This window comes from Aegilops tauschii, chromosome 6 (assembly GCF_002575655.3).
Source record: "Aegilops tauschii subsp. strangulata cultivar AL8/78 chromosome 6, Aet v6.0, whole genome shotgun sequence".
Classification (NCBI taxonomy): Eukaryota; Viridiplantae; Streptophyta; class Magnoliopsida; order Poales; family Poaceae; genus Aegilops; species Aegilops tauschii.
In genome coordinates, this window is record NC_053040.3 from 114,032,864 (window position 1) to 114,104,952 (window position 72,089).

The following is a 72,089-nucleotide window of genomic DNA, read 5'->3' on the forward strand; positions in this document are numbered from 1 at the left end:
TTTTCCAGCCCAGAATTCCAGCTGCCGGCATTCTCCCTCCTTATGTAAACCTTGTAAAATAAGAGACAATAGGCATAAGTATTGTGATATAACGTGTAATAACAGCCCATAATGCAATAAATATCGATATAAAAGCATGATGCAAAATGGACGTATCACCAGGCCATCCCTCTACTCACCCACACCCCCTGTTATTCCGCGGCGACGGCAGCCTCACACCGCAGCCGAACCAGTGAACCCTCGTACTCCTCTCCGTGCGGGCTTCCACTGCCGCGTCTTCCCCGGCTCTGCGTCGTCCCCTTCCTAGGCCTCGCCGTCGTCCACCGCCTTGGTGCTCTCAGCGCGGCGTGGTCAACGTGGTCAAGGAACGGCTTCCATCGGACGTGGACTGTACATGGAGAGGCTGACAGCTGGGTCCACGACGGCAGCAAGGAAGTGCCTCCTTATTACGCGGAAAATAATGATTACTCCACCTGACAGCAGGGACCCACCGGACGGGCCACCGTATTTCGCAAAAAAACGTTTGCCCCCTGACTGCTGGGACCCACCGGACGGGCCACCCTATTGCGCAAAACAAACATTCCCCCCGCTGTCAGCTCGGACCCACCGGAAGTGCCTCCTTATTACGCACAAAAAAATGAATACCCCCTGCTGGTTGGGACCCACCTTGGTGGGAGGCTGACTTGTGGGCCTACTAAGTTGACGGGGACGGAGTGCTTTGTCAACTTAGTAAATATGAACGATTCTAGCTCCAGTGACCGTACGATGTCCATCCAACGGCCTAGTGCTTCTTCAACCTCTGGTCTTGTTGCTCCAGCCGCCCAAAGCAGCGCCGGTCATGCCGCATGATCCTGCCTCCCGTGGCCGGTTGTGCTGCCGCGGAGGCCTCACCGCCCCCTACTATTCCCACCGCTGGCTAGGCCATCCCTCTACTCACCCACACCCCATGTTATTCTGCGGTGACGGCAGCCTCACACCGCAGCGAACCAGTGAACCCTCGTACTCCTCTACGTGTGGGCATCCACTGCCGCGTCTTCCCCGGCTCCGCGTCGTCCCCTTCCTAGGCCTCGCCGTCGTCCACCGCCCTGGTGCTCTCGACGCAGCATGGTCAACGTGGTCAAGGAACGGCTTCCATTGGACGTGGACTGTACGTGGAGAGGCTGACAGCTGGGTCCACGGCCGCAGCAAGGAAGTGCCTCCTTATTACGCGCAAAATAATTATTCCTCCACCTGACAGCGGGGACCCACCGGACGGGCCACCGTATTTCATGAAAAAAGCGTTTCCCCCTGACTGCTGGGACCCACCAGCTACATCTTCGCATGCAAGGAAGTGCGTCCGGGCAAAAAAAATGATTCGCCCCCCTGACTGCTGGGACCCACCAGCTACATCTTTGCAGGCAAGGAAGTGCCTGACAGTCGGGACCCACCTGGTCGAAGCGTACGTAGCGTTGTCATTCTGGTCGCGAACGTGTACGTACATACTGGTCGATGTAGAGGCGCGCACGTGTCGTAGTAGAGGCGCACACGTAGCATGTACACGTACGTACAACGGCCAGTGTGCAAGAAAGAAAATACGGCCACGTACGTACATACGGGCAAGGTCTCGAACGCCTACTCGCGCATACGTACGGCCAGGGCTTGTGTACATGGCTGGGTCGGAACGGAGAAACAGTGTCATCGTCGTGTTCATGGGGAGGCAACGGAATGCGTCGTGTTCATCGGGAGGCAACGGAACGCGTGGGAGCCAACCGGCTTGGACGGAACAGCCGATGGAAACGAGGCCTGGCGTACCGCAGAACGGAGGAAACAGCCTTGTGTTCGACCGGCCACGTTCGAAACGGGATCCTGTTCATCGGGAGGGGTCTGGCGTACCGCAAAACGGAGGAAAAGGACCTCCTACGGTCAAAACGGGGGTCCTGTTGATCAGGAGGGGTGTGGCGTACCGCAAAACGGAGGAAACAAACTTGTGTTGGACCGCTACGGTCGAAACGGGGGTCCTGTTCATCGGGAGGGGTGTGGCGTACCGCAAAACGGGACTCCACGGGATACTGTTCATCTCCACCGTCGACCCCCTCCAGCCTCCACGTGCTACTGTTCATCCACCGTCGACCTCCTCCAGCCTCCACCTGCAACTGTTCATCCACGGGCTCCTGTTCATCCCGCCTCCACCGCGCGCTACTCCACCGGCTACTGTTCAACCAGCCCTCTCCACGGGCTCCTGTTCAACCACCCCTCCACGGGCTACTGTTCATCCTGCCCTCCACCGTCGACTGTTCATCCTGCCCTCCACGGGGTGGTCCTGTTCATCCTGCCCTCCACCGGGAACTGTTCATGCAAACCCCCCAGCAACGCTCACTGTTCATCCAGAGGCAACGCCACGGGGTCCTGTTCATCCACCCCCACCGGGAACAGTTCATCCAACCCCCCCAGTAACGCTCACTGTTCATCCAGAGGCAGCATCGATCGGCTTCAGTTAGCAGCAGTAGTGAAGGAATCGCTCGATCGGGTTCAGTTAACAGCCATCGATCGATCGCTCGGGTTCAGTAACGCGTAGCCTGCAGTGCAATCGCTCGGGTTCAGTTAGAGCCCAACGCCTCCCTCGGGTTCAGTTAGAGCCCAACGCCTCGCACCCACGCGCGTGCATGTACGAGAGAAACGCGCATCGCTCGGCCCCGACCACCCACCGTAACCGGGAACACCCCGATATTTTCCTCGTCCTCGCTTCTACCACGGTTTTTTCCGTCATGGACGGCCCAAAGAATGTCATGCAGTTGCGTCTCCGGCCCGCCTAGGACGAAAAGCCCATTTTCTGTCATGATTTTTTGTCATAGAAGTAGGACCCCACCACATCTATGATGATACCGGGTTTTGTCACAATTATCGACATAGAAGTGTCATAAGTATGATAGAAAAGATTTTCGTTCGGCCCAAAATGTCACGGATGTGTCTTCTTTTGTGGTGAAACCAATGCAAAAACCTTATCATTCTCTACTATAGCAAATCACTAAAATTATTATTCAACATTGCATACTAAATGCCTATGCATATTTAATACTCCTATCCTCAAATAGAATCATTAAACAAGCAAACATATGCAAACAACGCAAACATAACAGCAATCTGCCAAAACAATACAGTCTATAAAGAATGCAAGAGTATCAATACTTCTTTAACTCCAAAAATTATGAAAATTTACCACACTATAGAAAATTTATCAGAGCTTATTGTGCAAAATGTTTCAACATTGAGTTTTCTCGGTAATTTTTGCAACATCGATAAACTTTCTGTTTTTGAAACAGCAACACATAGACTTGCAAAATAAGCATGGTAACGGCTATCCTTGGCATTTTTATTAAATGAAAGATGCAAAATATTATTCTAAATAACAGAAAGCAAATCCTAACAAATGAAATGATGCTCCAAGTAAAACTCATATCATGTGACGAATGAAAACATAGCTCCAAGTGAGGTTACCGATAATGTTGAAAACAAAAGAGGGGATGCCTTCCGGGGCATCCCCAAGCTTAGTTGCTTGGATCTTCCTTGAATATTACCTTGGGGTGCCTTGGGCATCCCCAAGATTAGGGTCTTGCCACTCCTTATTCTCCTCATATCGATATCTCACCCAAAACTTGAAAACTTCAATCACACAAAACTTCGTGAGATAGGTTAGTATGATAAAGAGCAAACCACTCACTTTTGGTACTGCCAAAGACAAGATTCATAATTTTTCTCACACAATGCCTACTGTACCATATCATTTCTACAATTTATATTGAGCAATATAAGCCATAGAAACTAGAAAGCAAGCAAACTATGCATTGAAAACAGAATCTGACAAAAACAGAACAGTCTGTAGTAATCTGTACTCCAACCATACTTCTGCTACTCAAAAAATTCTGAAAAATTAGGACAACGTAGGGAATTTGTATATCTATCACCTATAAAAAAATTCATAACAAAATCACATTCCAGTGAATTTTAAAAATTCCTGGACTGAGAGCAAAAGTTTCTGTTTTTGCACAGATTCAAGTCAACTATCATCCACACTATCCCAAAAGCTTTACTTGGCACTTTATTGAAACAAAAGCAATAAAACATGATCACTACAGTAGCATAATCATGTGAACACACAAAAACAGTAGGTAATAATGTTGGGTTGTCTCCCAACAAGCGCTTTTCTTTAATGCCTTTTAGCTAGGCATGATGATTTCAATGATGCTCACATAAAAGATAAGAATTGAAACACAAAGAGAGCATCATGAAGCATATGACTAGCACATTTAAGTCTAACCCACCTCCTATGCATTGGGATTTTGTGAGCAAACAACTTATGGTAACAAGAATCAACTAGCATAGGAAGGCAAAACAAGCATAACTTCAAGATTTTCAACACGTAGAGAGGAAACTTGATATTATTGCAATTCCTACAAGCATAAGTTCCTCCCCCATAATAATTTTCAGTAGCATCATGAAGAAATTCAACAATATAACCATCACATAAAGCATTCTTTTCATGACACAAAAGCATAGAAAACTTATTACTCTCGACATAAGCAAATTTCTTCTCATCAATAGTAGTGGGAGCAAACTCAACAAAATAACTATCATGAGAGTGAAAATTAAAATCACGATGACAAGTTTCACGGTTATCATTATTCTTTATAGCATACATGTCATCACCATAATCATCATAGATAGCAACTTTGTTATCATAGTCAATTGAAGCCTCATCCAAAATGGTGGATTCATCACTAAATAAAGCCATGACCTCTCTAAATCCACTTTCATCATTATAATCATCATAAATAGGAGGCACACAATCATTATAACAAATTTGCACATCAAATATTGGGGGACTAAAAATATCATCTTCATCAAACATATCATCCCCAAGCTTATGGCTTTGCATATCATTAGCATCATGGATATTCAAAGAATTCATACTAACAACATTGCAATCATGCTCATCAATTATGGCAATCATTTTATAGAATTCTTCTTCTATCAATTGAGCACAATTTTCCTTCCCATCATTTTCGCGAAAGACATTATAAAGATGAATAATCTGATGCAAGCTCAATTCCATTTTTTTCATAGTTTTATTTTATAAACCGAACTAGTGATAAAACAAGAAACTAAAAGATTCAGTTGCAAGATCTAAAGATATACCTTCAAGCACTCACCTCCCCGACAACGGTGCCAGAAAAGAGCTTGATGTCTACTACACAACTTGTTCTTGTAGACTCGTGTTGGGCCTCCAAGCGCAGAGTTTTGTAGGACAGTAGCAAATTTCCCTCAAGTGGATGACCTAAGGTTTATCAATCCATGGGAGGCGTAGAATGAAGATGGTCTCTCTCAAACAACCCTGCAACCAAATAATAAAAAGTCTCTTGTGTCCCCAACACACCAAATACAATGGTAAATTGTATAGGTGCACTAGTTCGGCGAAGAGATGGTGATACAAGTGTAGTAATGATAGTAGATATTATTTTTGTGATAGTGACAATAAAAAAACAGCTAGGTAGCATGTAACAAAAGTGAGCACAAACGGTATTGCAATGCTTGAAAACAAGGCCTAGGGTCCGTACTTTTGCTAGTGCAATCTCTCAACAATGCTAATATAATTGGATCATATAACCATCCCTCAAAGTACGATGAAGAATCACTCCAAAGTTCCTATCTAGCGGAGAACATAAGAAGAAATTGTTTGTAGGGTACGAAACCACCTCAAAGCTATTCTTTCCGATCGATCTATCCAAGAGTTCGTACTAAAATAGCACCAAATAATTTCAGATTCGTAATACTCAATCCAACACAAACAACCTCAAAGAGTGCCCTGATGTCTGCTAGAACTACGTTGGTATTTCCCCAAAGAGGAAGGGATGATGTAGCACAACGACGGTAGGTATTTCCCTCAGTGATGAGACCAAGGTTATCACCAGTCGGAGAACTAAGCAACACTACGTAAACAGCACCTGCACACAAATAACAACCTCTCGCAACCCGACATGTTAAAGGGGTTGTCAATCCCTTTCGGGTAACGGCGCCAGAAATTGGCACGTGGACAGGAGAAAGTTGTAATAGATTGATAGATCGAACGCCAAATAAAATAAAGTGCAGCAAGGTATTTTTGTATTTTTGGTTTAATAGATCTGAAAATAAAAGCAAAGGAAAATAGGTCGCAAAGGCAAATATAATAAAGAAGAGACCCGGGGGCCGTAGATTTCACTAGTGGCTTCTCTCGGGAAAAATAGCAAACGGTGGGTAAACGAATTACTGTTGGGCAATTTATAGAACTTCAAATACTCATGACGATATCCAGGCAATGATCATTATATAGGCATCACGTCCAAGATTAGTAGACCGACTCCTTCCTGCATCTACTACTATTACTCCACACATCGACTGCTATCCAACGTGCATCTAGTGTATTAAGTTTACGGAGAAACGGAGTAATGCAATAAGAACGATGACATGATGCAGACAAGATCTATTTATGTAGAAGTAGACCCCATCTTGTTATCCTTAATAGCAATGATACATACGTGTCGGTTCCCCTTCTGTCACTGGGATCAAGCACCGTAAGATCGAACCCATCACAAAGCACCTCTTCCCATTGCAAGATAAATAGATCAAGTTGGCCAAACAAATCCCAAATATTGGAGAAGAAATAAGAGGCTATAAGCAATCATGCATATAAGAGATCAAAGAAGACTCAAATAACTTTCATGGATAAAAACATAGATCTAATCATAAACTCAAAGTTCATCTGATCCCAACAAACACACCGCAAAAAGAGTTACATCATATGGATCTCCGAGAGACCATTGTATTGAGAATCAAAAGAGAGAGAGGAAGCCATCTAGCTACTAACTACGGACTCGTAGGTCTACAAAGAACTACTCACGCATCATCGGAGAGGCGCCAATGGACATGATGAACCCCTCCGTGATGGTGTCTAGATTGGATCTGGTGGTTCTGGAACTTGCGGTGGCTGGAATTGATTTTCGTCGACTCCCCTAGGGTTTCTGGAATATTGGGGTATTTATAGAGTCAAAAGGTGGTCGGAGGGGCACCCGAGGTGGGCACAACCCACCAGGGCGTGCCCGAGCCTCCAGGCGCGCCCTGGTGGGTTCCTCCCCACGGAGCACCCCCCAGGCGCTTCTCCGGCCCATTGGATGTCTTCTGGTCCATTAAAAATCCGCAAAAAATTTCGCTGCGTTTGGACTCCGTTTGGTATTGATTTCCTGCAATGTAAAAACATGCAAAAAACAGCAACCGGCACTTGGCACTATATCAATAGGTTAGTACCAAAAAGTGATATAAAATGACTATAAAATGATTGTACATCCAAGAATGAAAATATAACAGCAATGAACAATAAAAAGTCATAGATATGTTGGAGACGTATCAGCATCCCCAAGCTTAATTCCTGCTCGTCCTCGAGTAGGTAAATGATAAAAATAGAATTTTTGATGTGGAATGCTGCCTAACATATTCATTTCATATTCTTTTCTATGTAGCATGGACATTTGGACTTTTATATGGTTCAAAGAAATAGTCTAGTTTTGACATGATAACTTAAATACTCAAGCATACCAACAAGCAACCATGTCTTTCAAAATACCAACGCTAAAATAAGTTATCCCTAGCCCATCATGCTCAATCATTGATCCATTCATGAAACACACTCACATATTAGCTACACCCAATGCTCAAGTACGATCATAGTGGCCCCTAGTTGGTGCTTTATGAGAGAAGATGGAGACTCAAATTAATAATAAAAATTGCATAAAGTAAAAGAAAGGCCCTTCGTGGAGGGAAGTAGGGATTTGTAGAGGTGCCAGAGCTCAAAGCGGAAAACATAGAGATAAAAACATTTTGGGAGGCATGCTTTTCCCACCAACGAAAATGACTTAGATTTCTCCACACTTTCCATGCTAGATATATCATAGGCGGTTCCCAAACAGAAAATAAAGTTTATTCCTTTTTCCACCATACTTTCACTTTTCATGGCCAACCGTAGCCACGGGTGCCCTCCATACCAACACTTTACAAGGAATTTATTATTTGACAACATTAAGTAAAATCATTTTTCATTTCGGGACTGGGCATCCCTAATACCTTTGCCTTACTCTCGTGCAATGACAAGAGAATAAACACTCATCGTGAGAATAACACATCTAGCATGGAAAATATCGGCCACCCCTCACTGCCTCGCGAGCGGTATGAGCACATAAAAGAAAAGTTTATTTTGAAAATTAGAGATGCACATACAAATTTTCTTAGAACGGCAAAAGAATACCGCATATAGGTAGGTATGGTGGACTCATGTGGCAAAACTAGTTTAAAGGATTTTGGATACACAAGTAGTGATCATACTTAGTGCAAAATGAAGGCTAGCAAAAGATTGAGAAGCGACCAACCAAGAAACGAATAATCTCATAAGCGAGCATTAAGCATAATTAACACCGAATAATGCACCACAAGTAGGATATAATTTCATTGCATAACTATTGACTTTCCTGCTTGCATAGGGAATCAGAAACCTTAACACAATAATCTTACTAAAGCATAATTACTCATCAACATGACTCACATATGACATCATCATATCTCAAAACTATTACAAGGAATCAAGTTTATTTTGTCCAATGATCTTCATGAAAGTTTTTATTATATCCTTCTTGGATATCTATCACTTTGGAACAATTTTCATGTGTTGCTTTTGATAAGCTCAAACAAATGTAAGTGAAGATCATGAGCATAATATTTCTTTCTCTCAAATTAATTTAAGTGAAGCAAGAGAGAATTTATTAAAAAATTTACTAACTCTCAAATAAATCTAAGTAAAGCAAGAGAGCATTTCTTCAAAAATACTAAAGCACACCGTGCTCAAAAAGATATAAGTGAAGCACTAGAGCAATTCCATGGCTCATAAAGATTTAAGTGAAGCATAGAGAGCAATTCTAACAAGTCATGGCATAATTTTGGCTCTCTCAAACAAGTGTGTCCAGCAAGGATTCAAGACTTAAAAAGCAAAACAAAAAAAGCAAAGAATCATATCATACAAGACGCTCCAAGCAAAACTCATAGCATGTGACGAATAAAAATATAGTTTCGAGTAAAATACCGATGATCGTTAGAAGAAAGAGGGGATGCCACTCGGGGCGTCCCCAAGCTTAGTTGCTTGCTTCTCTTTGGATAATAGCTTGGGATGACATGGGCATCCCCAAGCTTAGGCTCTTCTTACTCCTTATTCCTTCATCCATCGTAACATCACCCAAAACTTAAAAATTTCAATCACACAAAACTCAACAAAACCTTCGTGAGATCCGTTTGTATAAGAAAACAAATCACTACTATAAGTACTGTAGAAAACCAATTCATATTTTATTCTTGCATTATATCTACTGTATTCCAACTTTTCTATAGCAAAAACTCATCAAAGAAAACCATAGAATCATCAAAACAAGCCACAACGCAAAGAAAACAGAATCTGTCAAAAAAGAACATTCTGTAGCAATCTGGATATTTTGAATACCTATGTAACTCCAAAAATTCTGAAAAATTAGGACAACCTGAGAAATTTGTATATCAATCTACTGTCAAAAATTCAGAATTTTTCGTCGCTTCTGTGATTTGTAACAATTGTAACTCTGGACGCAAAAGTTTCTGTTTTTCAGCAAGATCAAAGCAACTATCACTCAAGAAGATCATAAAGGCTTTGCTTCGCACAAACACTAATTAAAACACAACAAACATAATCATAACAGTAGCATAATTGTGCAAACACTCAAGAACAGAAAGCAAAAGGCAAAATAAATTGTATTCATTGGGTTGCCTCCCAACAAGAGCTATCGTTTCACGCCCCTAGCTAGGCATAAAGCACGAATCTAAGTATTGTCATCTTTGTTTCTAGATCCACAAGATGCCCTCATGATTGATTCATATGGTGGCCTAATTCTTGTTCTAGGGAAGTGTTCCATACCCTTCCTTAGTGGAAATTGAAATTTAATATTGCCTTCTTTCATATCAATCACGGCACCAATAGTGTGTAAAAACGGTCTACCAAGAATAATTGGACAAGAAGGATTGCAATCAATATCAAGAACAATAAAATATATGGGCACATAATTCCTATTTGCGAGAATAAGAACATCATTAATTCTTCCCATAGGATTTTTAATAGTAGAATCCGCCAAGTGCAAATTTAAAGACATTCTTCAATATTGGTAAGACCAAGCACATCACATAAAGATTTCGGAATTGTAGAAACACTAGCACCCAAGTCACATAAAGCAAAACACTCATAATTTGAATCTTGACTTTGATAGTAGGTTCCCACTCATCATGTAATTTTCTAGGAATTGAAACTTCTAATTCCAACTTTTCTTCCAATGCTTTCATCATAGCATCAACAATATGTTTAGTAAAAGCTTTATTTTGTTCATAAGAATGGGTGAATTTATCATGGATTGCAACAAATAAATACAATCAATCAAAGAGAAACTATCATAATTAAAGTCTTTGTAATCCAAAAGAGTGGGCACATCACTAGTTAAAGTTTTGACCTCTTCACACCCACTTTAATCAATTTTCTCAACAAGATTTTCACCCTCTGAATTATCAGGACGCCTTCCAGCTAAAGTTGACTCTTCTCCAGTCCCTTTATCATCAATATTAATTTTACTAAACAAGGAATCAATAGAAGAAACACCAATCATTTTAAGATCTTCATCACTTTTATCTTCTAACGAGATTGGTTTAGCGGCCATTTGTTTTACTAGGGTAGCTTGTGCATCGGATATTTTTCCTAGCAAACTTTCAGCAAAAGCATACTTAGATTGGAGACTGCAAACTTCTCTACTAATATCATCAAGTTGTTTTGTTATAGCGTCTAGCACAACGGAGTGCTCCTTAAGTTCTTCGGTAAAATATTTATTGTGCTCAAATTGTGTAATCATATATTCCTTGGTACTTTTCTCAATTTCAAGCAAAATATTGGGGTAAGGAATATCGTAATATTTTCTTTGAGGCATCATGACTACGCAAACAAGAAAGCACGCAAAAATAGATCCGGCAAGAAAACAGCGAACGAAAAAGAGGGCGAATAAAACGATAATTTTTTGTGAAGTGGGGGAGAGGAAAATGAGAGGCAAATGGCAAATAATGTAATTGCAAGGAGATGAGATTTGTGATTAGGAACCTGGTAGATGTTGATGATGTTTCCCCGGCAACGGCGCCAGAAATTCCTTTTGATGCCTGCTAGAACTACGTCGGTATTTCCGCAAAGAGGAAGGGATGATGCAGCATAGCGACGGTAGGTATTTCCCTCAGTGATGAGACCAAGTTTATTGAACCAGTAGGAGAACCAAGCAACACTACGTAAACAACACCTGCACACAAATAACAACCACTCGCAACCCGACGTGTTAAAGGGGTTGTCAATCCCTTTCGGGTAACGGCACCAGAAATTGGCACATGGACGGGAGAAAGTTGTAATAGATTGATAGATCGAACGCCAAATAAAATAAAGTGCAACAAGGTATTTTTGTATTTTTGGTTTAATAGATCTGAAAATAAAAGCAAAGGAAAATAGATCGCAAAGGCAAATATAATAAAGAAGAGATCCAGGGGCCGTAGATTTCACTAGTGGCTTCTCTCGAGAAAAATAGCAAACGATGGGTAAACGAATTACTGTTGGGCAATTAATAGAACTTCAAATACTCATGACGATATCCAAGCAATGATCATTATATAGGCATCACGTCCAAGATTAGTAGACCAACTCCTTCCTGCATCTACTACTATTACTCTACACATCGACTGCTATCCAGCATGCATCTAGTGTATTAAGTTCATGGAGAAACGGAGTAATGCAATAAGAATGATGACATGATGTAGACAAGATCCATTTATGTAGAAATAGACCCCACCTTGTTATCCTTAATAGCACCGATACATACGTGTCGGTTCCCCTTCTGTCACTGGGATCAAGCACCGTAAGATCGAACCCATCACAAAGCACCTCTTCCCAAGATAAATAGATCAAGTTGGCCAAACAAAACCCAAATATCAAAGAAGAAATACGAGGCTATAAGCAATCATGCATATAAGAGATCAAAGAAGACTCAAATAACTTTCATGGATAAAAACATAGATCTGATCATAAACTCAAAATTCATCCAATCCCAACAAACACACCGCAAAAAGAGTTACATCATATGGATCTCCAAGAGACCATTGTATTGAGAATCAAAAGAGAGAGAGGAAGCAATCTAGCTACTAACTACGGACCCGTAGGACTACAAAGAATTACTCACGCATCATCGAGAGGCACCAATGGACATGATGAACCCCTCCGTGATGGTGTCTAGATTGGATCTGGTGGTTCTGGAACTTGCGGCGGCTGAAATTGATTTTCGTCGACTCCTCTAGGGTTTCTGGAACATTGGGGTGTTTATAGAGTAAAGAGGCGGCCCCGGGGGCACCGGAGGTGGGCACAACCCACCAGGGCGCGCCTGGAGGCCTAGGCGCGCCCTGATGGGTTGTGCTCCCCTTGGAGCATCCCCAGGCACGCCCATAAAAGATCCACAAAAAGTTTCGCTGCGTTTGGACTCCGTTTGGTATTGATTTCATGCGATGTAAAAAACATGCAAAAAACAACAACTGGCACTTGGCCTAAAAATGATATAAAATGACTATAAAATGATTGTAAAACATCCAAGAATGATAATATAACAGCATGGAACAATAAAAAAATTATAGATACGTTGGAGACGTATCATGCCCCAAGATTTCTACAGGAGAAACAAAGACAAGAACGTGCATCAACCCCTATGCATAGATTACCCCAATGTTACCTCGAGAATCCGCGAGTTGAGTGCCAAAACACATATCAAGTGAATCAATACAATACCCCATTGTCACCACGGGTATTCATAGCAAGACATACATAAAGTGTTGTCAAATCCATAAAAGTATTCAATCTGATAAAATGAAATCTCAAAGGGAAAACTCAATTCATCACAACAAGATATAGAGGGGAAAACATCATATGATCCGACTATATTAGCAAAGCCCATGATACATCAAGATCGTACCATCTCAAGAACACGAGAGAGAGAGAGAGAGAGAGAGAGATTAAACACATAGCTACTGGTACAAACCCTCAGCCCCGAGGGTGGACTACTCCCTCCTCATCATGATGGCCATAGGGATGATGAAGATGGCCTCCGGTGATGATCTCCCCCTCCGGCAGGGTGCCGGAACGGGGCCTAGATTGATTTTACGTGTCTACAGAGGCATGCGGCGGCAAAACTTCTGATCTAGGGTTCTCCCGAGGGTTTTTGGAATATTTGGCAATTTATAGGGCGAAGAGGCGGTGCGGGAGGCCACCGAGGTGGGCACAACTGGTAATATTCTGTCTATAAGGTTTTCCCTAGTAGTGTACCCTCAACACCGAGGGTGGTGCACCGCAACTCACATCGAAGGAGTCTCGCCAGAAGCGCGATTCGCGGGATAACCGGCGAGAACTTTTGAGGACCCGAAACCCCACAAGCCAAGGAGGGACCCCGTTTGGATGCGCAGCGGCTATGGGCTGCACAGGTCGATTCGCTCGCTGTTAGAGCCTCGAGGATCGTTGCCCTTCAACACGAAGAACGAGAGAGAAAACACCGGAGAGAGATAAAACTAGGGTAAAAAGTAGATGGGTTTTACGATTGTGTGTTGTTTCAATCAGCCGTCACCCCTTATGTATATAAGAGACGACTGGACTTCCCGTACAAGGAAAGGGTTTGGATTCTTGTCCAAAACCCTAATTTGGGTTCAATGTTTGACCTGAACTTTCCAAAAAAATTCGGTTTAAAAGCTGGCTGCACCTTGCGGGTCATTGTTGAGGCAGTAAACGTTCTCGATAGAGATGTGCCCAAAAGCAATTTTAATCATTTCAATGAGACGGACAACTTTCATGTTGGAAGTTTTTTTTAATTTTGAGGCCATCTTGAGGGCCCAATCACTGATGCAAAAGCTGTTTTTGACAAAGGACGCTCAGGCAAGACCTAGAACATCTCCTGTGAGGAGGCAGCCAATATAGGAGCAAACAGGGACTACTTAAGACATGTCCTATGGGTAGATATTAATTTTCTCTCGCCTTTTATATTTCGTCTTGACGAGACGAAGAATTTTCATGTTGAGAAACTTCTCATTTGGAGCCACCTTAATTGCGTTTTTGGCGATTCCAAAATATGGTGTCAACACCCGAATCGCGTAGAGAGGAATTGGAGGCGAGGCGGACGAGCAGTTGTGCGAGTGTAGTGGACTTCATGCGGATCTCACTCTCCTTTGTTTTGAGCGAGAGAGAGAGGCCATCAGCTGTGTGTGAGCAAAGAAATACCTGACCTTTTCTATGTGGGAGATTGAGATGCAGGGCTTTTGTTTCAAAGGAGGAAAACTGTTATGATCTTGCAGTTGGAAACGAAAGAATTAATGGGGACATGAGAGAGGCTGCTCGTCTCATATGGTTGGAAACTGAACTATTACTGGGAATCAAACCTGCTAGTATCTGTTTTGCTAAACTTTATATGCATGTGTGTTTCAGTAAGCCGTTGTAGTTGGAATATCCTATTTGACGCTCATTGCATCAAACTGCCGGCGCTTCTCACAGGCGAGCGACCGAGCAGCAACGCGATGGGACAGCCCAGTTTTTTGCGCGTACAACGGAGGTTCCCTGAACCGGTTTTTTTCTACTGTTTTTTTCTCTTTTCTTTTCTGTTTTTATCTCTGTTTCCTTTTGTATTCTTTTCATTTTTTGTTTCTGTTTCTTTTTTCCTTTTCCAGGTTATTTTATCTTTTTAAACTAAGTTCATGTTCGAAAATTGTTCTCAATAGAAAAATGTTCTTGCCTTCAGAAAATGTTCGTTTTTACAAATTTGTTCATAAAATAAAAAAATATTCGCTATTTTCAAAAAATGTTCTTGTTTTTCATAAAATGTTTGCGAATGCTTTTGTTCAAACTTTTAAAAAAGTTCCGGTGTTAAAAAATGTTCTTAATTTTCAAAAAATGTTCATGATTTCAGAAAAAAGGTTCTTTCTTTATAAATTTGTGCACATTTTCAAAAAATGTTCATGCTTAAAAAAATCTACCAGATTTTTTAATAATATTTCCAAAATCAGTTCACAATTTCAAAAAATCTCATTTATAAAAATTGTTCACAATCTCAAAAACTGTTCTCATTTTGAAAAAATTCACAGTTCTAGAAATTTGTTCATGTTACAAAACATGTTCAGGAATTTCAAATAATATTCTCATTTTCAAATTTCATTCACAATTTCAGAAAAATGTTCATTTAAAAAAAAAACTTATGCGATTTTGTTCACAATTTGAACAAATATTCACATGTTTAAAATTTTGTTCGCGTCTCCAAAAAATTTATAATACAAATTTTGTTCGCATTTTAAAAAAGTCTGTGTTTTAACTTTTTTGGTGCTGAACTAAAAAAATATTCCTGTTTTCCATTTTTTTTACAAACTAAAAACTGTTTGCAATCTCAAAAAATGTTCGTGTTTTTCACAATTTGTTTGTTTTTCAGACACATTTTTGAAAATTATTTGCGTTTTTGGATTCTGTTTGGGTTTGCAAATTTTGTTCGTGTTTTATTTTCAAATCAGAATCACAGAACATCTTCACTTTTCCAAAAAATGTGGCATTTTAAAACTGCTCACAATTTTTGATATGGTTTTAAAATGTTTTCAGTGTCCAGATGGAAGGGATGTTTGTTATTCACTTCGGTCAGAAGAGGAATTGACACTCAAGAGCACGTGTTTTATGTTAGCATTCCAAATCTCAACGCTGTTGTTTGTTCTTATAGATTTATGCACCTTTATGTTCAGTTAGTGGTGTCTGGTATAGTGGCTAATGGCTCGCGGTTGGAGAGTGCGGTGGTTGGAATGATCCCTTGTACTCGCTGTTTATTTTCAGCTTTTTGTTGCGCGCGAAAGGAAAAGAAACAAAGAACGGCTTGGTGGGCCGGCCCAGTCGTGCGTCAACCCTGTGCGTCGAGCAGCTGTATGACGGAAAATGCGTCACATAGGAGGTCCCGTTGTAGTTACCTGAAATAAGAGCGGCGTACATCACAAGCGAAAGATCTAAGTGGGCCTGCCCATGCGAAAGGGCGTGTAAAGGGCTGGGCGCCACTTGTTTTTTGTTTTTTTGGGTTTGTTCAGCTGTGCCCTCGGCAGAACCTATGTGTCCGTGTGCTGTGCTACTTCGTATGCAGCATGTGTTGTGCTACTTCGTGTGCGGTGTGTGTGTGCGTGTGTTTGTAGTGTGACCTTTCTTGGACTTTGTGGCTTCGGTGGTTGCTTTATATATAAAATGGGATGAAAGTCTTTTTCGGTAAAGGACTGGCCGCTTTTGCGTCTATTCCGCCCTAAAAGGCAATCTATCATGCGTCCTATGCATCGAATAGGATTCGCCGTATTGCTCACAACACTAGTCTTTTTACACGATAGTGCTCACTCTGGGCGGTTTTTTACGATTTCAACCGGTTTTCTAAGCGTATTATTGAGCAACACGAGTTTTTCGAGTTTTTTGTTTTTCTTTTTTCTTTCTGATTCTTGTTTAGTTATATTTTATTTTAAAGAAATGTAACATTTGTATGTTTCGTTTTAAGTTTGTTCTGCCTTTTTTATGTTTATTCGTTCATTTTAAAAAAATACTATTAAATTGCCCCAACATCTTATATTTAGAAATGGAGGCAGTATATTAAGAAAAAAGATTCCCCTCAACTAGTGGATGGCATCATTACATCGATCGGGCGCGTGGCCGTTGGATTTGGATTTGATCGTTTTCCCAATGCGCGTCACATGTTCTGGCCACAGGAGCCCACCGGTGTCCAGAAATATCTGTGTCTACCATGCCCTGATCTTTATCCTCACAAAAGTCACCGCTCACTACTCCTCTTCTTCATGGATCGATTTCTTCTCTCTTGCTCTCTCTCTCTCAAGTATCCACACGTTGGCCGTTGTTTCATCATCCATCCTCTCTGCCAGCGAGCACGCGCTCGGCCGTCGCGGTCGTTGGCCGCCTCCACCACCACCCACCCTCTCTCCTCCCCCTCTTCTCGATCGACGACGCCCCTTCTGCTGCTACCGGGTGATGAAGAAGAAGACCTGCTCGACATCGATGACGCAGGGCGCCGTCCACTTCTGCAACATCACCGCTGTTGCAAAAAAAGTGCAACAAAACCTCTGTTGCAAAAAAATCGACAACAAAATCTTCGTTGCAAAAAAGATCGCAATAAGACCTCTATTGTAAAAAATAATATCCGCAACAAGACCTTTCTTGTAAAAAGAATCCGCAACACAATCTCTGTTGCAAAAGTATTCCGCAACATAACCTCCGTTGCACAAAAATCCGGCAACACAACCTCTGTTGTACAAAAATCCCGCAACACAACCTCTATTACAAATGTTTCTGCAACAAGGTCTTTGTTGCAAAGTAGAGATAAGGCGTTGACCCCACTAGATCTATGTCAGATCCCACGGCTTGCGAGGCGACGGCGGCGGATGCGTAGCAGCCCCCATTCTTTATACACTACACTTTTTGGCAAACGAATTAAACTTCTTTATTCAGAATTCGATCTGACTGAGAGAGTGAGTGGTCTCTTCACTGGGCCTGGCCAAAGGCCCAACAGTGTTTTGAGGGAGGCCGAAGGCAACGGTGTTTTGAGGGAGGCCGAAGGCCCAACTTACTTTACTTACTTCTATCTTCATGCTTGTCAATGTCTCGAAAAAATAAATCTTCATGCTTTGGCTGCCGATTGCTGCACCTCGCCGGCCCGCTTCGGCGCCGGCAGTGCCGCCGTCGCCCTCCCCCGCCACCGCGCGGCTTTGGAGCACCCCCTACCAAAACACGAGACCGTTCCGCCCGGCACCACCTCGCCGCCCACCACCGCCCCGCACGAGCGCCCATTCCCCAACCCTCGTCGGGGCCGCCGGTCGACAGACCAACCACGGCTAGGAGTCTCTGGGAAAGGTACGCATTTCTTAGGCCGTTTCTTCAATATTTAATCTGCTTGTTTTTTCCTACAATGGAGAGGAAAGCGATATGCGACCTTGTTATGTCGTCATCTGTAAATTCATTGGCCGCCTTATTTATTTATTTATTTAATTTGGCAATTGCTACGAAAGTGAAATTTGTTTGTCTGAGATGTGGTGTCCTTATCTTGTACATGTGGTCTGATCTAGCAAGATGTTGAACTAGTACACCTCATTCCACGCGCTCTATTGACTGGGAATTTGTGCACTCCTTTCGTCTTCTTTTCCAAAGTCACAATGGATTGCCCAGGCAGATCTTTATTTGGTTGTTCTTCCCGCCCGATTAGTATCTGTAATTCTAAAGTTGCTACGATATCATTGTTTTATCAGGCACATTTGGCTGGGCTTCTCCTGAGTCACATTATTGTTAGATGCGGCATTCTTCCACATCTCAATTTTTTTTGCTAATGTGTACAGCCAAGGCGATCAACTTGGAAGAAGCACTTTGGTTGGTGCCAGTTCGCTGTCCTCGTGGTCGATGGCCAACACTCTGTCTTCATGGTTCAGCGGCACCTGTGACTGATGCCGTCGGCTGTGTTACTGAGATATCCTAACATCCGCCTCAATGGTACACTCCATGCCTTCTACCCTGCAGCTTTCCAAAACCTCATCAACCTAAACAAAAACAATCTTGTCGTGTCGTCCCTGAAAACTTATTTGCATAATCTGATGATTTTAGTACTTAAGCTCACATCCACAGGGGCAAACTAACATGAAGGGTTGTACTCGTTTTTCTTTCTTTGTGACATTTTGGAGGCACCGTGAACTGACATAGACATAGTCAGTCATCGGTCATGACCTTACCGGAGACTACTAGTCACTTCCCTGTGAGGCTGGGAATCAGGATGCCCAAGAGTGTGGCCTGAAAGCACTGACTCTAGATTTGTTATTTCCCTCCCACGACCCCAACTCTGAAGTCTTTGCACCCATATACCTGTTCAGCGAGAGCATTACAACGTATTTGTACTTTTGTGCAATTATGTATTTGTTCTGTGTTTACTCTAGCTATTTCCAAATGCAATGCATAGAGCACCCTGCAGCTTGCCATTTCCTTACCAACACTATAACCTGCTGCAATGGCAGTGCAGAAACTCTTCCACATCTCAATTTTCCTGCTAGTATGCACAGCCAAGGCAATCAACCCCGAAGCTGAAGCACTACTCCGATGGAAGTCCACTTTGATTGGTGCCAACCCGTTGCCCTCGTGGTCAATTGCCAACTCTACGTGCTCTTGGTCCGGCGTCACCTGTGACGCTGCCGGACATGTTACCAAGCTCCACCTTTCCGGCTTTGGGCTCCATGGTACGCTACACGCCTTCTACTCTGCTGCGTACCAGAATCTCATCAAGATCAAACTCAACAGCAATAATCTTGTTGGCACCATCCCGGCAAACATATCCCTTTTGCTCACGCTCACCATTTTGGACTTGAGCAACAACAATCTTGTCGGTGCCATCCCCTACCAACTCAGCAAGCTACCAATACTAGTCGAGGTTAATCTGGGAAATAACCAATTGACTAGCCCAGAATTTGACAAGTTCTTGCCTATGTTCAGCTTGAAGCTATTATCTCTAGCTAACAATAATCTCAGTGGAACCTTCCCACAATTCATCCTCAACTACACCAATGTGAGGATGCAATTCCTTGATTTGTCAGGTAATGACTTCTCAGGGCTGTTACCAGATTCACTGCCGGAAATGGTCCCAAGGTTGAGGTATCTAGATCTGTCAGCTAATGGATTCTCTAGCGTGATACCTCGCTCACTCTCGAGGCTCCAGAAGCTTGAGATACTGCTTCTCAACGAAAATAATCTTACAGGAGGGATCCCAGAGGAGCTTGGGTTGGTACCTGGATTGCGAGTTCTTTCACTGAGTGACAATTCACTTGGTGGGTTCATCCCAGCCTCACTTGGGCAGCTTCAGTTACTAGAGCAACTCAATATCAGAAATGCTGGTTTGGTTTCTACTCTTCCACCCGAGTTGGGGAACCTTACTAATCTCGGGCACTTGGATCTGGCACATAACCAGCTATTTGGAAGTTTGCCACCATCTTTGGCCAGGATGCAAGGAATGTCCTGGTTCATTGTACATGACAACTATATCGATGGTATCATCCCGTCAGAGATGTTTTCAAACTTGACTAATCTTGCGGTATTCGATGTTGCCAAAAACTTGTTAGCTGGAAGCATCCCATCGCAGATTGGTAACTGTAAAGAGATAATCACTCTCCTCCTCTCAAACAACAACTTTACTGGTTCCATCCCAGTAGAGATGGGCAGCTTGCCGAACTTGCAGTTTTTGGTCATGTCAAAGAATCACTTTACTGGAGTGATACCATCTCATATCGGCAATGCAACATCTTTGAAATTCCTTGCCATCAGATCCAACCACCTTGACGGAGAGCTTCCTGCAACCATGTCTGCATTGATAAATCTTGTTGCTCTCATCTTGTCTGGCAACAAGTTTACGGGTATCATTCCTAATATTGACAACAGGCAGTTGCCGTCTGCCAAGGTGGCAAAAGATAAAAACGACAACAGCTTCATGGGAGAATTGCCATCTGCCTTTTGTCAGTTACCACTTCTGCAACTCTTGGATCTATCAAACAATCAGTTGTCTGGTGAGCTTCCTGGTTGCTTTTGGTACTTGAAAGATTTGCAATCCTTAGATTTATCGAGCAATGCTTTTGCTGGTGAAATTCCAACCTCAAGTTGCTGTAATTCTTCACTAAGGTCCCTGCACCTGTCAGACAACAACTTTACAGGTTGCTTTCCAGCTGTGTTGAAGAACTTCAGACGCCTTGTTATTTTGGATCTCGGGAACAATAATATTTCTGGTGTAATTCCTCCATGGATAGGGCAAAGCAATCCTTTGCTGAGGATTCTCGGACTGCGATCAAACATGTTCTATGGAAGTATTCCCTGGCAGCTATCACAACTCTCCCATCTCCAACTGCTTGATCTAGCTGAGAATAATTTTATAGGTTCCATACCAGAAAGTTTCGCCAACTTATGCTTCATGAGGCAGGCACCCACGATGCAGCCAGGTATAACAATCGTCCTACAATATGCCACCTTTGGATATATATACAGTGGCACTATGGTTGTAATTTGGAAAGGACAGGATTACATTTTCCGGGGAAGAGATGCATTTGTGACAGGTATTGATCTCTCTGCCAATTCTCTTTTTGGTGCTATACCTCCGGAGCTGACAAATCTTAGAGGCATCCAGTTAATAAATATGTCAAGAAATTGTCTATCTGGTAGTATCCCAAAGGATATTGGCAGCCTAAAGTTTTTAGAATCTCTTGACCTCTCTTGGAACAAGATATCAGGTCCTATTCCTCCTAGCATATCAAACCTGATATTCCTCAGCTCCCTTAATCTTTCGAGCAATCTTCTGTCAGGAGGGATACCTACAGGGAATCAACTCCAAACATTGGATGACCCGTCAATTTATAGCAATAACCTGGGACTTTGTGGCTCTGTATTGAACATTTCATGTAAACATGGTTCAAGTCCGACGACCACATCAGATGTGGGAAAGGAACATCATGATGAACTTGAAACCATGTGGATGTACTGCTCAGTGATCGCTGGAACAATATTTGGTTTCTGGATATGGTTTGGCACATTGTTTTTCTGGAAGCCCTGGAGATGTGCTTTCTTGAGTTGCATAGATGCCATGCAACAGAAAGTTATGAGGAAGATGAAGCATATCCGAGGTATAGAAAGTTGTCCAAGTATTGAATGACACCACACCAAATGAAGATGAAGCAAGATGTAAGCGTCGTGATAATTATATCTGTTTCTGTTCCCAGTACGCTCAAGAATTACCAATGTTCCAGTGGACATATTTTGTTTGAAGGTTCTAGACAAGTTTGTTGTGTAGCTTTAGTCAGGGTAACGGTTTGTGTCTCGCTCATGTTCTTGTAAGTGTATGTTGTAAATCTTATAATATTTCTGAAGCCTATTGTGCAAGATTTTTCCTGTTGTTCAGAGTTGAAGAGCAGTTTCAGGTAGCATACATTGGAACTGCCTTCGAGCCTACCTACCCCTTCAAATAGTGAAACCTCCAGCATGCACTGGAATTTTACTCCATATCCTAGTACTTCTCCCGAGGCTGCATCTGTATCAAGACTTTAACTACACGTAGTGATCTTCAAGGGGAGCACACACTGCTTCTTGCTTGTTAAATTGTTCCCTGGAGAAAATGGTGCTGCATCACTGGCAATGACACCCCCATGACTACAGCTTTCTGTACATCAAACCTGACGACTTTCTTCCAGTCATTTGTCTGTCACACCAGGACATGCTATCTTATTCCATCTCAGTGCTACATGTTCCTATGATGTGCATACAAGGTTCCTCGAAACCCAACATTAAGTGAGAACCTTAAGAGCATTCAGTGATGTCTCAGCGGTGAAGTGTGCGACCAGATGATGATCGAGTGAATGTGTGTGTGTTCTGGTATGCATGCGTGTGCATCTTGGTGTCTTCCCTGTAGTCACAAAATAAAAAGCAATCCATACACTGGCTTGAAATTAAAAAAAACCTGAACTTGGAAAAACAAATTAAATTTTTTAGGATGCAAAAAGAAATTAAGTTGGCTCTTTCCCCTTTGAATGATGAATAGATTTTCTCCCCGCAAGGAGGTAAGCATTACGTGCTTGATTTGTCATATGATGGAGGGAGAGGGAAAAGTTACAGTTCTGTACTAGTCATAGTAGGAAATAGACAACCAAGTCAACAATTTTGTGGCTGCTTTTTTTTGTTTTGTTTTGTTGATTTTGCAATTGCTGCGACATGTGTTTGTGTATGGCGTATGGTATCCTCATCTGACCAAATACTACTCTCTGTATTGCACATTTGTTCTTATCAAGCAAAGCTTTATACTGGAGCAGTACACCCTGTCGCATGCCTTCTCTGACCGAGAGCTTGTGCACTCCTTCCAGTCATCTTCTTCTCCAAAGTTACAATTGATTGCTCGAACAGTTCTTAGTTTGATTGTTCCTCCAGCCTGATTAGTGTTCTGTAATTTTAAAACTGTAATCTTCTAGAGATTTGAGTTCTCATTATTTTTTTGGTTTGCATTTCATGGATGCAGGCTCTGCTCTGTGCAGCCATTGGATACTTGTGTCTTATCGTCTCTTTTCAAGTTAACCTGCAGACTCGGTTGTTTACCAGCATGTAAACCGTCTCAGAATTTGCATCTATCGAAGTTGTTGTGCTCTTGCATTACGGCTATTGTTTGGGTAACCAACCTTTTCTGTCTTCTTTTTGTGATAACTAATTCCTATATGCTTCTTCATCTCGTTCTAGAAGCACAGCAGGTTTGCCGGGATACTGAAATTAGCATTTGTACCATAAAAGAGCTCCTGGATAACTAGGTGATTTGTAGATACAGAAGCTCAAATACAGCGCTGTTGCTTAATTAAGATTTATCACTTTCCTTTGCGACTTTTTGGAAGTTCCTTTCGTGTGGCCTGTGATACTACTTAGTTTGTCATTCTTTTCTAGATTATGTTACTTTGTATTTTCTGGCTTTTTTCCTGTTCTTTGATTTCGCTGCTCCTTTTGGAAACCTTTTTCATGGCTGGTAATTTGTTCTAGCAACAGTGATGTTGAACCTTTGCGGTCACTCCCATTGACTGACTTCTCTTTCGTGACACAATGGCACTGTTGAACGGAGCTTGTGTGTCCTCGGGGGAAAAAGGAGTTTCATCAGTCAGCTCCCAGATATTGACTAGCTTGTGTTACTTGGGCAATGCAGTTGGGCAGGTGACTTGGCTTTCTGTTAACAGACAGTCTCATTCACCACAACCACATATATACGTGGCCGTCTGTCTCATTCACCACCATACTGGCCAGCTTCCATTGTTGGCTGGGTCCTGTGCTTTCTTCACAGGATGACCAAGTCTTCAGTCTCTGTAGACATATGCCCGTCCAGACAAGTTTGTATAATAGACTGCCAACCTACTGCTGACCCATTCTACTATTGCCAATCTATACTGCTGACTAATGACCTCCATTTTCTTGCCAACGCAGCTGACATCTCAAGAGCAGTAAATCTTTTCTATAATAGACATGCTGGCTGTTCGACTGGAGGGGCAAACACAGAGTCTATCCAGCCACACCCTTGAGCGATGGCACCACAATACAAGCTCTCATGTTTGACAGCTTTGCATATGCTGCTATGCATAGCCAGTGCAATCAGCCCGGAAGGAGAAGCACTCCTCCGGTGGAAGTCCACTTTGCTCAATTCCACCTACCTGTCATCATGGTCGCATGCCGAATCGACCTGCAATTGGTTCGGCGTCACCTGTGGCCATGCCGGCCATGTTACCGCACTCGACCTATCCTGGTTAAGCCTCAATGGCACGCTCGACGCCTTGTACTTCCCGGCGTTCCGGAACATCACCACACTCGACCTCTGTGGCAACAACCTCGTCGGTACCATCCCAGAAAACATATCGCTGCTGCTCACCTTGACCTACCTGGATTTGAGCAACAACTATTTTGTTGGTGTGACCCCCCATCAACTCGGCAAGCTCCCATGGATTCATTACATCGATCTGGGAAATAACTACTTAACCAACCCAGACCCTGCCAAGTTCTTGCCTTTGTCCACCGTGCAGACCTTACATCTAAATGATAACAATCTCAACGGCACTTTTCCACAGTTCATCCTGAACCGCACCAATGTTAGGTTGGAGGACCTCGACCTATCAGGTAACTTCTTCTCGGGTTCAATACCTGAGACTCTGCCAGATATGGTTCCAAATTTACTATTTCTTGATATGTCCTCCAACATGTTCTCCGGACTCATACCGAGTGAATTCGGTAACCTTACTAGTCTTGAGTCCTTGCACCTATCGTGGAACATGCTATCTGGAGGTTTGCCACCATCCTTTTCAATGATGGGCCAAATTCTAAACTTTGATGTTGGGAACAACCACCTTCTCAGTGGCAACATCCCACTAGAATTGTTTTCAAACTGGACTGAACTTGGCTTTTTCAGTATTGCAAACAACTCCTTCACCGGAAGCATTCCACGGGAGATCAGCAGATGGGAGTCCCTGCAGTACCTCCTCCTTTCTGGCAACTGCTTCAACAGCTCAATCCCCGCGGAGCTAGGATCTTCCCTGCGGGTGCTAGACTTGTCCAATAACCATCTTACAGGCATGATACCATCGGGGTTTGGTAAATTATCATTCTTATTACAATTCCTTGACCTTAGCAGCAACCACTTGGAGGGAGAGATTCCAGCGAGCTTGTCGCTCCTATCTGTCAACTACATATTCTTGTTCGGTAACAGGTTGACAGGTGTCATCAACAAGGATTTCTGTAAGCAACGTCATCTACAGTTCTTGGACCTATCAAACAATCTCCTGTCTGGAATGCTCCCTGGTTGCTTATGGAACCTGCCTAATCTTACATACATGGATTTGTCAAGCAATGCCTTTGTTGGAGAAGTCACAACCTTGACGAATGATGCTTCTCCATTAGAATCAGTACATTTGTCCAACAACAGCTTCTCTGGATATTTTCCATCTCTTATAAAGAACTTGGAAAGCTTAGTAATTTTGGATCTTGGAGACAATATGTTTTCTGGCACAATTCCTTCATGGATAGGAGCTAGCCTCTCTATGCTAAGAATTCTCCGACTACGGTCAAATATGTTTCATGGAAGTATTCCTTGGGAGGTATCACAACTCTCTCATCTCCAGTTGCTTGACCTAGCTGAAAACAATCTTACAGGTTCTATTCCAGTAAGTTTCGCAAACTTTACTTGCATGATAGAGACAACGCCAGAAATGGATGTAAGTGCTATCCTTGCAAGCTTTGAAACATTCGGGGATATGCCTTATATGTACACTGGTACGCATTATTCATATGATGGTCAGATGGACATAATCTGGAAGGGACGCGATTATACTTTCCATAAGACAATTACGCTTATGACTGGTATTGATCTGTCAAGCAACTTCCTTTCAGGTGAGATTCCTGCTCAGTTAGTAAATCATCAAGCCCTGCGGTTCCTGAACCTATCAAGAAATAATTTATCCGGTGGTATCCCAAAAAACATTGGGAGTTTGAAAAATGTGGAGTCTCTTGACCTCTCCTGGAATAAACTCTCGGGCCGTATTCCTCCAAGCATATCAGATTTGTTGTGCCTAAGCTTGCTCAATATGTCCAACAATCTACTATCAGGAGAGATACCTACAGGCAATCAGCTCCAAACACTCAATGACCCGTCAATATACAGCAACAACCTGGGACTTTGTGGTCTCCCCCTGAGCACTCCATGCAAGCATGATTCAAGTTCTGCAACAGTGCTGGATCAGCCAAATGAACATGACCATGAACTTGAAACTTTGTGGCTGTACTACTCAGTGATTGCTGGAACTGTCTTTGGTTTCTGGATATGGTTTGGAACATTGTTTTTCTGGAACATCTGGAGGATTACGTTCTTCAATTGCATCGATGCCATGCAGCAGACTGTTATGCAAAAGATGGTGTCTACCTGGCAGTATGACACTCTGTTTCCCGCTTTTAGGCGTTCATGAAGGATTTATCACGACCTCGGTTGTGACTCCATAGACAAAAATAGAATTTCTTTTCCGACTTTTACTTTATATGCAGCGGATATAGATGTATTGTTCATGGCTGTTCTATTTGTTCTCTGTCACCAACAAACAGTTCTCTGTTCTGGTGTGAACAAAATTGACCTTTTATAGTTTTGTAACAATATGGGAGAGACCAATTTGGTACATATTTGTATTAGGTTCTGATTCTCTCAATTATGTGAGTTGTAGTTATGTACGATAGTGTCAAAAATGTCTTATATTTTGATATAGAGGGAGTACGTTTCATGGTTGCGGTCTGTAGTTTTTTTGAGCTTTGCTTCGGTTGTTTGTATAGTTGGTTTGATTCTGTGAATTGTGTGAGTTGAACTGTATGAATTATTTGTGTAACTGGATAACAGTGGGTGTGTGTGTGTCTTGCATATAAATAGTGCATTTTTCATCCATCGCGGACTTTTGGAGGTTCCATGCTTGTGGGCTATAATGTTTATTCATTCATTGCAGACTTTTGGAGGTTTTTCAAGGCTCACCACATGACATTCTGCGGTATCTTAAGGTCTTCTTCAAGTCAATGAACACCATATGAAGGCCCTTCTTTTGCTCTCTATATCTCTTCATAAGTTGCCGTATCAAGGAATTGACTTACATGGTCGACCGCTCAATCATGAAATCAAAATGATTTTTTGTCACACTTGTCATTCTTCTTAAACGGTGCTCAATAACTCTCTCCCCCAGCTTCATTGTATGGCTCATCAACTTAATTGCATGGTAATTAGTACAATTTTGAACCTTGTTCTTGAAGATTGGTATTAATATACTCAGCCAGAAAAAAATATGGTTGAAAAGTTTAGTAGCCATACTATCGTTATGTCTCTGAGACCTCTTCACAACTTAATGAGATACAATTAGGGCCTCTCTGACCTCAGACTCCTGGATCCGCCTCACAAAACGCATGCTAGTATCATCAAATGAATCGAGCCAATAGAAAAAAGTGTGAAGGAAGTCGCATCTACTCAAGAAATTTGGATATTTGATAGGACGAAGGGGTGGGATCGAGACATATGTGGTGACGGCTTCTCCCTCTCCATTGGCTTAGCTTGCTCCTGTCCCTATTGCCCAGCCCCGCAAGACGGTGATGATGATGAAGCGACGCAGTCTTGGTCCCTTCCAAATCAGTGTTGTTTTTTGGCAGAAAACTGAGAGCTTTATTTATACGAAAGTGTTTGCTGGGCAATCAGCTAGCAAGCCGCTGACCAGAAAACTCGGAGTTTCAGAGAGCCAGCTCTCGGTAACAGTCACAGTACAAGCACGCTTGGCACATAAGTGAGCTGGACCATTAGCTGCTCTCTTTACATGCTGAATTACAAAAGAATTAAAAGTCTGAGCTAGCTCTTCAATTTCAAATAAAATAGGTGCCACAACGGAGCAGCCATTGCGGCGAGAGTTCCAAACCAGCGTATTGCCAAAGGCCTTTTACAAGGGTGCAAGGGTACATATACTACTACTCCTACTTGGTGATTGCTTTGAAACCTACACGAACATACACATGTATGGAATCAGACATGGACACTCAAGGTCATGTTTAACTGATTAACTCTAACAGCCCAAAATCACCACCGACCTCTTGGCGCCGGATTAAGTTTCCCATGCTGTTGAGTATTTTTCTATCAGAAGTATTGAGCCGCGCAAGTTGTCGCAGTATATTTGTGTTGAAAGTTTATAATCTCAAGTTACAAAGTTCAAAACATTTTGGCTTCGAATTCAAATCCTATGAGCTGAGAGCTCTTTTTTTTAATGAACAGAGCTCAAAATTCTGAACTTAATTTTCAGTATTGCCCTATTTTAGTGTCAACCTGAAAGTTGTCACCTTCAGGTTCAAGAATTTTTCAGTGTCAGGTCCTTCTGAAATTTATTCATAAGCTGAAGGCCTCAATTTACAGTCTTAAATTCTTTCATATGGACGGATATCTGAAAAAGCGGCTCTTGTTATAGACATATGCAGAGTTCCTTCTCTGCCTCTGCTAGATCACTGAGTGGGTTTGTGGTTGTGGTTTGGAGCATTGCTTTTCTGCAACACATGGACGTTTGCTCTCATTTGTTGCATCCGATGCCATGCAGCAGAATCTTATGCTGAAGATGGCGCGTACCTTGCAGTATGGCACTGTGTTTCCCACATGGTAGTGTCTGTCAATGCTTCCGCACTATTGTTTTATCCGCTTTCTGCAATGGATATAAATATGTTGTTCCTGAGCCTCCTTGTTTTCTTTCACCAACAAGCTAGAATTATCTAGTTATGTGGTCCTTATCTAGATTCTATAGAGCTGCCTTATAATTGTTATGATTTGAGAGATCGATTTCCTACAGAGCTGAGTCCGGTTCTCGTTCTCGGAATTTTGTGAGCTCCAATTATTTATGTTTTGTCATCGCGTTTTATATATTTTTATGATATTTTCGATCTTTGCTCACCTTACGAACTCCTGGGCACTTGTGCCTAGTTACCTCCTCAGACTAGGTTGCTTCATACATTTGTTGATTCAGCAGTTGATCATTTGGAATTTCTCCCTCTGTTTTCTTCCTACCGTTGCACCTTAAAAAAAGTGTTATGTGGATTCAGTTTCTGGAGGTTCAGTCCTAGAGAATGACTGGGTGATTTGGCAGTTGGTTTGGCCCTGTGTTAACCGCAGCCACAAGCAGATACATCTCCGGTCTTCACCTTACCGGAGAATAGTAATCACTTCACTGTGAGGCTGGGGATGGGATACCCAAGGGTGTGGCCAAAGCACTGGTGGATTTGATATTTTCCTCACACGATGACCCCAAGTCTGAAGTCTTTGTACGCATATATGTTCGTCCAGCGACAACTCTACAATGTATTACTACCTCTGAAGTCTGAAGGCAATAAACAACATCAGCTCACAGCTTGTCATTTTTACCAGCACTCTGACTGCATGCAATGGTGCTGCAGAAACTCTTATGCGTCTCATTTTTCCTGCTGATATACACATCCAAGGCGATCAACCCGGAAGCAGAAGCCCTTCTCCAATGGAAATCCACTTTGATTGGCAGCACCAAGTCACTATCCTCATGGTCGATTGCCAACTCTACCTGCTCTTGGTTCGGCTCCATGGTACGCTTCACGCCTTATACTCTCCAGCGTTCCAGAACCTCACAGTGCTCAGCCTCAACAACAGCAACCTTGTTGGCGTTGTCCCAGCAAACATCTCCCTGTTTCTCAGCCTCACTGTTCTCGACTTGAGCTATAACAATCTTGTTGGTGCCATCCCTTACGAACTCAGTCACCTCCCAATGATTGTTAAGTTAAAATTGGGAAATAACCACTTGACCAACCCAGAATATGCCAGCTTCTCACCTATGTCCAGTTTGAAGTTGTTATCTCTAGCCAATAATAATCTCAGTGGTGCCTTCCCACAGTTCATCACCAACTGCACAGGGATGATAGGCCTCGATCTATCGGCTAACGCCTTCTCAGGGCCGTTACCAGATTCACTGCCGCAGATGGTCCCAAGGTTGGGGTACCTGAATCTGTCCTTTAATGGATTCTCTGGCTCGATACCTCGCCCATTCTCAAGGTTCCAAAAGCTCGAGGCACTAGATCTAGGGAATAATAATCTCACAGGAGGAATTCCAGAGGAGCTTGGGATGATGTCTGCATTGATATTGCTATGCCTTTACAGCAACCCGCTTGGTGGGTCAATCCCTGCCTCACTCGGCCAGCTTCACTCGCTCGAGGATCTTGCCATAAGTGATGCTGATTTGGTTTCTACTCTTCCACCTGAGCTGGGGAACCTTACTAGTCTTACCGGTATGTTCCTGGAAGGAATCATTTATTTGGAAGCTTGCCACCATCTCTTGCCAGGGTGCAAACAATGACGTATTTCAGCGTAGGCGACAACAATATCAATGGTACCATCCCCTCAGAGATGTTTACAAACTGGACAAACCTTGAGGTATTCGATGTTGCAAACAACTTATTAGCTGGAAACATCCCATCACAGATCAGCAACTGGGAGGTGTTATATATTCTCAGCCTCTCCGGAAACAACTTTACTGGCTCGATACCGCTGGAGATGGGAAACATGCCATACATGCAAAAAATGGATTTGTCAAAGAATCATCTTACGGGAACAATACCATCTCATATCGGTAATTTGTCATATGTGTATTTCATTGACATCAGTGCCAACCATCTTGAGGGTGAGCTTCCTGAAACCATCTCCTTGTTGGCATATCTTGCTGTTCTCAACTTGTCTGGCAACAAGTTTACATGTATCATTACTAACGTCGACAACAAGCAGTTGCCAGTTGTCAAGGTGACCAAGAATAGCAGCTTCTTTGGAGAATCACTGTCTGCCTTCTGTAACCTAACCAGTCTCCAATTCCTGGATCTATCGAACAATCAACTGTTCGGAGATCTCCCTGGTTGCTTGTGGAACTTGAAAGAACTACACTCCTTGGATCTGTCGACCAATGCTTTTGCCGGGGAAGTTCCAACCTCGACTCACTATAGTTCTTCGCTAAGGTCGCTGCACCTGTCAAACAATAACTTCACAGGTTGCTTTCCAGCAATGTTAAAGAACTTTAAAAACATTGTTATTTTGGATCTGGGGAACAATAAGATGTTTGGCGCACTTCCACCGTGGATAGGGGAAAGCAATCCTTTGCTGAGAATCCTTGGACTGTGATCAAACATGTTCTATGGAAGTATTCCCAGGCAGCTATCTCAACTGTCCCATCTTCAACTGCTTGATCTAGCTGAAAATAATTTCATAGGTTCCATACCAGAAAGCTTTGTCAACTTTTCCTTGATGAGACAGACATCCATAAAGCAGCCGGTTATAATACGTAGCATATTATATACTACTACCAACCATGAAGATTTTGAAAATGGTCGCATGGACATAACTTGGAAGGGACGTGAGTACACCTTTCAGGGAAGAGATGCATTTGTGACTGGTATTGATCTCTCTGGCAATTCTCTCTGTGGTGAAATTCCTTCAGAGTTGACAAATCTTAGAGGCATCCAGTTACTAAATCTGTCAAGAAATTATCTATCTGGTGGTATCCCGAAGGACATTGGCAGTCTAAAGTTGTTAGAATCCCTCGACCTCTCGTGGAACAAACTATCAGGTCCTATTCCTCCTAGCATAACAAACTTGATATTCCTCACCTCTCTTAATCTCTCGAACAACCTTCTATCCGGAGAAATACCTGCAGGCAATCAACTCCAAACATTGGACGGCCCTGCAATTTATAGCAATAACCTGGGACTTTGTGGCTCTCTGTTGAACATTTCGTGTAAAAATAGTTCAAGTCTGACGACCACTTCACATCAAGATCTTGAAGCCATTTGGATGGACTACTCAGTGATTGCTGGGACAGTTTCTGGTTTGTGGTTATGGTTTGGTACACTGTTTTTCTGGGAGATCTGGAGATGCGCTTTCTTGAGTTGCATAGATGCCATGCAACAGAAAGTTATGAACAAGATGAAGCATACCTGGGAGTATAGGAAGCTGTCCAAGTATTGAATGATGCCACACTAAATGAAGATGAAACAAGATGTAAGCGTCGTGATAATTATCTATGTTTGCTGTTGCCAGTATGCTAGTGAAGCAAGTATACCAAGTAACCGGCATCGGGTTTCTGTCATGTTGATTTTTTCCCCCTGAATATAAGTAAACATATATAGATTGGGTCAGGGTAATGGTTTATGTCTCGCTCATATATTTGTAAGCGTGTGCTGTAAATAAATCTTACAATATTTGTAAAGTGTACTGCGCTTGATTTTCCCTTTAGTTCAGGGTTGAAGAGCAGTATAAGTTAGTACTAGGGCATATACTGAAATGCCAACGATCTTGAGGGCACAAAAATTTGCACCTGAATTCTTTGGCGAGTTTGGTTCCTGCATCCCCCTTTAATTTACTATAAGCAAGTGCTTTTTTTGGAATACTAAGAAGTGCTAGTATCACATTAATCGGTTGTTTTTCAGAGGCAGCTTCCCTAGAGTGTGTTCAGTTCACTAAAAGGGTAGTGGAGAAGTGCCTAAGCTTCGGTGAGGGGCCAAATCACATTATGTTGGAGTCTCGACTCTTGAGGCCATCTGCTCTGAATTCCCAGAAAACTAACCCATCCTTGGCAGTGTCAAGCACTGTGAAGAGTCAATTCTTGAGGAATTTTGCAGTTAGCCTCCAGACCTCAACTTGCTTAGTACTCCCTCTGTAAACTATTATAAGAGCATTTAGATCATCAAAGTAGTGATCTAAACGCTCTTATATTCTAAAAACTCACACCGACATTCTGACCAAAAAATCATCAAAAACAGATGTTTGGTATGTTCAGTTATTCACCTATGTCACCGAATGAGCTGTGCCCTTCTTTGATTATTACACCTGCCATGCTAGTCCTTGCAGATGATTTCGGTGTTACTGTAGGTGATTAGGCGGGGCGGTTGCTCGAGCCTAATGCTTAGTCGGGCTATGTGTTGGCCATTTCCAAAATGTGTTGGCCTTTTATAACAGTGAGTTTAAGTTTACCTTTTGGTCGAACAGCTTTCTATCAAGCTAACCAGCAGTCAGAGTGGCCAATATCAATACTTAAATTTCTTGTTCAGTGCTGTTGGAGGTTTGACATGATCACTATGGTGAAGAAAACCACAGAAAAAACTTATGGTGGTGGACACGACTGAGACTTTCCCCTTCGCTCCGCCCGCTCCCGCGGGCGGCGGCGGCTAGGATTTCGCCCTCCATTTCCCTCGCCGCCCTCGGCGTGCGCGGCCAGGCAAAGCCTGGCTTAAGTGGGCGGCGGCGGGGCCCTCTTCCTCTCCGGCGGGTGCAGCGCGGCGCGCCCTCCCTGCCCTCCATTTCCCTCGCCGCCGTCGGCGTGCGCGGCCAGGCAAAGCCTGGCTTAAGTGGGCGGCGGCGGGGCCCTCTTCCTCTCCGGCGGGTGCAGCGCGGCGCGGGATGCGGTGGCTTGCAAGGCACGACACTCGATGCGTGGTGGTGACGAGGCGCACGGCGGTGCTGGTGGCGCGGGTGGGCGTCCTTGCTGCGGTGGCTGCGTGGAGGCTTCCATTCGCCGGGCCGGCATCACGGCAGCTCGAGAATTGACTCTTCATGCGGTGGCTGCGGTGTCTGCGGCGGCGGCCGGCTTTCCGGCGTCAACTCCTTTGTAGGCGGCCCGTTTCAACCTTCGATCCCCCTCCTCGTCGTCCGGTCACTTCTTTCGTCGAAGGGTTGGTCCTCTCCCAGCTGCGGTCCATTGCTCGTCATGCACCGGGCAGAAGGACCGAGCTCGTCTCGCGCTCGGTGCCGCAGGACGGGTCGATGGAGGCCAGTTTTGGCCGGCCTATTGGGTCTTAGCGCCGGGGGCTGCCTAGGGGTGCGACTTTCCGCTCATATCCTTGGTTGGGGTAGAGGCGGGTCTCAGGTGAGGTGGTGTCAAGGTCTTTGATGCCGGGGCGGCGGCCTTGTTGGTGGGAGCGTGGTGCTCATGGGTAGAGTCCGTGGCTCAGTGCTGCCCGGTGGCCATGGCCGTGTGGGCGGCTTGGTCGCCGTGGTGTGGCGTTCGGAGGAGGTGATCAGTGTTAGCCGTGGTGAAAACCTACTCTATCCTCGGACGGAACGGTGGTGGCGTAGCTTGTTCCCTTCTTAAAGGCGTCGTCGCAGCTCTCATTGTCAGTCGTGTTGCTATAGGGAAAACTCTGATCCTCGGGTCGGGCGGTGGCGGCGCTCCGGTGTCGTAACCTTCCTGAAAGTGCCATCTTGAAGCCCACGATTCGTCGTATGCGGCTTCATCTCTTCACGGTGGCGTGTTCACAGTTGAGGATCACGGTAACTCTTATAGTGCTTGGGGCGGTGTTGCTACGCTCAGCGTCTATGTATCCTGCCTTGGGTGTGTTCGTGTCTTGTGATGACGTGCGTTTATATCGGATTATAGGTGATCGTTGCTTTATCTATAAAGCGGGGTGAAACCCTTCTTCCATAAGCTTATGATGGTATGGCTGCACGCACATCCATGTTGAATCTTCAACAGGAAACAGGAGGTATAGTACCCATCCTACGCGAAGCAACAGAGAATGACCATGCACTTCAAAGCATAAAACTAGTTCAAGGGAACGGTGGATGTCTTATCCTTTTGGGACAAACGACACATTCACTGAACTCCAGAGCTGCATCGCTAGGCCCGTCGGCATTCCGCCTATCCACCGCGGTCGCTGCCATCTCCAGAGCTGCGTCACTAGCTTCCTCTTCGTTGCCGATGATGTGGCACAATGATAGGGCCTATAAAGGGGACACGGATTTGGTGAATATGGGTGCGCGCGCATCTTTTATGAATAGTAAATTCAAAAAAATGCTAGAGAAAATTAAAAAATCTGAATTTATTTTTTAATATACATAGTCAACCGGTATACTCACATATGTATTTTCATGAAGAAATCACATCCGTGATAATCTTAGCAAAAATGACAAAATCGAAACTAATCAAAACTATATTAAAAAACACTGTTTAATGAATAATATGGTCGCATTTGTATTTTTTCACTAAGAATACTATGGGTGTTAATACATTATGAAACTTCACACGTGAGTAGAATGATCGACTAAGGTTCATAGTGTGAAATTTCAGAAAATTTTAATTTTTTCTAGTAATTTTTATGAATTTACTATTCACGTGGGTGCGCGCGCATCCATGTTCACTTTTGTATTTTCGCTATAGAGGAAGAAAGGGATAAAACACGACAACCATTGAGGCAGACCTAACGACAACGAGAGCTGACGTCGCGTAGAGGCTTCTATTCAGTTTCGCCACACGACTTGTTGGTACACCAACAATTATGAGAAATTTAGTGGCAACATCTACATTTTGGAGCTGGATATATAGTGACACAACCATAAATTTTCCTATTGGCTATTATTATACAGATCACTCACTTTTATTTCTATGTAAACACAAATGAAAACATTATTAAATAAACTTTCACAAATACGTAAATCGACTGGATGCCGAGGACCACCTGTTAGGGTCTTGGCATCCCCCCGATTTTACAAATTTTACAAATGTGGGGTCGTGCACGGCGACCTGGGCAACATCGCGCTTCGACGAAATCGGGTGGGAGGTTGATGATGATTAGGCCGGGCCCACCTGTTAGTAGCTACAACGCTCAGGCGCATCGTCAGCCGTCGGATGATCATAAGATCGTGTGACTGGCACTTAACGCATTGAAGGTGCAAAATACAGTCAGTTCCCTTGGTAGGGGTCCAAGCGCGGCTGGAAGTCACATATCCGAGATCACACAAGGGTTTTACCCAGGTTCGGGCCTCCATAGAGTAATACCCTACATCTTGGTTGCTTTTGTTATTCATGGTGGAGGGATACCTCGTGCGAGGGGTTTACAATGGAGTATGAGATTGCTACCAAGAGTTTTGTCTAGGAATAGATGGTCTACAAGGGAACCCTAGCCTCCCCTTATATACACGGTTGGGACTAGGGTTTACATGTAGATAGAGGCGATCTGAGCGTCGCCGCCCTGCCTTGGAGGGTAAGAAGGTCTACGGCGCTGCCCTGCCTTAGGGTTTCATCTAGGCCCCATGCCTCATGGGCCCTTGTGTAGACTCGACGTCGGGCTCCCTTGGGTGAGCCACCCCCGATGCAGGGCACCGTCACACGTCGTGTGTGTATTGCTTTGGCTAAGCTACTGGTTCGTGGGGCGAATCTGGCTGACTGGCCGGCTTGGCTGCACTGTTGGCCAAGTGAACAGTGGTTTTTTCTATAATTAGAATAATTCTTAAAAATATGAATTTTGATAGGGTTTAAATAATACCAACTCAAAATCCTAAAATTCTAGAAACTTGCACAAAAAATAGTAGGGCTATTATAGATCATACATCATAGGGAAAAATTGCTATCCCCATTGCATGTTTGGAAAACCTTTTATGCGAATAGCCTTAATATTGACTATTTGATAAATACCTAAATTAAATTAGGGTTTATAAATTTTCAAATAAATTCCCCAAAAATCAAAATGCATAGAAATCATGGCATTCTTATGAATGGTGCGTTCACACCATTTTTTTAAATGGGCTCTAACAGCAGGCCTAGCGACAACGAGCACTAGTATAGAGATATCTGTTCAATTTCTCCGCACGACTTGTTGGCACATCCACCGTTTTGAGAAACGAATTAGCTACTTTTCAGTCAGCTGATTTTTTGATTTTGGGTCAGTCAATTTTCTGGCCATAGGTTTATGCTTTGAGATTCGTGATTTTGTTTTTTTTCTGTTGTGCATTTGGTGACTGTTTGGGCCTGTTGAAAATCGACTGATACTGATTCTAGGTCAGTCGATTTTGTCCCGTGGGCTCGTTGTGCGTGGCGGGCGCCCGTTAGTGCGTGCGCGTCCGTTAACAGGCCTAGTAGCCCAGCGCGCAGCCCGCTTCAGGAATCCCGAGCGTCGGCGGCTTCCTTTCTTATCCCCTCCCCTCTCTGGATGTGTCAGTCACTCTCCCCCGACCGCTCCGTCTCAGTCTCTCCTCTGTCTTTTCCCCTCCCACACGAGAGCTAGGGTTCGTGGTGTTCTTGCTCGATCTGCTCCATCTTCGGATTGTTCTTCATCTTTATTCTAGTTTTCTTGCTTGATTTACTCCCTTTCTCTTTTGTATCTGATTCGCGTGTGATTTTTGTGTTGTTTTTTGGTTTGTGTTTGCAGGTGGTTGTAGTCGGAGGGATTCAGTGACGACGGTCTGCGGTTGCTGCATCTATTCTTTTCGAGGTATTTGTGCTCCTTTGTTCTTTTTATTGTGTTTGTTTCCCTGTTTTACTTAGGGTTTATTTGCTCTTATATCTGATTCAAGTCGTGTGTTTATCTCTTTTTAGTGGTCAGATCTTGGTCTTTCACGCTGTTTTCTTGTTCTAGTAGTAGTAGCTAGGTCTATGGTCTGTTTATTAGATGCGTTTGTTAGGTTTTGTTTCTAATATCGGGTTTGATTTTAGGGTTTACATTTTTTTGATTTTTTTGTCTTAAGTTATGAATGGGAGGAGGAGAGCGTGGAATCTGAGTAGGATTTACGGTTTTTTGATGTACAGGGTTTGAGTAGGTTTATATTTGATATTCTGGTTGTGTTGTATATGTCGAAAGATCCAATCTTTTTTTGTGTATATTTTTTGTTAAACTGATGCAGATTATAGGTCAAATAGACAGAGAATTAATGTATAAGTTTTTGTTGTTCGAGGGATTGTGATGTGAAAGCATGTACACTTTACGATAGAACTTTACAGGCCTAGTAGTAGCAGAACATAAGCATGCATATATTTAGCTCGGCATGAGCATGCTTACACTTTTGTAGTAGATTGACATGAGCATGCATGTATGTAAACTAGAACTTTTAGGTTTCTGAACTGAAGGTTTGACATGAGCATGCTTGTAGTTGAATTTTTCATTCTGACAGTTTAAGTTTCTGAAATGCTAGTTTTAGTATCTTGTTGTTTCTGAAGTGCTAGTTTTTTATCTATCTCAAGATGCAAATGTCCTTGTTGTCTTTACTTCTAGTTTGACTTCCTTGTTCATGGCAATTCTGTAATTTCTGAAGTGCCAGTTCTAGTATCTTTGTTGTTTATGAAGTGCAAGTTTATGTGTCTGAAGATGCAAATGTAGTTGTCCACTTTTACTTGTAGTTTGAGTTCTTTGTTTTTTAATCTTGCTATTGCATTTTAAGTGCAAGTTTTAGTATCATGAATGCGCACTTTTTATAATTTTCAGTATTTGAATTTTAGGAATTAGCTTTTTAGACTTTAGGATTACACTTCCCGGTATCTGTAAGTTTGATATGAATGTTTTTTTTGCCTTTATGAAATGTGTGCAACTTTAGTATTATTACTATAAACCTTTTTATAGTTTTCTGTGTGTGAATTGAGTTAGGTAGTTTGCAGTTCATATAGGTTGATATCTTCATGTAATTATACTATCATCAATAGTTGTGTGTATTACTTTTAGTTTGAGTTCCTTGTTCATGGGAATTCTGTAGTTTTCCTGAAACTTTGTGTTCTAAAGTGCAATTTTGAGTTCTTTTGTTCATCGGAATTATGTATTTTGATGTAACAATGTGTTCCTAAATAGGTTTTATTGTCTTTCTCAATTTCATTAGTATTTATGAATTCTGAATTCTGCATTCAGGGAGGTGTTTACTTTTAGTCCTACTCTAACTTTTTTGTTCATGACATTGTATTTATATCTAGTTAATGGAAATGTATATCTCCACGCTCATAATAATGTATTTTTACTAACAGTAGTAAAAATCATAATGCATTTTTGTTTGGTGGGTGTTCTGCTTTAGTTCTAGTTTAACTTTATTTGTCATGTGAATTTCTATATTCGCAACTAATCTTACTTGTTATTTGTTTGTCCTGTGCAATTGTTTTATTTTTGTGATGTAAATTTAGCTCTATGGAGATGCAATTTTTAGTTGTAGTCACGATTTTTTTAATTTCTTCCCCAAGGGTGATGTTCTGCATTTCTCTTAGTATCAGTTGTTTGTTCATGTCAATATGTATAGTGTAGATAGTGTTTGTGTTTCTGCAAATCATCTCAATTTATTGATTTATATTGCTTACAAAATGTCAAGGAATTTGATCGTACAGGATGATAATGTTAATCTTGTTGTTGCATAATGAGTGCAAGTTTTAGTAACATGAATGTGCAATTTTTAAAATTTTAGTATTTGAATTTTAGGAATTAACTGTTTAGATATTTGTAAGTTTGGTATGAATCTTTTTCTTGCTTTCATGAAATGTGTGCACTTTTAGTATTATTAGTAAAAAACTTTTTATAGTTTAATATGTGTGAATTTGAGTTAGGTAGTTTGCAGTTCATATAGGTTGAAATCCTCATGTAATTGTACTATCATCAATAGTTGTGTATATTACTTTTAGTTTGAGTTCCTTGTTCATGGGAATTCTGTAGTTTTCCTGCAACATTGTGTTCTGAAGTGCAAGTTTAGCTCTGTTAAGATGGAAATGTAGTTGTTTTCTTTACTTCTAGTTTGAGTTCTTTGTTCATCGGAATTCTGTTCTTCCATGTAACAATGTGTTCCTAAATGGGTTTTAATGTTTTTCTCAATTTTCATTAGTAGGCATGAATGGATCTGAATTCTGCATTTAGGGAGGTGTTTTCTTTTAGTCCTACTTTAACTTTTTTGTTCATGATAATGTATTTATATCTAGTTAATGGAAATGTATATCTCCACGCTCATACTAATGTATTTTTAGTACCAGTAGTAAAAATCATAATGCATTTTTGTTTGGTGGGTGTTCTGCTTTAGTTCTAGCTTAACTTTTTTTGTCATGTGAATTTCTATATTCACAACTAGTGTTACTTGTTTTTTGTTTGTGCTGTGCAATTTGTTTCACTGTGCGATGTAAATTTAGCTCTATGGAGATGCAATTTTTAGGTGTAGTCATGATTTTTTTTAATTTCTTCCCAAGGGTGATGTTATGCATTCCTTCTAGTTTCAGGTTTTTAATTTCTTCCAAAGGATTTCAGGTTTTTAATTTACTGTTATGAAATGTAGAATTTTGTTCTATAATTTATAATTTTTATTTTTTCATTTAAAATGAGAATAACATCTTTTTTTAAAAGTTATTAATGTAGAATAATCCTTTCTTTTTTTTACAGTATGGTTTGCCCAGTTTGTCGTTGTCCTGGTGCCCCTTGCGTTCCATTTGTGCCAGCCGGTGAAGTCCCAGAAGTTTTTGATGTTATCCTTGATGAGTATTGCTTTAGGAGGATGGTGAGTTGTATTCATCGTATCTCTTAACATTTTTTTTATTCTTTGTTGATAAGCTTTGTATGAGCTTGCAAATTCTCTACTTTTTTTAGTACGGATCTGAATTAGTGCATAGTTCATCTAATTCGTGCTCGTTGATTTTGATGTTCACGCAAAGTGTGTGCAATAGTAGTTCGAATCCTAATTTTTGTTTTTCATGGATGAGTTCTTGTTTGTGTAGTTAAATTTGTGTTTTTAGTTTCTTTTTATGTAGTTTAAATGTGTTATAGTTAAACCATCATATCTTGATCAATGTAATTTAAATTTAGATAACAGCAACATTGAGATCAGTAGTTGATGTTGTCAAATGTGTGCATTTTTTAACTGCGATGAATGTGGGTTTTTTCATTTCTTTGTGTTTTGCTCTACTTATAATTTGTCAATACAGTTTGATTTTTCTCCATGTAGCTAGTTGCAGTAATTGATGTAGTTTGATGTTTCATGCTTTTCTTTTTTTAGTACATTCCATGCAATGTGAGGGGTTTCTTAGCCAATTATATCGAGGAGCACAGGAATGTCGCAACAACTTTCAAGCACAAGAGTACTGAGCCTGCTATTCTCACTTACGAGAGTAGGTCTTATGCTTCAGATTTTAAGCATCGAAGCAACTACTCGAAGTTTTGTGGGAGTGCTTGGTTTGAGTTCAGCAATGATTATGCCCTTCGTGCTGGCGATCGTGTGGTTTTTATTCTGGACAACTCATGCTTTGACCTCAAAGTAGAGACTTTCCGTGATGGTGAAAGGATTCTTCCTTTACCTTCTGTTGGTGAGTTTCTGACTTTTTGTATGTGTTATTTTTATCATTGTTTCTTTTTTTATCTTTTTTAACAGCACTGTTCTAATACGTGTTTACTCATTTTATATTATATGTGTTTGTTTTTGTATCTTTTGAAAACCTGAGTAATGCAAGGTATGAGCTTCTTTGCTCAGCTGTGATGCCCCGTGGCTTGGAGTTCAACTATCACAACAACCGCTTGTTTGTACGGTCACTTTTCCGCACTTCAAGCTTTGTGCGCTGCATCCCGTTCGTTCATGTCACGACTGCCACTAATACTGTGAAGTTCCTCATGGTAAGTTTTTGTACATTACTGTAGTTTTCCTTGTTCACTTTACTTCTAGTCTGACTTCCTTGTTCATGGCAATTCTGTAGTTTTTGAAGTGCCAGTTCTAGTATCTTTGTTGTTTATGAAGTGCAAGTTTATGTGTCTGAAGATGCAACTGTAGTTGTTCACTTTTACTTCTAGTTTGAGTTCTTTGTTTTTTAATCTTTGCTATTGCATATTAAGTGCAACTTTAGTATCATGAATGCGCAATTTTTGTAATTTTCAGTATTTGAATTTTAGGAATTAGCTTTTTAAACTTTAGGGTTACACTTTTCGATATCTGTAAGTTTGATATGAATGTTTTTTCCCCTTTATGAAATGTGTGCAACTTTAGTATTATTAGTATAAACCTTTTTTTATAGTTTTCTGTGTGTGAATTGAGTTAGGTAGTTTGCAGATCATATAGGTTGATATCTTCATGTAATTATACTATTATCAATAGTTGTGTATATTACTTTTTGTTTGATTTCCTTGTTCATGGGAATTCTGTAGTTTTCCTACTTTTGTTTGGTGGGTGTTCTGCTTTAGTTCTAGTTTAACTTTATTTGTCATGTGAATTTCTATATTCACAACTAATTTTTCTTGTTATTTGTTCATGCAAGTTTAGTCCTGATGAAGGTTTTTGTACATTACTGCTTCTTTTTATGTTGTGCTTAATGATTTGTTCATGCAAGTTTAGTCTTGATGAAGGTTTTTATGGGTTATTAATTTTTTATCCATACATTTTCATTGCAACAGAAAATCCCAAAGGCTGTTGTCTGTAGCTTGAGGAGGTTTGTTGATATGCCAGTTACTGCTAGAATCTCTCTGGAAGCTTACATGGGTGATACTCATGTTATTATGCCATCATCTTTCAAACTCTGCAAACAAGATGGGAGGATGGTGATCGAGAAGATCAGTTTCAGTGAGTTCATCTCAGCCACTTCGTACGAGAAAGACAATGTTGTGCTCATCACTTTCAACGAGTCAACTTATGATCGTTCAGTTTCAATTGTCTTCCAGTGGCTCCTGTAGATGAAAGCAATGATATAAGTTTAGTTTGGGAAAGAAGTGGTTGTAGTGGGTTCTTTAGTTCGAATCCTATAACTTTTGCGGCAACTTATGTGCTGGATTGTCTCTACCCTATTTAGATGTATGAACTTAAGACTTTTGAGCTATGAGTAGTTTAGTTGAAGACTGAAGAAAAGTTTGGGTTGTTAATGGTGGACCGAAGTTAACTATGGTTGTCGCTCATGGTGTCTAAACTATGCACTATAATTCAACGTTTATCAGACTTCTCTGAATGTGTTTTATGCTTTTAATGCTTGTGTGTGTGTTTTGCTGTAATCTTTTCTGTTTCACATATTTTCTAGTTGATTTGTTAGTTTGATTTTTCACTTTTCCCCTGGGTGATCAACACATTTTTTGATTGATCTTTTTATTCTATAGATCATATCAATTGTTGGTTCTAAGTCACCCGATATTTTTGTTTGATTTTTTTCTTTTTTATCTATGAAATGAATTTTTTTCCTGGTGTAACTCCTTTTAATATGTTTGATATTTTTTGTTACAGATCATATACTTTTTATTTTTCTCTTGGTGTCATATTGATTTATATTCACCAGTAGCACTACTTTTTTTGTACATTTTTGTTGCTTTATTTATTATTATTTTTAAATTTAAATATGTGTTGAGCGATTTTTTCCTCTCAAATGATTTTTAAAAGTGTTTTTAAATGGATTTGCATAATATGTGTTGAACGTTCTATCGTCTTAGACGTTTTTTTTAAATTGTTTTAAAATGGTTTTGCATGATGAAACTTATTGCTCCATAATTTCTTAATTTTCATCTTTTTTAACTTTATTTTATTATGTAAATCTTTTTCCGAAGCATCTATGGTTTTTCTATATTTTGAAAATCATCAGTGTGTGACATTTATGCATTTTTTATATGTGAAAATCATTAGCCTAAGAGTCCCGTTGCATCAGTTTTGAAAGCAGGCCGTTCATTCAGTGCTTTGAGATTCGTGCTTTTTTCTTTTAAGTTTGTTCTTTTTCCAAGCGTGACTGATGAGTTGGGCCTTCCGTGACTGATGAGTTGCGCGACGGATGACTTGCGTGACTGGTGACGTCATCGTTATTTCAAAATCAGAAGCCCGTTCCCTTTCTGCGGGGGTGCTCCTCTCCACGGGCGCGTTCTCCTCTCCTCTCCTTCCTCTTCGGTGACGCGACCACCGTTGCTGCGCCAGTGCTCCGGCAAATTGGTGCTCTGCTCGCACCATCTGAGAGCGCGCCTCCTTCTCCATCTATCTCAGGTTCGTTCTCCCCGTCTGCCTTTTCCCCTCTCGTTCAATTTGCGGATCCCTTTCCCAAACCCTAGGACCCCATGATTGACTACGTGATCTGTTAGATTGAGATGTTTTGTGTGGTTCTCGCAAGTGCTATTGAATCGCGCTCCTGTTTAGATGCGCAATTGTGTCTGAATTTCAATTTTGTTTGAATTCGTGGCCTGACTGCAGCCTGCTGTGAAATCTCATGCGTGGAAATCCATAGTTTCCTCCAGTAGCTTTGAAAATTTTGTTGGTGTGCATTTGCCCTGTGCTTTTGATGAACTCAGAGGTGATGTTGTTTCTATTAGGCAGGTGCAATGTTTTCATTGCTGTAGTGTCGTTTTTTCATGTGTCATGTCAGATTGTTTAGCTGCTTAGATTTTTGGTTTGCACAGGGGTGCTAAGATCATAGTCATGCTTATTATATGTGATGTCAGATGCATTGATATGAATGGCATGTGTGCTTCTGTTTAGGTCTAATGCCTGCTATTTTGTAGCTACAATTAGTCATTAATGTGACCTCAAATATCATAGGTAAACTGAAGTTCATGTGGGTGTTTTTTTAGATGCAACCTCTGTGGGTTTGTCATCATGAGTTTCATTTTTTGTCTGCTGATGATTTCAGTCCTCTAAATTACTGTATTCATAATACAACTACCTGTTTTTTCCTTGTATGCTTATTGTTTGAGATCATTTAGTTGTTACAATATTTTCTAAGCCAATGGTTTTTTTTGTGTATGCAGAAAATGGCTAGTGACACCAATGATTTGGAAGAAGTGAAGGGATGTATCGCGACGATGATCTAGATGAAACCTTTGCTTCGCAAAGCCAATTTGAAGAAGGACAAAATCAGTTTCTTGATGTATGATCTCATTATTCTAAATGTTTATGTTTTCGACTAGAATGTTCGCAGTTTCTAGTGGTGTCATTTCTTTTCAAAGTGGCATAACCAAAAACCTTTTCTACTGGTTTCCAGGTAGGTGGTGGAGACCCACAGTTTGATGTCGAAAATTTTCTGAACAACTTGCGAAATTTGGTAATTTCCTTGTTATAACTTTGAGTTTCATTTTTTATGTGTATATAGATTTTGGTAACTTTGAATATGCAGAATTTTCATATTTCTGAGTTAAACTTGGTATTTTTTTAGTACTTTTGATTTTTCGTTTGTGTCTTCATAACTTTTTTGCTTTTGTGATTTGTAACAGTTTTACTCATCAAATGACAATGCCAATTCTTCTAAAGATCCCTGCGTAAGTCTTTCCCATAGCAATTGATTCCTCCATTTTATATGAATATATATTCTGATTTATTCATATTTATTGTCATTCTTAACTCTTCATTCTGCCATTTTAGTACTTTATATATGAGTATTTGATCCGGATTCTGAACTTTAGGTTTCTGAACTGAAGATTGACATGAGCATGCTTGTAGTTGAACTTTTCATTCTGATAGTTTAAGTTTCTGAACTGCCAGTTTTAGTATCTTGTTGCTTCTGAAGTGCAAGTTTTTTATCTATCTCAAGATGCAAATGTCGTTGTTCACTTTACTTCTAGTCTTATTTCCTTGTTCATGGCAATTCTAGTTTCTGAAGTGCTAGTTCTAGTATCTTTGTTGTTTATGAAGTGCAAGTTTATGTGTCCGAAGATGCAATTGTAGTTGTTCACTTTTACTTCTAGTTTGAGTTCTTTGTTTTTTAATCTTTGCTATTGCATATTAAGTGCAACTTTAGTATCATGAATGCGCAATTTTTATAATTTTCAGTATTTGAATTTTGGGAATTAGCTTTTTAAACTTTAGGGTTACACTTTTCGATATCTGTAAGTTTGATATGAATGTTTTCCCCTTTATGAAATGTGTGCAACTTTAGTATTATTAGTATAAACCTTTTTTATAGTTTTATTTGTGTGAATTGAGTTACGTAGTTTGTAGTTCATATAGGTTGATATCTTCATGTAATTATACTACCATCAATAGTTGTGTATATTACTTTTAGTTTGATTTCCTTGTTCATGGGAATTCTATAGTTTTCCTGCTTTTGTTTGGTGGGTGTTCTGCTTTAGTTCTAGTTTGACTTTATTTGTCATGTGAATTTCTATATTCACAACTAATTTTTCTTGTTATTTGTTTGTCATGTGCAATTGTTTTATTTGTGTGATGTAAATTTGGCTTCATGGAGATGCAATTTTTAGTTGTAGTCATGATTTTTTTTATTTCTTTTCCCAAGGGTGATGTTCTGCATTTCTTCTAGTTTGAGTTATTTGTTCATGTCAATTTGTATAGTGTAGGTGGTGTTTGTCTTTCTGCAAATCATCTCAATTTATTGATCTATATTGCTTACAAAATGCCAAGGAATTTGATCGCACAGGATGATAATGTTAATCTTGCTGTTGCATAATGGGTGCAAGTTTTAGTAACACGAATGCGCAATTTTTAAATTTCAGTATTTGAATTTTAGGAATTAACTGTTTAGATATCTACAAGTTTGGTATGAATCTTTTTGTTGCTTAGTGTTATCAGTATAAAACTTTTTATAGTTTAATATGCGCTCAGCACTATTTGATCAGGAGTCTGACACTAAATGTAATTTGAGAGTGTTGCAAATGTTTGCGAACTTTTTTCATTAGAGTTGAATTAAGTTCATGAGTGTCCCAAGGATACCATTTTGTAGTCAAGTAGTTTTGTTTTGTTTTTATTTTGCTTGTATCAAATGAAACACATCTAATTTTTTTCACACATACTTAGTGTGAACAACAGTTCTCTAATCTTTTGGGCAGTACACACTAAATAGATTCTGAGCCAGTAACAATTATGCCGATTAATCTATGATTTTTAGTTTCATATTCATGCTATGTTTTTAGTTTTTGTTTTTGAGTTTTTTTTCTTTTTTTTGGTCAGCGTGCCCCACTTTCTCCAAAGAAGGCAACGAGCAGGTGTAATCATGGCTATTTCAGTGATCTGCTCAAGAAAATTCCACCATCAAGATTAGATGTTATTAAAACTTATGGTTGCTCTTTTATTCTTGATTTTGAGTGCAATTCTGTACCAAGAGGTTTTGCACAATGGATAGCAGGGAAAGTAAATCCACCTATTGGTGACATAGTTCTCGACAACAAAGTCATTCCAATGAGCCCTGAATCTTTTCATCTACTCCTTGGTCTTCCATTAGGTGGCACCTCAGTTTTATTTGACAGTGAGGTGACTAAAGTAGTTTTCCTCAATATTATTGGTGAACCTACACTGCCTTCTATCAAGTGGTTTGGGTTGAGAATGCTCAAGCCTGACATTTCTGATATTGATTTTCTGAGATGTTTTCTCCTAGTTGCCTTTGCAACTGTTTTGTGCCCCAACTCAAATATCTACCCCAACACAAAATATCTAGGAATTCTTATTGATCCAACTCAAGTTACAAACTATGGTTTATCAAAGTTTGTTTTTGATTGTCTTATGTCATACATAAGGAAATATCAAAAAGAGCCAAAGAAATCTGCAAAAGAGGATGGTTTAACTACACTTGGTGGCTGCATTTATGGGCTTTGTGTAAGTTATTTTTTATGTTGTTGTTCCTTTTTATTAGGAGGTGTTTTTCGTGATTGAGAGTTTGAAATGTTATTTCTTAATGTCCTGCTACTTTCTATGTAGTGCTATTACTTAGATTTTCTGGATTTTGGGTTACGCCGAGTGCCTCCTGGAATTCCAAGAGTAAAGGCATGGAAAAATTCTCTAGTGGAAGAGTTTGCAAACCTGGATTGCAAAGGTCCAAGGGAATATGGCTTACGTCCTGTAAGTTTTCCATATCTTTTTATTTAATTTTTATCTATTTTTAAGTTTGTTTCTGATGTTTTCCAGAGGAGCACTGATTTTTTTAAATTCTGTTTTGTTAACAGGTGAAGTAGATATCTCAAACAGTCTATTCCATGGGATGCATTGGTTGTTGTCATTTACATCAAGATTCTACACCTGAATCTGTGAAGTTTAGATCTGCACTTGACAAAACTGTTGGTGGTTTACTACCTTCCTCGGTACATATCTTTGCTCTTCTCACAAATTTTCAATATTTTATCATTTATTTTACTTTTTTGTTTTATGCAAGTGAATTCAATGTTTTCATAGTGTTTTGTTCATTTTATGTTCAGGTGAAAGACCAGTTATCTTTGCTAGCTAGGCGTTTTCGTCAAACTGCTGATGAAAAGTCCATCGAAGGAGCTCAAAATATGCTGCTAGATTCGTTGAATTGCATTGTATTAGCTAGTGATTCAGATGATGAGCCAAATCAATCATACACGAATTCAAGAAGAAATATAAGCAGTAGCATGGCAGGCAGTGATAAATCTGTGCTCAGGAGCCACGGTAATGTTCTACGTAGCCAGTACTTCAATTTTTGAGCTTTTCAGATTCATTTAATGAAGATGTATGTTTTTACTCTCTTTCCATTCTGATTTGATGCTTCTGTATTTTTTGTATTCAAGATGCAATGATCGTTCTTCCAATTCTAATGTATCTCCTCTTGTTCAACGTTCTCCAAATGTTTCCAATGCGAATGTGGATTTCCATGATACTGCAGGTGTGCTTTTGTTTTCTGCAGAATTTCATCATCTTTCATTTGGTCCAACTTTTGATTTAATCAGAAATATTTACTTACTGGTTTTTCCTCCTTATTTTTCATATGTCATTAGGTTTAGGTTCAGGTAGCAAAAGGAAAGCTGTTTCTCCAGTCAATCGACAAGATACTTTCTGTGTTAATCCAAGGCCTCATAAGATGCAAAGGCCTGATCGTGTAGATAAAGTTCTAATTGTGAGTTATGTATTGATTGAATTTTAGTTAGAGATATAAATTGAATTTGAGGACTACAAGCTTAGTTATCTGAGTAGGCCAATGTAGATCCTATGTGGAATACTTAAATTCTGCAGTTAGGGAGGTGTTCTGCACTTGCTTGTAGTTTAACAACTAGCAGTACAACCAGTGCAAGTTTATATTTATGCATTTTAACTTGTCGTGCAAGTTTTGCTTCTAGTGGGTGTACTTTAGCTTTTTGCCTTTAACGTAGAGTTTGCTAACCAATCTATATTTTCTGTAATTCATGCAATTTATATTTCTGAAGTGCCAGTTCTACTACCTTTGTTGTCTATGTAGTGCAAGTTTATGTGTCTGAAGATGCAAATGTAGTTGTTCATTTAGTACCTTGCTGTTGTAAAATGTGCACAACTTTTAGCATGATGAAAGTGCAATTTTAGTATTTTTAGTATGCAAGTTTACCATGTCATATAAGTGTGTGCGTGTTCCACTTTTTTTCATACCATTTCATGTTTGCTTGCTGTTGTTCCAGTAAACATTGTGTTTCATTTTTGAGTTTCGATTCCTGCATGCATCTCCCCCTAGTGACATACTTATAGTAAACACTAAATTACGAAAAACACCAAGTTAATATGAGTTTTGATGTAGTAAAATGTGTGCAAGTTTAGTTTGATGGATGTGCAATTTTAGTATTTTCAGCATTCAGGTTTAGTTTTGAATTCTCTTTATCAAACTTTACTAGGTTGATTTTATGCAAGCTGCTTTTGACAAGTTATTTTACTGCATCTAGGAGGAAGGAAGGAAGCTTGATTTTAGTCAAGTTGAGAAGCAACTCGAGTCTGTTTCCGAACTTATGAAAAAGCTTATTCCACCAAAGTCCACCCCGATCAGCGAATCTATTGACAAGGGAAAAAGCATGAGTTTCAAGCATCTTGTGAATACAGATCCTCCAGTTCGAACTAATTCAAAAGCGACTTCTACACAGACCACTCTGAACAAGGTCATGAGTGTTAAGAAGAAATCTTTTTTACCTGAGAAGCTGAGGTTGAAATCTCCAATGAATGGTATTTGGTTTTGGGGCTGTGTTACTGTTTTCTGAATTTTATGAAAATGTATTCTGCAATGATTTTTAATGTGATGAATTTTTTTTGGCAGGTGAATGCTTTGACAACTCATCTCAAAAATTATTTAACGATCAAATCATGGCATCAAGTCAAGGACATTTTCAACTGGGTTATGAGGTAACTTTATCTTTTACAATCTTTTTTCTTGCTTTTTCGTTCATCTTTGCACTGCTGCACACATCGCACCTGCTCACAGATTTTCATGACGCAAGTCTTTTTTCTCATATCTCCTTTGTGTAATGTTTCCAATTTGATATAGATTTTCCATTGTTGTATTCAATGTAATCTTTTTCTTTTTCATGTGTTGAAACAGGGTTCCCAATATCAAACTCCTATTCACATACAAACAATCCCTTTTACTCCCGTGTCCAGTCCTGTGACAAATAGTTCATTCACTCAGGTATTTCTGCGATTCGTGTACTCACCTTTTAGCAAATTAAATTTTTGCACATCCTTGTTTATTTTCTTTAGTTAGTTTGATTTATTTGTTTTTAATAAATATCTTTTTTGTAGAAGTCTGATGGCACACCAAGGCAGTGGGCACATCAAAATTCTGCAATTTGCACTGAATTGTTAGGTGAAACTTCTCAGCCTGCTGTTCCTGTCACCAAGGTTTGTTATTTTTAATCTCACTTCTTTTTTATTTAGCAACCATATGTTTGTTCAATTTTATGTACATACTATCTGTAGTGATTTCTTGTTATTGTTTCCTCTTTTTTTCTTTTATGTCAGATTGATTTAGATTCTGGGGGACAGTCTAGCCCTGAGAAGTCTCCTGATGTTGAGATCTTATATGAAGTCATGAAAGCTGACAGATTGAACAACTTCATACCTTCTTCTGATATGATTTATAATGAGAAAATCAACAGTCAGTCTGCTAGTAAATCTGGAAGAGAGGTCAGTAGATATGGACCAAAGAGGATTCTAAACCCTAGCAAATACAATGCTTCTCCTTATGTCAATCAGAAATCATTGAGATACCTTGTTACCACGAGAATGATTCAATTACATGATGCTATTGTCACTCTGTCGCTTGATGAAAATTACAAATAGTAAGTGCTCCTTCATTAATGCATGTTCTTTTTCATTGTGTTTTTAGTGTCCTTTCAAGTTATTGTTTTTCATGTAGTTTCACTCTGTTCTTGTCTTTTTTTGTTTTGCAGCAAAACGTGCATCGACTATGGCAGAGTTACAGTGACATACTTTTCTTTTGGGACTTCTTTTGCAACAAAGGGCCTTGTTGACACGTATACTATTAATGCTTGGTGCCGCAAGTTGTCACTAGATACCAAGCCAAAGGACTCGAAAGTTCAGCATTTTCACCTTATTTCTGTGAGTTCAATTACATTTTTTCCATGTTTTTATTTTAATATTCATTTTCTATTACTGTTTTTAGCTTGTGAAAATTTTCTAACTGTTTTGTCTACAACAGGAACATCTACTTTTGATGGACTCATATGAAACTCAGGAATTGTATGATCAGAAGTCCAGTATGGTTCAGAGATGCTTCCAGCTAGCAAACGGTGCTAGACTAATCCATTCATGTGATGAGGTGAATACAGTAAAATGTGTGCATTTTTTAATTCTAACTCTTTTTTGTTTTTGCGATGCTTTTTTAGTGAACCAAACATATTTTTAAAAAGTTTTTGATGATTCTTTGTTGTTCATAAAGTGTGCAACTTTTTAGTCACATGATGATGAAAATGTTTTATCTTCTGTGTATTTTTTTACCAAAATTCCTTTCTGTTGCAGTCATTCATCTTTACTTTTGTATTTTTTCCTAGAGTAGTGACCATCTCCTAAATGACTAACTGAATGCAGATTTTTTTACTATTTTCAGCATGTTAGTTTAGTTGGTTTGCACATTCTTCTATAGTGCATTTTTTATTCATCTTTGATGAGTGTTCTGTATTTTTGGCTTTTTTTGTAGGCCCACTTTCCAACTTTGCATACCAAGCATTGGTTCGACTTTGTTGTCTTGTTCAAACATGAAATGTTTGTAATTCTAGACTCAGCATTTGATGCAGACAGTGATTTTCACGAGCATGTGTTGAATATTCTGGTAAATTTAGCTGTATTCCTTCTTTTGTATTTTTCATATAACTTGATGTTGTTGTCATTTTTTTACACACACTCAATTTTTGTGTTAGTTGTATGACTTGTCTCTGCTATTTGTGTACTTCCTCCAGATACCAAATTTCAAAAGAGTTTGGAACATGTATGGGCCACGCACTTTATTGATGTACCTAAACAAAGCAATGAGTAAGTTGTTTTTTCTTTGTTCTTTTGCATATGAATTCTGATTATGGTGCTTAACTTTTTTCACATGCTGCTCATACCAAATTAATGCATTTTTCTCTGATTTTCTTTTGTTCCAATTGGTTTTTATTTTTGTAGGCTTGATTGTGGCATATATACAACACTCTTTCTGAAGCATTGGAAGCCTAGGGTCCTGATGCATGATATTGTGAAGGATGAAGATATTGCGAACATCCGAATCAGAATGGCGAATGAAATGATGTTCACTGACCACAATATCCTGAATGACCATAAGAAGTTGGTTCTTGAGTTCTAGTACCTTTGTGTGTAAGTTTTTTCTTATCTTTTTTTATAATGATTATGTTGTTCAATCCTAGTTTAGTTTTTTCTGCATTTCAATTCATTATTTGAATGTTCATTGGAATTATTTCTCCATCATTCAGGTTGGTAATGGAGAAGAAGCATTAATGAAGGTTGCAGGTGTGGTGGAGTTTGCTTTGAGTCAGGCGTTACTACTGCAAGCGAAATGGTGTTGCAAGATCCATAGGCATTTTCTTGCTTTGTAGTTGCAATCATGTAATAAATATGATGAATTTGAATATGAATTTTTCTTAGGACTTATTCGAAATGTAATCTGTAATGTATAAGTGGATTTTTCTGGTCCGCTTTCTAAAGTGCAGGATGCTTTCTGATATGTCTGCATGTCATTTGTGCTGATGTTATCTTTGTAAGATGCTTGGATGTAAAATTCATTTCTGAAGATTCTTCATTGATTTCCTTTTTTCATAGCGTAATAAATTCTTGTTGTTCAACCCTATTCTTTTTTTTGTCTTTCAATGGATCATGTTACGTTGTTTGATTATCATATTGAACAAACAACAGTAACTGTCTTGTGATCCTACATACAGTTTTCTTTTTTTATATAAAATCTTTGTTTTTTGTTTTTTTTGCATTTTTCAATTGTTTTTTCGAAAAATTTGAAGTACAAACAAGCGTTTTTTATTTAGCATGAGTTATATCTTTCTTTGCGTCAAGGAATTGTTATGTCTGTTTGCCTCTTTTGATTGCCATGTGTGTTTCATGCTAGTTGACACACTGACACCTCATATCTCTGCCACAACACACCACTCCAGTGTTAAAGTGCACTGTGTCAACTAGCATGCAACTTAACAGCACAACACCATGCTAGTTTGTTCTAGAATTTGTTTTCTTTTCACACAAATCATTTTTGTTTTCTCTTTTTTTTTCTGAAATGCCATGTGTGTTGCATGCAACCTAACCACCTCAACCTCGTAGCAACCCAATATACCCACTTCTCCCACGTTCACCAAGGAACCGACTAGCAAATGCACCCACTAGCCCACTCCCCCATTACCGCTATTCCTCTGCGGCCTTCTTGCCCTCAGTCTTTTGTCTCTCATTGCTATCCCCTATATAAATGCCATCCATACGCTGTTGTGCTTTTGTGTCTCTGCGAAATTGCTTTTCCTTCCTCTCAGGATCATTTCTTTTTGAAGGTAGGGCTTTTGTACATGACGTGCTCAGTCAGTTTGTTGTACGTCATCTTCCCTTTTGCTTTTATTCTCATCTATCTTTGTTACTCATTTTCTTCAGAATCATTGCTGCAAGGTCTTGAAGTGGGTTGAAGTTGCAGGAGAAGAAGGTATGCTTACAATACTCTTTGCATATACAACTTTTTACAGAAGTTCAGTTTTGATGGGAATGCATGTTTCCTTTGATGGTGAAAGCTTCTATATTTATGTCTTTGGTGTTAGCTTGCAATTAAATTTTTATCTATTGTTAGCTTCTACCTCATTCGGATTAAATGATCAGCAACTTGAGTTTTATTTAGTACAAATTAGTGTGCAAGATTGACTTGTAGTTTTATATAATTTTTCTTTCATTTTGATGGTTCGAGAGGATGCTTCCAAGGAAGGAAGGAAGGTTGCTGATGCCAGCAAGGAAAAGGTCGTATTATATCTTGCATTTTTAGTTTTGTCAAGATGCAATTTTAGTTGCTTTTGTATATCTGTTTTAATTCTATGCTATCAGGGGGAGTTTTCTTCACTATCTTGTATTGTAAGAATATTTTTTGCACTACAAACAAGCTAAGATGCTCCATGTTTGTGAAACTGCAGTCCAAATTAAAGTTGCATGTTATATTTTCTCTCTTGGTGTTAGGTTTACAGTGAAAGCATCTGTTGGGAATTTTTTTTGCTGATCATTAGCAACTGCAATTTTAGTTTTGTGAATATGCAAATTTAGTCAAGATAACATAGCAATAAGGCGGGTTTTTGCTCATTTAGGCGGGTTTTCTTTTCTATCTTTGTAGTATAATAAGTTTTTTGCACTTCAAAAAAAGTCAAGATAACCTAGCAATGAGGTGCTTGCAGTGTATGCAAGTTTAGTTGTCATTAATTTTTTTGCTTGTTATGAGTTGTTGATTTTGTCCTTTTACATATTTTGCTTCCCATTTTCATTAGGTGGCTCATGAAGATATTTCCAAGAAGGGTGTCAGTGCCTCTAAGAATGTTGCTGTTGGATCCAAGAAAGAGGTACAAAATCATAATCATGCAATTTTTTTAGTGAGGTTGATCCTGTTTTATGTCTCATGTTTGCTTCTTTTTATTGATTTTGCTCCCAAATAAGTAGTGCAACTATAGTTCTGTGTAACAATAAATTCAGTAATAACGTTGCTTTTTGAAAAACAAGTGCATTTTTAGATATTTGAATGCGCAAATTTAGATCGCAAGCAGGTTTTTGCAAACCTAACTGAATTTCTTTGGGTGAGTTCTGACTTCTCTTCTACCTACAAAATTTTTGTACAATATGTTGCTCCTATACAGCTACTACAAATTTAGCCTCTCTATCACTTTTATATACTTTTTAGTTTTCTGAATATGGCTATACAAGTTTTAGGTTCTTGCAACTTTTTAGGGTTTTCAAAACTACATTTGTGTTTTCATGCTTTGTAGGATAGTTCTTTCTATGTTTGCTGTACAAACTACATCTTTCAAAAGCCAAATAGCTATTTGAATATATGTCTGCAAAATTAGTTTCCTGAAAATGCAAAATGTAGTATGGTTGTCTTTGTGTCGCTACTGAATTGCATCTGCAAGCTAAGTTTTATGAGTACGCGAACTAAATTTTGCATTTACTTGTAGTTTTCTTGTAGTTTAACTGCTTTCTTTTTAGGTCCCGGCGCTAGGTGGATCACGTGTTTCCAAGCGCAAATTTGAAGCTAAGGATTCTTCTGCTTCGAAAAAGATGCTTGTCTCCAAGGTATTTCGTCCTGATGATAATCCAACTTTTAATCTCCACTCTGTTTGTACGATGCTATTCTTATAGTAGTTTGTAATCATGAAACTGCTCGTTGTGCTTCATTTTTTTATTTGAGTACTATATTTTCTATAGTAAACTGCTGTCTTTTTTGTTGCATGATTTTTGTGTTTCATATCAATCAGTGATTTAATACAGTAGTTGTTCATTTCTCAATTGCAATGCAATTTTTTTCAAGTACCTTATTTTTTGAATGCAATTTCAAATTTAAAGAATTTCAGTCGCAAGACAATGAAGATTTCTGCTGTCACAAGGGCTCAGCTCAATATTCCTTTTGGAGATACTGACAGAGTAGTGTACTGCATAGTAACCAGCAACACTCACTCTGCTGGTTTTGGCGTTGGTCATGCACTGTTTGATATGCTGAGTCATAGGAATTTGACTGTTGCTGACCACTACGTCAAGGACACAGTGCTAGTTGCTTTCAAGGATGCTTTTGATGTGTTGATTGTAGCTGGTAATGACATTCCGTGTGGTCCTGAAGCTCCGATGACTGTTCGTCGAGTTTCTAGGATTGAGCAGTGCGTTCCTGATTGGGATGGCTACTTTTAGAGAAACATCATCATTGCACCTGAAGCAGGACAAGATGAAGATGTTGATGAAGAAGAAGATGAAGTTGATCTTTCCAAGCCTGATTATGATTGCTCTGGTGCTGGTTTTCTGGTGGATCAGGAGGGGATGGTGCTGCTAGAGGTGGTGCTGGTGCAAGCGTTGCTGCTGCCTGAATGCACATTACTTTTAGTGAATGCATGCATTAGTGTTAGTTCTAGTGGAAGGTTGCATGCACGCGTCTCCAAATTTAGTTGACTCTAGTTTTTACGTTACTTTTGTGTTCCATATTTGTGGCTTGCTTTCATTTAGTCAACTTAGCATCTAGGTCAGTAAACGTGCTATCATCGTTTTTCAAAGTTTCCTTTGTGATGTCAGTACTCTATTGTCAATATTATTAAATACTAGTCTACGTTATTGTTGTTTATCGATATCAACTTTTTGTTTTCTGCATTTCTGAATTCATAAATCTATGTTGTAGGTTTTTTTGCTCTTTTCTTTTTGCACTCCTGAATTGATATCACCTTTTTTGTTTTCTTCATTCTGATTTCATATGTCATCTCATACCATTATAATTATTCCTTTTGCATTCCAGAATTCAGTAAGCAATAATTCAGTAAACAAGTAAAAATAGTAGAAATCAGTTGAAAGTACTTAAATTACATATCCATCATTTCATACAAAATGGATGCAAATTTTTCACACAATAACAATTGCTTCTGTTGTTGACCTTCTTTTCACAATTCTTTCACTTTTTGCTTTGCAATCATGTTTCTTCACGCTATGAGCATCGCTTTTCTTCTTTCTTTCCTCATTGCATGAATATGTAGTAGACCTTGCCTTCATCCAATAAACAAAAAAAGAGTATGCAATCAGTAATAATGAATAGTTATTTCTTTTTTCAGGAAGAAGTTTCTGAAATGATGTTTGTTTCATATTTTTTCTAACCTTTTTCATCTATTTTTGTTTTGCTGTCTTCTCTCTATGTTGCTTTGCATTCTTTCTGCTGGCTGAAGATTCAAGTTTACAGGATTAAAATGAGCACTAAATTGGTCATATAAATTGCAATAACTAACACTACAGGAAACAGCTACTTTGCCGTCTGCCATGGCGGACGGCAAAGGCTCGAAAGGCGGACGGCAAAGACCTTTGCCGTCAGCCGCGGACGGCAAAAGGCTCCGGCAAAGAAGGCTACGGTAAACAGCTTCTTTGCCGTCTGCTTCCTGGCGGCGGACGGCAAAGGCTCTTTGCCGTCCGCGGCGGACGGCAAAGAGGGCGGACGGCAATATTTGCGCTGTCAGTCCGTTAAGTGGCTAACGGCAGACCTTTGCCGTCCGCCGCAGACGGCAAAGAGCCTTTGGTCTTTGCCGTCCGCCTTATGATGTCATCTACACGTCACTAGATGCCCTGTTGTATTTGAATCAATGTTCGTTTTTTTACCTGATTTTTTAGGTTTTGCTGGCGATTCTTGTTGTATTTGCTTGCACCCTGTAATGTTGTGTCCTTGTTTGTTGCACCCCGAACAAGTCACTTTAGGCCTTGATATGATTTCTTCTAGTATACTTTTCTGCCTCCCTGTTTTCTTCATTCTCCCTTTCGGTTTGCTGTATATTGGATCATTTATAGTGTTCTCACCCTTGCTGTCTGAAGTCAAGAGCCCCCTGTGACAGCACTTAAATCTGAAGCAGAACATTTTGATTGTTCCAATTCTGGCATGCAAGGTATGTCTAAAATTAACCTCTCCAGATTCCCTATCTGCTTGTTTAACACTTTCCTCCTTGCAGGATTCTTCGATGCCTCAGAAGCAAGCTGAACTAGTCTTCTTGAAAATGAGAAGAATGCCATTTGCTCATCCAAATCTTCAAGGTTTGCATCTTCTTCATTAGCTTGAAATGCTCTTTTTTCCTTAGGTCTCCATCTATCAATGAAGTACTTTTCTGGTAACTCATCAATGTTCAATGCTTGTATGACTTTGAGTGCATGACAACACAGAATACCATCCTTCTCAAATTTCCCACATACACATGAGATAGTTTCAGAATGTGTGTCAACAACCACTATGAATGTTCTTGGGTTATAGTCAAACAGTGCTTGAGTCGGTGACTTGTACACCTCATACTTTTTTTCCATTTCCATCATATGAAACTTTGTTGAATTCATCAACTCTTGCTGAAATTTGTAGAATATGCCCCTGTTGTATAGTTTTGCTGCTTGCTTTTCCAATGCCCAGTCACTCCACATTGTTGGAGAGGTTCTCCTTGTTATTGAATCATTTTCTTTTTTTTTCTTCAATGCTCTGCGATATTCTGTCAAACTCTGTCATGAAAGCAATCACACTATGACTTGACCCTACATTTGCCTTGAATACAACATTTGTACCTTCAGTTCTTGCCGTTGACTGGATGAATGGGAAAAAGTCATTCTTGAAATATGCAGGTACAAATCTCTTTCTATTTTTCCACATAATCCCGAAGTGCTTGATATGTTGAACATTGTGTTGTTGTATCATCTGGGGCCCGAGGTGCTCGAACTCCTCAACTGTTTGTGAGTTTAGGATTATGTCATGAAACTGAGCATTCAAATGCTCGTTCCTTGCAAATGTTCTCCTAGCTTTGTTCTGCGCTTTTGTTAGAATGTGAAACAAACAGTTCCTGTGCATGCAACTAGAAAAACACTTAGGAACTGCCTTTTTCATAGCTGCATCTTGATCTGTTATCACAGATTTTGGAGCTTTTCCTCCCATGCACTTCAGAAAAGTTTTGTACAACCACTCAAAAATTTCTTTCTTCTCATCTTGTATGAAACCACATGCAAAGAGGCAGTTGTCTCCGTGTCCATTTACACCCACAAATGGAGCAAACTTCAGGTTATACTTGTTTGTTTTGTAAGTTGTGTCAAAACTTAGGAGATCACCATATTGTTGATAGTTCCTTATACCAGTGCCGTCTGCCCAAAATATATGCATGACATTCTTAGCTGGATCTGTTTTGAATGAGTAGAAGAACAGAGGATCTTCTCATTTTTTCTGTTCAAAAAATGAGACCACTTGCATCATGTCATTCAATCCGTTATCTCTTCTCATTTTCGTGCCCATGTTGCTAATCTGTTTTGCTGTATATGGCAGCGAAGAAAGACCTCTTCCTCGAAAGAACGCCATTATTGCCATAATCTTTCTAGTTGGTACGTTCACTTGTTTGCAAGTTCTGATCAAGTCCTTCTCTTGATCAGTGATATATTTGTGTGACCTGAGGAACCTGACTTCCCCTGGTGGATGCAGGTCATGATTGTGTTCAATGATAATCCTTGTCACCACCCACTGTGTTGTATCGAATTTCCAGGTAACAACCATCTGAGCTTGACAACCTGTTTTAGTTGTGTAGTTTCTTCTTCTGTCTGTCGTATTCTCTAGCTCAGTTGGTGCATTTTTATCACTCTTATACTTTCTCCTTTTTGCTCCTGCAGCTGTTGGTTTTGTCCTTATCCTAGGTTTACCAGATCTGTTACACTTCATAGTGAACCTCGTCATTTTGTTGTTGTGTGCATCTTTCTTCTAGCAGTGATAGTTTGCAGCTTTCTGAATTGAGAACCCAGCAATAGCTGAATATTCATTGTAGAATCTGTGTGCATGAGCATCACTTTCAAATGTCATGCCAAGGGCTGGCATGTGTTTCTTCTCATCTTCTTGGCTTAATTTAATTGCCCTTTTAATACTGTCATTCTCAAGGAAGAATTCTATATCTTCTTGAGATAACTTGTTTTCATCTTTCATCTGCTCCTTACTAGGTCCTGCATTTTTTCCTTGCCTGATGGACTAAAAGTTTCATTCTGATCCTCTTCATTTGATTCTAAAAATGTAGCACTGTTATCCTTTTCATAGTTTTTTGTTTGTTGTTGGACCTCTTGTAGCTGCTCTGCTTCAAACTCTGAATCATCGCTGCCACTAGTGCCATCTGTATCAGTTGTTTCTGCATAATCAGGGCCTTGCAATGCTTCTTCAGAGCTCCTTGCTTTTACTTCTTGATCGGCTCTCATCATTTGCTGCTGATAGACTGAATCCTGATAGTTCCAACTTTGCTCCAAATTTTGCAGCTCTGAATGCTGGCGTTCCACCAACAACTCATCACAGGATAAAGTATTTTGTTCCAGGTAATCTTCCTCCACATCTGTTTCATTTTGATCACTATTGCATTCTGTGTAAGCTTCATCTGGATAACTTGCATTCTCATCACTGTTGCAGTCAAATTCATGCTCACCATCAGATTCACTATCAATGCGATTTGCTTCATCTTCATTGTTTCCTTTATCACCATCTTCACGCTCAACATCAGATTCAGCATCACTATGACTTGCATCAACCTCATTGTTTGCTTCATCGTCTTCTTCATGCTCCTGCTCTGAAGGTACAAAATATTGTCCCCAATTACTGAGATGCTGCTCATTGCTGCTTGCAATTGGGCCTGTTGCTTGATGCTGATACAAGTTCTTTTCTGTTAGATTCTATTGAGTAATGTATATAAGATCATTCTTTTTCTAAATTTTGATTGCAGTAATACAACATACCTTAGAGTTTATGCCCGCAGTCAAGAATGATGTGAAACTGTTTATAGGTATTGCCATATTGTCGCTTTGTAAATGACTCATGACTGTCATTTGTTGCATTAGTTCTGTGTAAGATTGTGCGACTCCATGCGCTGCTAGCTTGCCATTACTCATATGCAAACTTTGGTTTCCTAGATGAAGCAAATCTGATTCCTGCAACAAACAAAAAAATCATTCTTGACTGCACCGGTAATGCTTTTGTTTTTTATGCTTGTGCTTTTGTCATACTGCACCTGTTGACTTGATTCTTTCTGTCTAGGAATGGGCTATAGGTCTGGTCCCAAAAGTGCATCCTGTCACAAATCATTTTTTAGCATGTTAGTTTGTTATGTCATCAAATATTTAAAATGAACACAAACTAACCTCAGGAATCCCATTGAATGATTCTATAAGTGGCTGCATATGTTTGTTGCGTTGATACAAATTTTTGAGCACCTGCAATTTTCGTATGCAAATTATTTAACAACATTCATATATAAAACTAATAGGAAGTTTTTATGCTTCTTACCTTGTTGTCATGACTTCTATCTGCAAACTCTGTGTATTCTTGCTGCTGAGAATGATGTGCAATTTTAGGTACCTGAGAATGCAAATTAACTAAATGTTTCAGAACTAATGAAAATCATTTGTATTTTTTTTAGCTTCTCTGTTATTTTTCATGATGCATATATAAAACTAATAGGAAGTTTTTATGCTTTTTACCTTGTTCTCATGACTTGTATCTGCCAAATCTTTGTATTCTTGCTGCTGAGTATAATGTGCAATTTTAGGTACCTGAGAATGCAAATTAACTAAATGTTTCAGAACTGACTGTTTCAGAATAGTTAGCCTCTCTGTTTTTGTTTCATGATGCATATATAAATTTAATAGGAATTTTTATGCTTTTTACCTTGTTCTCATGACTTCTATCTGCCAAATCTTTGTATTCTTGCTGCTGAGAATAATGTGCAATTTTAGGTACCTGAGAATGCAAATTAACTAAATGTTTCAGAACTGATTGTTTCAGAATAGTTAGCCTCTCTGTTTTTGTTTCATGATGCATCTGATTTTTCTTTTGCTTACAGGAAATCATCTATGGCTATCTATGATGTCTGCATATTTGGACAGGTGCTTCCAGAACTGGCATCATACACCAATTCTAGCATACGAAATGGAGGTGGTGCAGCAGATAGTCACATACCTTTGACTAGCCAAAAGCACTTTTATCACCAGGTTTCTTTCTTCATTTTGTTCTTCCTGCTGACAGATCTGAGATCTGGGTTTCAATTTGAGGATCATCCATTTTTTGCTAACAGATCTGTGATCTCTCTATGGAAGAGAGAGAACTAAACCCTGGGGATTGGAGGAGAAGTACGCACTGAGAGAGAATCGTCAGCACAAATTGATCAGAATTATCATAAGACAGGAGGAGATCTGAGGTCTATTTCCCCTTACCATGGTGGCGGCTGGATGGGAGACGAGGAAGAAAGCAGAGTCACAAGGAGGAAGACCTAGTGAGCTGTCTGTTATTTGGGTCTTTAGCTTAGCGGGTTCTGGCCCGTTTACTTCTCTGGGCTAAAGGCAGAAAAAGAAACAGAAAGCCCTTAGCTTGCTGATTTAGTTGGGCTGATTGACTGACCACAAACTCTGGTCAGTCAAATTTCTTCTGGGTTGCCGCGTTGTCTAGACTGGGCAGAATTTGTACCAATCGACTGACCCTTTTCTTTGTGTCAGTCGATTGATCTGTAGCCACTCCCTTTGAGAAATTTAGTGGCAACGTATACATTTCAGGGCTGGATATTGGGACAACCATAAAATTTTCTAATTACTAGTATTATTATATAAATTTTTTCTGCGAATTATTATTACATATATCCCTCACATTTGTTTATTTCTGTGTAACACACACATGAAAAGATTTATTAAACAAAATTGTACAGATATGTATAGCACATTAACATGAGCATGTATATATTCTGCTTCATAATTTCGCAAAACCTACAAACTTGACTTTCTCGTATGAAAAAGAAAAAAAGAAATCCAAGACGGCAAGGAGACGAGGGAAGATCTGGAGCGACGCGGGGAAGGGGGCTTTCAAAAATTTGGGGCCAACTCGTCATAACTAGCCAGGGGCTTCCGTTTCTTTCCCACTTTGGCTTTGGCATTGCTCGGACGCGCGCTGCCACCCGCCAGCCATGGACGGCAGCAGTTCCTCCCTCGCTGCCAGTCTCGTCGCATTAATCGCCTGCCAATTCCAGCAGCACGAGGAACGGACGGCTCCTCCCTTGCTCCAGCTCCAATTCACAGTAGTATTTAACCGCAAAATCCCCCGAGCGCTCCCTGGTCCCGAGCAAATCATCTCTGCACCGCTAACTGCCCGTCCCTCCGGTCTCCTCAGCGCTGCCGATGGAAAGCCCGCAAGATCTGGATCCGCGGAGGCACGCAGGCGATCGCGACGCCCTGGAGACGAACGCCGTCGGTTCCATTGGGGAGATGGTCGTCGCCCCGGCGGGGAGCGGCGCCACCGCCAACGTCGTCGCCTCGGAGGGCGTCGTCTCGGGGACGAACGGCGTCGCGTCGGAGGGGATCGACGGCGGCGCCTCGGCAGGCGTCGTCCCGGGGACGAACGTCGTCGCCTCGGAGGGGAGCGGCGCCGGCGCTAAGGTTGGAGGGAGGCGACGCCGGAGGGGAGCGGCGTCGAACTCCCTCAGCGCCAAGGCGACCGTCCCCGTCGACAAGTGGCGCTGCCACCAGGTAAACTGGAGGAACAGTAATCCCGATGTTTACTCCTGTCAATGGTGGATTCTCTGTTGCTGAAACTGCCAGTTTAGCATTTTTCTTCAGCACACCCACATACAGCATGTTTCAAATGTTGTCAGCTTCCAGCGACCGTCGCCATTTGTTTCTTTTAGTGGCTAGATAGATTGTCTCACGCCAATCTTCAGATAAAAGCTCTAACTTCGTTTGGCACAGGCGCTTTCCAAAACTCTCCATCAGGATTGTTACTGCTGCTCGCCATCACCGGGTCAGGTTGTAGGCAACCCGGCCTGCACGCGCTCCTTACCGAAAAATGTCCACTCCTCTCGAAGTGCCATGCAGGGGTGTCTTCAGGGTCTCCTCTCGGTGCTTTAATCTTCATGATCAACTCAGCATCATCTGGCCAGAAAACTTCCCTTATCAAACCTCATTCCACTGTTCACCATCCGGCAATAAGAGACCACCCACGATCGTATCCTTGGACAGCTCCTGCCACCCTGAATCTTCAGCGAAGGTTCCTTCAGAATCCAATTATCCGAGAGCCGCATAGTAAATATTTCGTTGATAGGTTGGAATACTGCTTAGGTATTTCTCTTCAGACGTGCACCTTTCCTAGTGTGGATTTCACCTCCTCTTGTCTTTCCACCTGCCATGCTCTACTGAACAAGAGCGAGCATTTTTGTGAACTTGGCAACTGTCCAGTGCACCCCTCAAATTTATGTATTACATTCTTCACAACCTCAGCCTGTTGTCAGTTGTTGCATGGAAGAACAGGGTAATGTCATCAGCAAACAATACATGTGAAATTCCTGGAGCTGTTCTGGCAATATTCAGGTCTGTCAGTTCCTTGCTGCTTTCTTCAAAAGCTTCGACAAAACATCTGCTACAGAAAGAAACATATACGGCGATAGCGGGTCTTCCTGAAACTCAAGGTTTTTTTTCTGGCTTCTCCTGCAAGACAGACTTAATACCAGAGAATGTTCACAGCAGGAATTTCTTCATTGAGGACTCCTCCTGTGTAATGTGTGGAGAAGATCTGATGGAGATCAGAGACTACTTTTTTCCAGATGTCTTTTCGCTAGAGCTTGCTGGCAAAAAAAATTCAGATGTCTTTTCGCTAGAGCCTGCATCGCTACATTTCCAACCATTTTTTCCGACAAACCTAAATTTCATTTCCAGCCTAAAAATAGAGATGGACAAACCTTTCTATAAACCAAAATCATTCTAGGGGCCTCTTAGCCCTCAGCTCCTTTTCTTTTTTCGCTTGTAATATAAACCAAAATCTATAGAGTATGCAGTAGAGTCCTACTGTTTCGGTAAAAAAAAACAATGTCTTCTGTTTCAAATTTTTTTCTGTGTTGCTATTCCTCAGTGCCGTCAGAGAAAAATAGGGGTCGCGACAGATTGCAAAAGGTGCACTCAGAGATACTGCGAGAGTTGCATGCGTAACAGGTGAAATAATTTCCTCTGCTTTTTCTTAGAGCCTGTGGTAGGCAATCTTGCTTGGGTTTGTTTGTTGATGTTCTCTTTGTTTAACAGGTATCCTTTGATTGCGGATGAGGTGTTGAAGAAGGGGGCCTGGGAATGCGCCAAATGCAGGAAGGAGTGCAACTGCAGCGTGTGCCAGTGAGCAATCTGAAGCTGATTCTTGCCATGGGGGATTTCAGATTTTTGTTCTTCTTTATAGATCTCTTTATCTGTTTTTATTTGGCAGAAAGAAGAGAGGGGACGAGCCGACGGGGCGAATGGTCCATGCCACCAACAGGCCGAAGGTCAACCTGGTGCAAACTAAGAGCATCAGTACACTCAAGGATGAAATAGTTGTACCCAGGGGTACTCCCGTGACTTGCATTGCAGGTATAAAGCTGCAGTCTGAAGATGTTGGCGCTGCTATTCAATTTCTGGAGTTCTGCCGCTCCTTTGGCAAGGTAATTATGGAAATCAAATATTATGTTTTATTTATCATTTCATGTTGCATTGAACCATTGATGCATCCACTCATTTCTAAATCTGGTTTACGCTAACTGGTTATGGTTAGTTAACTTGCCTGAGAATGTTGCCGAGCTAAACAATTGTGTTGTTCTCTTATTACTTCTGTCTTGTTAACACAAAATAAGTCATCAACTTGAGGCGCCTATTTTTTATGATTTCTAAATTTATAATCTAACGAAAGTTTATTTGCATTTTATTTTATAATCTGACACACCAAACTTGTTATATGTTTCCATAAATGAAAATATTTAACTGTTCTTAGCTGTCTGCTTGCTTTAAGAGACCTTTTCTTATGTATAATGTACCACATGATTTAAGCAGATCTGCAAAATAGGGAAGGGGCTACCAGAAGAAATTCTCACAGACTTAACTCAACTCGAAGAGGTGTCTTCAGTTGTTGCTAACGTTCACATAAATCTTCTGTCTATCATAGAAAATGGCAAAGATAAGTAAGTATACTCACAAACTTCTATGCCCTTGTAGTTTTGCCCATGCAGTTAATAAATGAATAAATGAGGTTATTTTTTTCTTAGCCCTTTTGATAAGTATCCAAGTCATGGAGATGAATGGATAAGAAAAGTAGGCGAGTACATCAATTTGACATTACATGCAGAAGATTTCACACTTCGTTGTTTAAATCAAGGGGTATCAGGCTATAAAATTTTGAACCCTTCTTGTAAGCTGGAGGTTCTGAATTGTCTGTGTAATGAGGCATTGTCTTCTAAGTAAGTACTGGCTACCATATTTTCTGTAATAGTTCACTTCACTATTGTCATATTAATTATCTTGTAACTTCATTCAGAAAGTTGAGGACCTACATTGACATTGAAGATAAAAAATGTATGGCCAGACAAAAAATCAAAGCTGCAACCAGAAAGGTATTTATCTTGGGAAGTTCCTTTTTGGTGGTCAAGTCACTTTGTTGACATTAATGATCATCGTGTTGTGTCTTGTTTCATAGCAAAAGGAGCTGAAAAGAAGACATGATGACATGACTAAAACAATCAAAGGAGGAGATATTGCTAACAATGAGGAAGCTAATGATATTCTTTCTCAAATAAAGGAAGCAGAAGAAATCAAGAAGGCAGCCCGGAATGGTCTGTAGCAGTATGGCTTGATTTATCTTCATTTCCTGCATTCAATTTGTTTAGCTTTGTTCATCTGTTCAGTTCTCGGTCTGTTTGATATCTTTCGCTTTTGTTTATTATATTATTTCAGATCTACACCATCCTGCATCGTTTAATATTTATATATTTTTTCTAGAAAATATCTTTGTAATATAGTACTTTACTAGGTTTTATTATTCTGTCTCCTTATAGTCCACAATAACATTTTTTTTTGCATAGTCTTTGTCAAACTTTTAAAACTTTAACCACCAATGTCTTCTAGAATATTTTGACTGAGTGAGTGAAAAATCATAGTATATAAATATATCTAAAAGATACTCGCATATTATAACAATCTTATCAGGTTTTAGAATTATACCAAAATAGATACTAATATTTTATGTACTATTTTGGAGATTGTGCTAATGTCTAATAAAAACATTATCTTCTTAAAGACCGGAGGGAGCAGTAGAAGAAAATGGTCAACGTAAATACTGGTGGGAGTATCTAACTTTCACAAACGTCAAATTGTCTGCCTACCATCCATGAATGTGTACTGACTGTGGGTTAACAAATGGATAAATTCAATTATTTTTTATATAAACATATTTTTGGAGTAGTCCAACCCAATTTTTTCATGCATGTGGACATTCTTTTGAAACCCTGGACAGTGGAACAATCGATCTACGATAATTTTCATTAATAGAAACAGTGATGTTACAAATATGAATGAAAGAAAACTACAAAAGGCCTATGGATAAAAGAGAGAGTCGTCCAATTGCAGCTCTAGGTATCATGATAAAAGAGAGAGTCGTCCAATCACAGCATGTTTGTCCCTGATTTTAAATTTAAGTAGAATCATCTTTAAGGGCATATCTCCAATTCTGAATGGTTGGATTGGATTTTCTGAATATCTTCCCATTTCTCTTAAGCCAGATGTTCCAGCCCCAGTATAACAATCTCCATTCTAATATCATTTGGTAGATCCTCAAGAGCCAACAATGTATCTTCATAGACAGAAGTACCTCATTTTCTTCAAGGAATGAGAGTGTACTAGCAACTTTGAGCAAAATTGCAGTCCCAAAACAGATACATAAGTGTTTCTTAACAATGATGATTACATATATGACAAGAGTGATCAGTCATCATGAAACCTTTTCGTTCCAGCAAGGATCTTGTGTTAATTCTACTCCCTCGGTTCCTAAAGAGTATATGTCTTTTAAGAGAATTTCAACATGAACTAGATACGGATGTATATAGACGTATTTTAGAGTACATATTCACTCATTTTGCTCCGTATGTAGTCCATATTGAAATATCTAAGAAGTCTTATATTTAGAAACGGAGGGCGTATTCTGCATTGCTAACGAGAAGAAAATCTTATGCTTGAGTCTACTAGAAATCTTCCAGATTAACTTGAAAACTTTTGGAGCCTCAAAATCTCCCATCAGGTGTCTATACATTTTTATAAAGGAGAATTTGGCAGCAATTCTATTGCGGTGCCATCTGTGCTTACTATTCTGATCAACCACTGGGATTATGCTTGGGACCTGAAGAAATTGATTATAGGCTGGATTAGATAAAGGCATATGAAAGTTATCAGCCCAATCACTTCTTGCACTAAAATTTGGCAAAGATTCTTTTACATTTCTAGCAAAAGAATGCAACTCAGGGAATTTCTAAAGCAACGACAAGTTAGGACATTTATACTGCAAGAAAAGACTTGTGTCCACTTGTCCCACAGACCATGAGGCAAAATATCTTAAAGAGGGCAGGAGCAATGCATGTGGACATAACCATCCAAGAGAAGATAACCATGTTTATTTTTTCTTTCCGAGTGAATAGGTGTCGAGTCTTTTCAGCCTTAGCCTTATATTATAGTCACATATCTAACCATGTAGTTAGGATTTAATGTTTAACCTTTTTCTTGGATTAACGTAGAGGCATGAAAGGATATACTAATAAAGTAATTAGTATATGTAAGGCTTAATATATTCTAGGTTATTTTGCACTAATTAATACGTATAAATTAATTTAAGAGGGAACTGATACGGGTACGAAAATAGTGTTTATGGATATGGATAGTGATACCACAAAAGAAAGAATACGGTAATATGCAGATACCTTAATTCAATTCATATGTGCTCCATGATGTTGTAACAATTGGATGGAACTTTTTTTAACTCATGATAAATGCAACTTTTTTTTGCATCGATGATAAATGCAACTTGACTATCCTTTTAGAGTCAAGTAAATCAAGATTGCTATCTCTTGGCTAACTTGTTTCCACTATAGTGCTTTCTATTCCCCTTTTGTGCCACATATTTTTAGACAAAAAGCTCTATATGAGCCCGGCTTGGATTTAACGAAGCCATCAACCGGCCAGGAAATACAACAGACCTTGGCAACACAATGGCTGAACCGATACAATGGGGTTTACTGGAGAGCAAACACAACTATAACCATTCCAGGCAAGCACCTATGAAAAGGAACAGAAGAGAGCACAACTAGCAAAAGACTAAGCACTCCACGCTTGGCACTGAGAAAATCATGGCCGAAGCAGCCAAGGAAGACATGACCGACCATCCTAGGGGAACTATTCTCCATGTGGCACCTTGGGACTAGAGGAAGAACAACACATTCTATCTCTATCACTTAAGGGGGGACCCTACCCCCTCGTCCTGAAACAAAAGGTGACGCTCTGTTGGGATTAAAAGATGCACACCCGAGAGCTATAAGGATGCCATACTCGTAGTGTGAAGTAGCCCTAGAGAGACCACCTAGACTTGGGATATACCTTGCCAGCAACTCGCCGCTGTCCAAGCACAACCAAAAGGAGATGGAAAGCTATAGCCGCCGGAGAAGGAGGCAACAGGGCACCGAGATGACACGAAGAGCAGCAAGGGAACAGAGCAACCAGCCACAAAGAAATTCGTAGGAGACCTCGACTTCCGCCGCTCCACTGTCGCCAGGAAGGGGAACCCTATCCCCTTCTGCCAGGATCGAAGATGTTGGAATGATGAAACTGAGTAACGCAAACCGTCACTGGAGAGCGCCAACATGATGGACGTTTCTGCCCCATCTCTCTCTCTCTCTCTAACTCTCTCTCTCTCCACTTTGTTGTGAATATCTTCATCGTGGCACCTGATTGTAAGGTTCTAGTCCCCCTTACCTGAAATGCTTGAATTCCTCGTGGGAGGGGTGTACCAGGTTCATATTAAAGCCACTGACTATGAAGTTAAGGTTTGTATTTGCATGCCATTGATCAACTAACTAAAAGTCAATGTAAGCTATTTATCCAACTTGATGGGCTGAGTAAGAAGGTTTTTGAGATGCAACAACAACCTGGCATTATCCTTGCGGCGAGAATAAGACATTAGACACCACTGGGCCCATTGTTGTTTATCCTGCCAAAATACAAGCAACTGTGACAAGGATGGATACACTAACAACAATAAAAATATGAATGTCGCATAGTGTTCTACATGTGACACCAACCTACCAATTTTAATGTTGAAAGCCTTGCTCTTTTCACCATTGGGAAGCTTCCATTTTCGGCCTACCACCGCTAGAAAACTTAGATCACCATTTGGTGAACGCACCAAGTCGATCCCTCATGGCACCTTCAAGAGTCATGGTGATCCTAAGACACCCACCCATTTAAGTTTAGATGGACATGCACATGATAAATGTTATCCCATATGATAGTGAACTCAGTGAAGATTCTTCATATGGCAAAAAAGGATATATAGTAAGGACATAATGGCAATCCAAATTAACCCAAGTAGGTCAAAGGGGAGGGGTGGAGAGGGGAAGTAGTAGAGGATGGAGAAGGAGAGGTAAAAGGAACTGTAGAGGTAGAGACATTGAGATAATGGTCAAGAATTATTGTCGAAGAGTAGCAAAGAGTCTGAGAAAAGAGTTCAGAGAAGAAAGGTGGGGCCTCGAAGAAGAAGCATACCTGGATGACTCATAGTAACATGACTCACTTCTTACGGTGGTGGCAATAAAGAGAGCCAACAGAGGCTACTTCTTCATGGAATCTCCTCCACCCTCCCATGGGTCCATTTTACCTGTGATACTTTAGGTGTGAAACCCTAATCTTAAGAGGCTCCTTGCCTTATGTAATGCTTTTATTACCCTTAGCAAAATCCACATTTTGTTGGTATCACCCGAACCATGTAGGCGCTCTCCAAGAAAAAGTTTCTAGGATGATGGCTCACATGGATGCTATGCCAATGCCAAGATGATGCCATGACATCCCCAGCCTAGAGTGTGCTAAATTTTTATGGGCAGTTATCGCAATATCGTGGAACCATGCAGGAATGGAAGATTCGACAAACCTCATAAAGCAAGACTTGATGCCAACAATGGTCCTACTAGTATAAGGGTGTGTTGTCATGGCCTCGCTTTCGCCAATCGTAAGCTACATGCTAGGTTAGCTAATAAGGTTGCTCTATACTACAACCAAGTATTAATTTCAAGATGAGTGTTTCGTTGCTTCCCTTTGCCATTTACAACAAGTGCATCGCTTGGTTACCAGACTAGCATATCACATCGGCATGAACGTGAAGTTTTGAAATCCGGTGAACTTACAAGTGACATGAGATCTTGTAGTTCTATGAGATATCGGTGTTTTCAAAGAATAGCCATTCAACTCACCAAGGCATATTAAATGAGATGGTGTACCACAAGTAAATGGCTCATCCTTCAAACGGGTAAATGGTACCTTTCTGTTGAAGCCGTCTGTTAGCATATGTGCTTTTCTAGATAAACCTGACAATGGAGACAGTCACTAATAGCTCCCCTAAACTACGATGATAGAATGCGTTGTCTTTCCAAGGGTGGAGATGTCATCATGCTCGGACCAGTGCATGTGTTTTGCAAGGGAGATAATACGAACGCCAATTAATTAGGCTTGTTGACTTGGTTTGGTTATATCTTAAGTTACTACCTTATCAACCAGTTACCATAATATTAGGTTCCATGTTTGTGTGATTCTTATAAGATTGGACTCGCTATTTTAGGGGCAGAAGGCAATAATTTTTATCTCTCTTATCTCTATTGCATGTGTTGTTATCCTACACATCCTCTCAATTCTACAAATCCCCTTTCCTCTTTGATCTCGTATCATCGCGACCCTAGGACATAAGGTTCGATGAAATAAGTTACGTCTTGCGTTGCCAACTTAATTTCCACAATCAAGCAACGAGGATGTGGCAACTTGGCATCAAAGCCATTGTCGTTGTTTATCAACGCACAACTAATGTGGCCATGACTCAGCTCGCACTAAAATTTAAGTATCAAAGCGTGTACAGAGCAACCGAACCAAAAAATTTATTATGTGTAACAACTAACCATTAACAACTTCATCAACTGGATAGAGTGGCTTAGACGGCGGCTTTAGTCTTTCTGTTGTATTACTTTGTAAGGTCTTGTGAGAATAATTAATAAAGTGGCCGTATGCATCGCCCAGATGCAGAGGCCGGGGGTCATCCTCCTTTTCGAAAAAAAAACTAACCATCAACAACACAAAATTTGTTGTCATGCACTACGAATCCACAAACATCAGTGTGTTCTGCACATGAGCATGTTCTTGAGAAGAACACGACATCCGTCACTGGGCCCTTAGACATACATGACATGCTGCCAACACCGG

At 40.3% G+C, this 72,089-nt stretch overlaps 3 protein-coding genes, 1 non-coding gene and 2 pseudogenes across 4 annotated transcripts in view; 5 read left to right on the forward strand and 1 right to left on the reverse strand.

Annotated features, from left to right (window-relative positions):
* Window positions 1-17,778: 17,778 nt before the first annotated feature.
* LOC109781338 (uncharacterized) lies at window positions 17,779-27,425 on the forward strand. Its single transcript, XR_005759599.3, has 3 exons — window positions 17,779-18,043; window positions 18,523-18,673; window positions 27,196-27,425. It is a non-coding gene; the product is annotated as an uncharacterized protein (transcript).
* Window positions 18,915-21,951, forward strand: LOC109781337 (uncharacterized; annotated as a pseudogene).
* On the forward strand, window positions 24,121-26,794 carry LOC123493389 (uncharacterized). The gene has a single exon (XM_045229764.2). The coding sequence runs from the start codon at window positions 24,250-24,252 to the stop codon at window positions 26,671-26,673; it is 2,424 nt and encodes an 807-aa protein (XP_045085699.1). The 5' UTR covers window positions 24,121-24,249; the 3' UTR covers window positions 26,674-26,794.
* Window positions 27,426-29,561: 2,136 nt separating the features above from the next.
* LOC109781317 (uncharacterized) lies at window positions 29,562-32,278 on the forward strand (annotated as a pseudogene).
* Window positions 32,279-56,584: 24,306 nt separating this feature from the next.
* On the reverse strand, window positions 56,585-62,361 carry LOC120967423 (uncharacterized). The gene is made up of 9 exons (XM_073501803.1): window positions 62,293-62,361; window positions 62,031-62,150; window positions 61,486-61,557; window positions 61,299-61,370; window positions 61,105-61,176; window positions 60,960-61,031; window positions 60,558-60,749; window positions 57,438-60,467; window positions 56,585-57,007 (listed from the first exon to the last, which is right to left on the reverse strand). The coding sequence occupies exons 1-8, from the start codon at window positions 62,359-62,361 to the stop codon at window positions 59,763-59,765; spliced, it is 1,374 nt and encodes a 457-aa protein (XP_073357904.1). The 3' UTR covers window positions 56,585-57,007; window positions 57,438-59,762.
* Window positions 62,362-62,841: 480 nt separating this feature from the next.
* The window catches only part of LOC109781339 (uncharacterized), a 14,305-nt gene continuing 5,057 nt past the window's right edge, over window positions 62,842-72,089 (forward strand). The window contains exons 1-8 of the mRNA XM_020339940.4: window positions 62,842-63,329; window positions 64,705-64,784; window positions 64,872-64,958; window positions 65,047-65,260; window positions 65,646-65,773; window positions 65,858-66,049; window positions 66,127-66,202; window positions 66,286-66,421. Of these exons, the coding sequence (XP_020195529.2) occupies window positions 62,982-63,329; window positions 64,705-64,784; window positions 64,872-64,958; window positions 65,047-65,260; window positions 65,646-65,773; window positions 65,858-66,049; window positions 66,127-66,202; window positions 66,286-66,421 (1,261 nt within the window). The 5' untranslated portion in view covers window positions 62,842-62,981. The remainder of the gene's footprint in view (window positions 63,330-64,704; window positions 64,785-64,871; window positions 64,959-65,046; window positions 65,261-65,645; window positions 65,774-65,857; window positions 66,050-66,126; window positions 66,203-66,285; window positions 66,422-72,089) is intronic.

Bases quoted from the DNA above. Each gene is read 5' to 3' on its own strand.
- LOC123493389 (XM_045229764.2), top strand. From the start codon at position 24,250: ATGGCACCACAATACAAGCTCTCATGTTTGACAGCTTTGCATATGCTG.
- LOC120967423 (XM_073501803.1), bottom strand. From the start codon at position 62,361: ATGTATACGTTGCCACTAAATTTCTCAAAGGGAGTGGCTACAGATCAA. The intron at 61,371-61,485 runs GTAAAAAGCATA...TTGCATTCTCAG, and splicing joins ATAGAAGTCATGAGAACAAG to GTACCTAAAATTGCACATTA. The intron at 60,468-60,557 runs GTATGTTGTATT...AACTTGTATCAG, and splicing joins CTGCGGGCATAAACTCTAAG to CATCAAGCAACAGGCCCAAT.